The sequence below is a fragment of the Arachis duranensis genome, chromosome 3, assembly GCF_000817695.3.
Source record: "Arachis duranensis cultivar V14167 chromosome 3, aradu.V14167.gnm2.J7QH, whole genome shotgun sequence".
In the NCBI taxonomy this organism is placed as follows: domain Eukaryota; kingdom Viridiplantae; phylum Streptophyta; class Magnoliopsida; order Fabales; family Fabaceae; genus Arachis; species Arachis duranensis.
Window position 1 is genome coordinate 39,751,728 of NC_029774.3, and position 57,618 is coordinate 39,809,345.

Here is a 57,618-nt window from a genome sequence, read left to right on the forward strand (position 1 = left end):
AGTACTCAAAGTGGATTTTCTGGAGTTACAAAAACCCAATTGGCGCGCTCTTAATTTCGTTAGAAAGTAGACATCCAGGGCTTTCCAGAAATATATAATAGTCCATACTTTGTTCGAGATTTGATGGCCCAAACAGGCGTTCCAAGTCAGCTTCAGAATTCCCGACGTTAAACGCTGAAACTGGCACAAAAGTGGGAGTTAAACGCCCAAACTGGTACAAAAGCTGGCGTTTAACTCCAAGAAAAGTCTCTACACGTGGAAACTTTAATTCTCAGCCCAAGCACACACCAAGTGGGCCCGGAAGTAGATTTTTACGTCATTTACTCATTTCTGTAAACCCTAGGCTACTAGTTTACTATTAATAGGATCTTGTGACATTGTATTAGTACGCTATGCAACCTTTTGATGACCTTATGACATTTTACACGTTTTCTTCCATAGCATGAGTCTCTAAACCCCATGGTTGGGGGTGAGGAGCTCTGCTGTGCGTGGAGCTCTGCTGTACCTCGAGTATTAATGCAATTACTATTGTTCTTCTATTCAATTCAGCTTATTCTTTTTCTAAGATATCACTTGTTCCTCAACTTGATGAATGTGATGACCCGTGACACTTATCATCATTCTCACCTATGAACGTGTGCCTGACAACCACCTCCGTTCTACCTTAGATTGAGTGGATATCTCTTGGATTCCTTAATCAGAATCTTCGTGGTATAAGCTAGAATCTATTGGTGGCCATTCTTGAGAATCCGGAAGGTCTAAACCTTGTCTGTGGTATTTTAAGTAGGATTCAGGGATTGAATGACTGTGACGAGCTTCAAACTCGCGATTGTGGGGCGTTAGTGACAGACGTAAAAGAATCACTGGATTCTATTCCGACATGATCGAGAAACGACAGATGAATAGCTGTGCTGTGATAGAGCGCGTTGAACATTTTCACTGAGAGGACGGGACTGTAGCCATTGACAACGGTGATGCCCAACATACAGCTTGCCATGGAAAAGAGTAAGAAGGATTGGATGAAGACAGTAGGAAAGCAGAGACACGGAAGGGATAAAGCATCTCCATACGCTTATCTGAAATTCTCACCAATGAATTACATGAGTATCTCTATCTTTATTTTATGATTTATTCATCTTTTAATTATCAATCCTCCACAACCATTTGAATCCACCTGACTGAGATTTACAAGATGACCATAGCTTGCTTCATACCAACAATCTCCGTGGGATCGACCCTTAATCGCGTAAGGTTTATTACTTAGACGACCCAGTGCACTTGCTGGTTAGTTGTGCAAAGTTGTGATAAAGAGTTGAGATTGCAATTGAGCGTACCATGTTGATGGCGCCATTGATGATCACAATTTCGTGCACCAGTGTACTAAGGATGAGTTAGTTGAGAAAGAAGTAAGAGTGGTGAATATGGTGATTGCTAATAATGAATATGGGAAACTGATGAACTAAGGAGATCGGAATGGAACTTATTAACTGATGATGGTTGTGACGAGTATGAGTAGAAGGGTGCTATGAGCAGTGGCCTCTGAGATTGAATTTGTGTTTATGATATGTTTTGTTATCCGTTGTAGGGGCTGTGGCAGTCTCCCGCCTACGTTCGGATGTGAGAGTTGAAGCTGGGCTTCTCACTCATGTTTCTCGCAACTAGAGGAAGGTGGTAGGGCACTCTCCCTCGGAATATTTCCCTCTGAAAGGAGAAGGTGGTAGGGCACTTATCCCTCGGAACTATTCCTCTTGAAAATGCGACTTCTCTCTAATTGTAAGGTGGTAGGGCACTAACCCATGGAATTATACGACAGCCAGAGGAAGGTGGTAGGGCATTCTCCCTCGGAATATTTTCCTCTGAAAGGAGAAGGTAGTAGGGCACTTATCCCTCGGAATTTTCCTCCTTATGCGCAATAGAGAGACTAATCCGGGAGTTGTCGACCGGGTTTTCTGTCGGGTTTGGCGATAACCAACATGTGATATCACAGCCAATATGACAGACATTCATCATGTGCATCTTCTATATGTTTGCTTGCTTTGATTACTTGAGCTTGCCTAATTGTATAATATGTCTAAATGCTTCCTGAATTACTTGTTATATATTTGAATATTACCTGTGGTTTCCTTGTTTTTACTATCTGTGTTTGTTTAGTGTTGAGGAGGTTAGGTAGGCGGTGGCGATGGAATCTTACGGAGGTTAGGTTGGCAAGGGCTGTGGGATACAGCGGTATGATTAGTATTAGTTAGAATTCCCCTAAGTTTAGATAACCCGGTTTATGGTATAAGTTCCTTATATTTATTTATTTTGTTCTAAGCTTGGATATCTGTATGTGATGTGAAGTTCTAGGACTTCTTTCGACGTCCCAGAGCCTTACATCTTACATCATTGGGTACTATTACCATACTGAAAACCTCTGGTTCCCATTCTATACTTTGTTGTTGTTTTTCAGACGCAGGTTGCAAATCCACCTCGGTGGGATTACGGATATGGTGGCAGAGCGGAGTATGGTTTCTCCTTGGTTTAATTCTATTTTATTTTGTCATAGTTAGTCTCATATCTCTTTGTTTATTTATATTTGTTGCCAAAGAGGCTTTATTTCTAGAAACTTTGAGATATAGGTTATATAAGCTGTTTTAAACTTCAAAACTCTGTCATAGTCTGTTTGAGCTAGTCGGCCTAAACTCCACAAGCAATGGCTAGTTTTCTTTTGTATAATATATATATCTAATTACTTTGTTGATCTATTAATTAATATCTTGTACTTAATGAGCTTTAAGGCAAGGTTGTATATATTATGTTTTGTATTCTTTCGTGTCGAATGCGTTTAGTTACCGTGTGCGAATGCTTCACGTATCTAATTCCGCATTATGCGACTTTGAGCTTTATTCCTTCATCGGGCTTCTAGAATATATTATTTCTTTCTATATAAATATGTATAAGCCTTAGAACTGTCGTAACCTTTGGTTAACCCTTGTTTTACGGCTAGAGGTAAGGTTTAGGTTAATTGGGGTGTTACATGGGAAGCATGGGGATCAGAAAGTTTGGAAAGGTCAATGAGGATTTTTTATGATAAAAGGGTAGCCCAAGTTAAATGAGCTTGATTCTTTGTGTAACAAAGTCTTGATTACTAAATATGGAAGAGAAAAGAATATCATGCACAACATTGAGGCTAAGAATGGTGACTCCATATTTTGAAAAAAGCTAGCTGAGATGTGGTCGAGGCTGATTGCTAATATGGAAATAATTCTTGGGGATGGTCAGGAAACTAGTTTCTGGTTGGTTGATTCGCTGAAATCTGGGATAAAATTGATAGATGTTGCTTCCCAGCACCCACAGTGGGCGATGAAAAGAGTATCATTTGAGACTACATCGGTAATGATAGAAACTGGACATTTAGAGAATTCATCATCTTTCTAACAATGTTGTTAAGAGAATTAGCAAGTTGTTACCACCATCAAATGTTGATAGAAAATATTCTCTGTACTGGTGGCCAAATTCTTATGGGGAGTTCGCGATTAAGCACGTATAATTGGTTTATCCCTTACAATCAAGAACCAGATCGAGTGTGAAAGCTCACTTGATAGTGACAGGGACTTCAATATGCAAAAGTTTTCATGTGACAAATTGCTCACACCAGCATATTTACAATGGCTAAGACTGCTAACAGGGACAAAAGAAGTAGCCTAATTTATATAGGTTGTGATTGTAAGATTAAAACAACTATGCATGTGATGACTTGCATCATCTACCCTTTTTCTTGCATGAAAAAGGATCATAAAGGAGCATAATCTCATTTGATCATTGCAATTCATGCATTAATTGATGAATATTATGGTACATTGCTTTGAAATGGGTTTGTGCTGAGTTTCAGGAGAAAAAGACATCAAAAATGGGAAGAAAACAACAAAACAAGCTGAACGTGTGAAACGGGCGTGCCACTTGGAGCAAACGCCACAAAAATACACTGGCGTGGCACGCCAGTACTAAAGTCCAGAGGAGATTTTCAAACCTTTACATGGGCGTGGCACGCCAGAAGCTGGGCATGGCACGCCAATACATTCTTTCAGAGAGCAACAACGAAGGCCATTAGAGGGGCGTGGCACGCCAGGTTGGGCGTGGCACGCCTAACCCATCACTCGCTATAGGGCGTGCCACTTGGTGTTGAAGGCGTGGCATGCCATCTTCAAAAGCCACTTGGGCGTGCCACTTGAGGAGTCAGGCGTGGCATGTCAAGCTTGAGGAACCAACAAATGAATGGGCGTGCCACTTGACCAACATGGCGTGGCACTCTAGTACAAGATTCCAGAGAAGAAATTGAAGCTAAAAAGACCTGGGCGTGCCACTTGAGATCGAAGACGTGGCACGCCAAGCTCTCACCCCCACTTAGGCATGCCACTTGAGCAACCAGGCGTGGCACGCTAATGCACAAGAAGGTCAAGCAAGTGCTGGGCGTGCCACTTGGTGTCGAAGGCATGGCACGCCAGCACAAGAAGGTCAAGCAAGTGCTGGGCGTGCCACTTGGTGTCGAAGGCTTTGCACGCCAGCACAAGAATTTCACTACGGCATGCCACTTGAATGCTGGGCATGGCACGCCAGCTGCTGGAACCAAGGCAAAGTGATGAGCGTGGCACGCCTGCCTCACAGCATGGCACGCTGGTTATATTTTTCAGAGAAGAAGTTAGGAGGCCAACTAGGCGGGCGTGCCACTTGGTGTCAAAGGCGTGGCACGCCAACCACCATTCTTCACTCAGGCATGCCACTTGAGTCACAGGCATAGCACGCCATTATAGCCAAATGACCAACAAGGGGTTTGGCATGCCACTTGAATGTTGGGCGTGGCACGCCAGTAAAGAAGCCAAGCACACAAATGGGGGTGGCATGCCAAATCCTGGGCGTGCCACGCTAGTTCAACTTTCCAGAAAGATGTATCAAGCACACAGCAAGGGCGTGGCATGCCAGACCCTGGGCGTGCCACACTAGCTTAATTTTCCAGAAGCAAGAAGAAGAAGGAGAGGACCTGGGCGTGCCACTTGGGCTTGAAGGCGTGGTACGCCATGGAGGCTAATGAAGGAGGGCGTGCCACTTACAGAGCTAGGTGTGGCACGCCAAGCCAGAATGAAAGGAGAGCGTGGCACGCCACTGAAGCGCCAGCCACACGCCAGTTGGGAGGTCACGTTTATTGAGTTTCTTTTCCCTCCAAATTGTAATTTTCCTTTTCTACTTTTGTATTTCTTTTATTTTGAGAGCTAGGAGTAGTATAAATAACCCTAAGAAGTAATGAAAAGGGGTTCAAGCAGTTAGAAGAGCTTTTAGTTTTACTTTTCACTCTATCTTGAGTACTTTTCTCTAAGCTATGAGTAGCTAAATTCCCTCTCATTGAGAGAGGGAGCTCTGTTGTACTTGATGGATTGATGATAGCAAATTTCTTCTTCTCTTCATCTTCTCTTTGATTTGCTAGAAGGAATTTTGTTTTAATGTTAGTGTTCAATTATCTTGGAAAAGAGGTTGAATGCAAAATGGGTCTCATGGGAACCATGAAAAAGGAACCATGAAACCATGCTAGAAATCCCTTCTGACACTTGAGTAGAATCTGGGTTTTGGTGTTTAGATATGGTGACATACAATCCTTCCTCTACCCGGACCTATGATGATGTGTGGTATAATCAGGGACCAAGCATATCTCTCTTCATGAGCAATTAGACCAAGAAATTAGCTATTGATCAAGATCTGAGAGATTGAGTCACCAAGGGATTGGGGCTCAATCAATCATGATTGCCAAGAGGTTAATGAGTTGCATGATTGAAGAAGATATGAGCTGGATTTAATCCAAAGAAACAACATCTCCTGATCTCAATGAATTCTCACATTCTCATCTATCACTTTCTTTATAGATTCCATTTATATTATGCAAATCCCTAATCCCTGTTTATAATTCAGTCATTTATGTTTTTGCCATTTACATTCTCGCCATTTCCATTTCTGCACTTTATTGTCTTTCTTTACTTTTGAGTCATTTATAATTCTGCTCATTTACAATTCTGCAATTACAACCTATTCTGTTTAGCTTGACTAATTCACCAATTAATTAAAGTTCCTCAAATCAACCAATCTCTGTGGATACGATCCCACTCCACTGTGGGTTATTACTTGACGATAATTTTGGTGCGCTTGCCAAAAGAGCGGATTCATAATTAAAAATTTTATGGGTAGTGAAATTCGGTCATCAGCATGCTATTAGAGAATGCTCAATGGCGTCTAACCTTTGGATTAGGTTTATTCACCCTCGTGACATTGGTAATATGTTTAGTTATAACTTAAAGGAGTGGGTTAGTGCAAACTGTCATCTGGAGCTAGAGAGAGACAATAGCCTAAAGTGGCGGGATGTGTTTATGATCACCACTTGGTTTATCTGAAAGTTCAAGAATGAGTTTCTTCATGTAAACAAAAATTATTCTTTGGAGATTAAGAAAACGTTGGTCCTTAATTTTGTGAAGGAGTTGGACCATGTGAAGGACGAAGGCCAAATCTCGTAGAGGAATAGGTGTGTCAATGTGCGATAGAATCTTTCTCTTGAGAACTGGATCAAACTAAACACTGATAGAGCTTTTAGAGGTAACCCAGGGCCAACGAGTCTTGCAGGCATTTTTCAAACAAAACTGGCGATTGGGTGTTCGAATTTGCTAAAAAAGATAGAAAACCACAAAATGATAGTGGCTGAGGTGGCTGCTATTCTCACATGCCTCCAAATTATTTGGAATAGCGGTTTTAGATATTTGGTGGTGGAGTCTAATTTCAAAGAAACCATTAATCTAATTAACCACCCCCTACCCCATCCCTACCCACCCCACCCTCACATATAGAGCTCATATGTTTAAGAGATCCAATCAAGTGATTGATGCTCTTGCTAATCTCATTCTTGATAGAGGATATGAGACTTTAAGTTGGAACCAAGTTCATGTGGAAGTTTCATTGCATTTTCTTGTTGATCTGAGTAGGGTAAACTTCTCACGAATAGTGTAATTATTTGGTGTTTGTTTTTTACTATGATGCATGGACACTCACACGGACATGGGACACGGCATGATATGGGATACGCGGACATGCGAATTTAAAATTTTTATAAGACACGGGGATACCACATGAAATAATTTTTTAATTAGGATAAAAATTATATAAAGTATTTAAAATATATTTTGTTTAATAATTAATAATATATACTATTTCTAAACTCATTTCAAGAATATATGTTAAGAATAAAACTGGACATGCTGATACGTGATGGAATTTAGGTGTGTCAAAGTGTGTCCGAAAAAGAATTTTTTTCATTAAAACACGGTTGGACACAAAAAACATGCATATCAGACGAATATTGATATGTGTCATATCTGAAATGTGTCTGATACGGAGACAGAATAAATCAAGAAATTGTCCATACTTCATAGGTTTTTGACCTTCCAGCCTCTTGTATAACACAAAGAAATAAATAGTTATAGATTTTATGAGAAAAATAATAAATATTAATTATTAAAATTTTGTAATCTAAATTCTAAAAATTAAAAAATGTACATCTAACAATTTTTGTTGTTGATATTTATTACATTTGATATTTTTAGCTAACATTTCATCAATTAAGGTAGTAAATTAATAAACACACACTTAAAGCAAATAAAGAGAATGAGACTGGCTTCCTTTAAGCGAGTGTTTTCACTTTGCAATCCGAAAAACATATTCTTTCTCACCATCAACTTTTATGTTTTCTAATGAAAGTGAATGCAAACTTTTGTTGTTGTTGTTTTTTTTTTTTTTAATAAATTAATTATATATAAAAAAAAAAACTTTTGAGATCAACATGTATAACCACTAATCCCAGCAGTAGGTATAGTGCTTAGGTTACATATTTCGCTGAGCTGCTACTCCAATCCGTTTATTTTTTTTTCCTCCCTAGTCCACTAATATATACATATATACTTTTTGGGTCGAAATTAAGAATTTAACTAAAAGGATTTATAGGAGAAGTCGAATAGAGAACATTTATATTTTAGCCACAAATTAAATTACTATCCCTTAACCAATTTTTTAGACATATTTATTTTCTTAATTAATTATATATAATATATTTTTAAAATTAAATTTGATAAATTATGTTAATACGCAAAAAATAAAAAAGAGCCCCATCACTGTCTATTGATTTTAATTTTTAAGAATAGAAAATTATTCATTGGGAAAACTTATTATCCTTAATTTTACGTTTTTTAGAAACTTAAATCATTGTTTGATTTGTGACAATACAATTCTTATACGCGATTGATATAAAAGTAGAAAATTAATATACATTAATATTAAGATGAAAAAAATTAAAATAAGTATATAATTCAATATTAGAACATTTTTAATAGAGTATTTTTAAAGTATTATTTTTAATATTTTTAAAAATAAATTGTTTTAAAATTAAATTTTATATTGAAGCTAATTGATGAAATAGAACTGATATCACCTTAAAAATACGATATTAACTTAATAGAAAATTAATAAAATTTTACTAGTCATATAATTATGTTGATAAAATAATTAAAAATAATATAAAATTTTAATTAAATTAAAATTAAATATTAAAAAAATAAATTTTATTTTTAATTTTAAATTATTATCTGTGACATATAATCCCATAAATATTTATATATCATCTTATAACACCTAAAATGACATTAAAATTAGAACTGAAGATGCTCTAAGATCACCATATTGTGTTATCCCAATTCTCTAGATAATCACTTTTCATTAATTATGCAACATTATTATTTGAGAAAAAATAATATAATTGTTCGGTAGCTTGGGTCCGGAACGGATCGGGTCCAGTAAATGTGGAGGATCAGTGGGTCGCTGGCAGTTGGATCTGGATGAGTTTTGGGAAAGAGGTGGATGAGGCTCCCTCGAGCTAGCGAGATGTGGGATGGAGGGAAGCCACCTGCAAGGACTTCAACGCTCAAGTTAGCGTCCATACAAGAGGCGGCCGTTAGGGTTAGAGTAAGTGACGTACCTTTGGAGAGGGGTAGGGCCCTCCTTTCATATATCCTCTGTTTGAGTGGGTCCCACATGAGCAGGCCCTCTTTCCTAGAAACTTCCTTCCAGTTGTTTAGGTGTTGTGGCTAGGTGATAAAGGAAATTTGCAGGTTGCAGCACCCGTCGGGTCGGCAACTCGCCACCCGCACCCGACTCGCCAATGGGCTGGGCCGGAACAGTGCTCCCAACATACTGATCATGGGGCTGAGCGATGATTGGCGCGTTTATGCCACTCGCTTTTTCCCTGGTTGATTTCTCCTTAAGTCGGGAATCCGTCGATGGACCGCGATCTCATTTGCGTGCATTGCCCCTATGCGTGGCTTGGTGCGTCGCTTCAAACTTTGCGCTGAGCATTCAATGCTCATTATGATTGATTTGAAAACTCAAGGGAAAAGACTATTATGCCCCTGCCTTTTTGCGCTCCCTCCTTGATGGTTACCATTCTGACTTTCTCCAAAACTCCTCTTATTCCTCATTTTCCATTCCTTGCCACATTTGCTTCTACTTTCACTTTCTAAGTTGCTCTTGGCTAGGGGATTTCTGTGCACCTTTCTCCATACGCTTTCCTTTTTCTTCCTTCTACATTCTTTCTTGGTAAGCATTCCTTATTTCCTTTGTTGTTTTATTGTGTTGTTTTGTGATTCTTATTATTCTTGTTGATCAATGCATCCACTTTCTTTCTCCATTTTGGTTCATGTTTACCTGACTTGAAGTAACCCGCATTTAGATAGTTGCTAGGGGGTACCATCTACGTGTCTGTTTCTTGAATCTAGGCTCTAGATATTAGCCTAAATATCATGGATTATCAATGTAGATAGTTGTAGTTCCGTTTTGTTTATCTTCCGAGTTTACGATCTCCCGGGTTGACTTGAGTGGTGCCCCTACTATAGGTATGGCTTGACCACCAATGCTGAACGTTATTAATTTTTATGCCTGTGTCACTTCAGATGTGAAGGATACACCTTCTAGGATAACCAGAGACAAGATCCAAGCACTCCGGGAACTTGTACGGAGGAGGCCAAAGGAAGCGAACTACCAGGTCTATGTTCTTAGTGATCAGGAACACATTTGCCATAAGAACATGGTGACCCCCCGGGTAGTTGATTGGTTGTGAGTCTATAAGCCAATGTTCTCTACCCTGGGGATCCAGCTTCCCTTTTCTCCTTTCGTGACGTCTTTGCAAAATCGCTATGACGTCGCCCCTTCGCAACTCCACCCTAACACCTGGGCGGCGATTCATTGCTTTGAACTGGTGTGTGAATATCTAGAGCTATCGGTCTCTGTAGATGTGTTTCTCTATCTTTTTTTGTTAACAAACCCTTCCCGAAAGGGAAAAATAAAGAAAGGGTATATGTCTTTCCGAGCTGTGTAATGGCGGAGGATTTTTGGGCTTTTTTAGGACTCTTTTCATGGTTTCAAAAGCACCTTTTTTAAAGTGAGGCCGGTTCAGGGTTACCATCCGTTCTGGCTGACCCTCGAAGGAGTGAGGCAGATCCCGACTTATTGGAGCTTCGGGGCCGGGACTGATTATTTGATAAAGGTAACTTATGATGGGTAACATCAGGAGGATTGAAGGATAGCCAACATCTTGTTAGCGATCTTTGGTCCTCGGAACCTTAATCCTCATTTGTTACTGGATGACCGGGAGATCGGTCGGGCCCACGTCGGTAGGTTACCCCTCTGCTTTTCCATTAATATTTTTTTCTCGTTCCCACTGGGGTTTCTCATTAATAACTTAGTTCCTGACTTCTTTGCTTGCGTTTTCCTTGTAGTTTCCATGGCTGACAGAAAGACTATCACGGCAGATCTGATGGCCCATTTTCTCAATGGAAGTGATGATGACGACAATTCCTCAGAGACTCATTCGGAGGTCCCCAGGTTGCGATGTTGTTGGCGAGGGGAGCGGTTGAGCTGCTGCTGAGGATCAGGATGATTCTCAGCCTTCTAATAATGTCCAACCTAAGAATCCTCCGAAGGATGTTATGGAGGAGCCAATCCCAGAGCAGGGAGCTAGTCTAGAGGCTGACCCAAATCTTACCATCTTGCCCAACCCCAAGAAACGAAAAGGACCTACTGGCAAGACCTTGACAGTGATGGAGAGGAGTTTTGACACTGGGAATTTCATCGATTCCCAGCTCCTTCCAGGGACTGAGGAATTCTTTCAAGATGAGGACCTCGCCGCTCAAGCGAAGTGGGACTTATTGTAGCCTCCTCCAAGCCGCTACTATCGCTTGGAAGGTGGATCCCGTTCTAGCTCAGTGTCAGGCTCTGGAGGGAAAGCTTCACGCCTCTCAAAAGGATATCACTGAGTTGAAAACCTAGGAAGAGTCCCTAAAGATCCAACTTGCTGAGAAGGAGAAAAAAGTGGAGGAGGACGCCTCCGAGATTAACAGGTTGGTGGAGCATGACCTTTCCTTCTCGAGAGACTTGAACACCGCCTGGGGTCAGACTATTTCTGCATATGCCAAAGTTAAGGACTTGGAGAAAAATTTAAAAGAGTTAGAGGAGAAGCACAGCAAAGTCGAGAGGTCAGCCCAGGCTGTACAGCAGGAGGTCGCTTTCTTGAAGAAGAAGAACAAAGACATTGAGAGGGATGCCAAGAAGGTCGTCAAGGCTACCAAGGAGGGAATCAAGGCCCAAATTACCATCTTGGCTCCTGATCTCGATGTCTCCTCGGTTGGGGCCTTCAAGATGGTTCAGGATGGCCAGATTGTTGATATTCCCAAGAAGTCAGGACCCCCTTAGTAATTTTAGCCTCCGTTGTTTTGTCCTTATCCTCCGGTAATTTAGTTTTCATTGACTTTTTGATTTGTCAGGCCGGTGTGATGCCCTTGTTTTGTAATACTTTGACTTTTCGGGCCGATCTGATGCCCTTGTTTTGTAATCTATTGACTTGCTTTATATTATTCATTGGCCAATCAGTTACCTTTGAAAAATATTTGAAGCTTTCTAATTTCTAGATTTATTATTTAGCCAGTGGGCCATATATTTTTTCCTGTGGCATCTTTTGTGCTGATTGAGGCTCCTGGGGTGATCAGTCTCGGTTAGCCATGGGAGAGAAAAATAAATAAAGAATGAACTTATAGCGCTTAAAATCAGTGAAATGACACAATGCGAAAGTTCACAGTATATATAATGGAACGAGTTAACAAGGTAACACAGTGTAATAACAAGGTAACATAGTGAACGAGAATAGGAAAACCCGTTAAGTCGCTAGGTCGCCTTTCAAGAGTAGAATCTTTTTAATTTCGCTGTGTTCCATGTCCTTGGTATCTCACTTCCATTCAAGCGTTCCAACTTGAATGCCCCCTTCCCGAGCGCCTCTCTTGCTCTGTATGGGCCTTCTCAGTTGGCCACTAACTTGCCTTCCCCAAGGGCCGGTAGTTCGATGTCGTTTCTCCATAGCACCAGGTCGTCTGGCTCAAAACTCCTTTTTAGCACCTTGGCGTTGTACCTTAAAGCTACCATTTGCTTTAACGCAGTTTCTGTCAGATGGGCCATCTCCCAGGTTTCATCAATCAGATCTTTCTCCACCGCTTCTTCAACGCCCCCGAGGAGCAGCCTCGGGCTTGGTTCCCTGATTTCCACTGAGATTACCGCGTCGACCCCATAGGTAAGCCAAAACGGCGTTTCTCCTGTAAAAGATTGCGGCGTGGTCCTATACGACCATAGGACCAAGGCCAGCTCGTCTGCCCAGGAGCTCTTTTCTAGTCTAGTCATTTCTTCAGGCCGTGGAGGATGACCTTGTTTGCAGCTTTTACTTGGCCATTACTCTGCGGGTACTCGACCGATGAGAATTTCTGCTTGATCCCCAATCCTAACAGGAACTCGCCAAACCTCGTATCCGCGATCTCTATCCGGTTGTCCGAAATGACAACCTCAGTGATTCCAAACCTGGAGACCACTTGTCTTCACATGAACTTTCGACAGTTCGCCGACGATATACTGGCCAATGGTTCTGCCTCAACCCACTTGGTATAGGAGTCAATGGCCATGATTAGGTACTTAACCTGACCAGGACCCACTGGGAATGGGCCCATGAGGTTGACTCCCCACTGAGCAAAAGGCCGGGATGCTAGCATTGAACTTAACTCCATCACGGCGGAGTTCTGGAATTTGGCATTCTCGTGGCACTTCCTGCTCTTTCTTATGAAATCCTGTGTGTTCGACATCATGGAAGGCCAATAATATCTGACTCTGACAAGCTTCCTGGCAAATCCCTTTCCCCCAATATGATGGCCACAACATCCTTCATGGACTTCGCTCAGGATGTTGTCCATCTGGTCGGGACACAGACACTTCAATAGGGGTTGATTAAGCTCTCGCTTGTACAGTTGGCCTTATATCGTTGCATGCTTAGCCGCCTCTCATTTCACTGCTCCGGCTTCTTTCTCATCGTCTGGGAGTTCGCCGTTCTCCAAGAAGTGGAGGATTGCATCGATCTAGGAGGGAGGGCTCATCACTTGTGTCACATAGAGGGCTACCGATGGCTCTTTTACCAATCCCTGAATCAGGGATGGGTTTCCCGTGCCTGGCTTTGTGCTCGCCAGCTTCGACAGGAGACCAGCTCTTGCATTTCTTTCTCTGGGTACATGTTGAATCATTACCTCTTCAAAGTCTCAACACAACATTTTCACCTTCTCCAAGTACTTCTAGAGTAGGGAATCCCTGACTTGATAGGTCTCGTTGACTTCAGAGGTAATGATTTGGGAGTCACTGTTGACCTCGACTTGCGAAGCTCCGACCTCTTTGGCTAGGAACAAACCCCCTATCAAGGCTTTATATTCCGCCTGATTGTTGGAGATCGGGAAATCAAACTTGACTGATTGTTCGTAAGTCATCCCGACCTAAAAGGCATAAACGGATTTATTTGTAACGAAAACTAGAGCTACTCAACTCCCAACTTGATCTTTGAAATCATATTTTTCCATCCATGTAAAAGATGATAATGACTATTATAGTATGGTGAAGGTGCTTAGTAATATAAGAAAATATATCACTAATAATTTGTGACAAAAGGTTAGTATGTGGAACCAGTGACAACAACAACAACAATAACAACAACAACAACAACAACAACAACAATAATAATAATAATAATAATAATAATAATAATAATAATATCCTAGCTCAAAAAAATATGGCCAGACCCAAATAAGTAAAGGCCAAATATAAAAACCTATCCCACCTCATAGAGCTCGGACACGGCAACATAGAGCTAGCCTTACTTATCTAAATAAGTAACAGACTCCTAAGATATCGCCTAAGAATCTAGAAGGGAGATCTCAACAACTTCCCTAATAATAGGGAATACTTATCCATCATCAAAGATGGAACTATTCTAAAAGGTGGTTATCAATTCTACTATAAATATACTGACACCCTCATGTATATTCAGAAACCAATCTACTAAAAAAATCTTCTTAAACCCTTGCTAACTTAAGCATCGGAGTCCTTTGCATGTACCACCCCCACCTCCTCAAGAGGAACTCGGACGGCACACCTCGATACCAGCAGAAGTCGGACGCTACCTCAAAAGGAGTCTAGACCTCACGTTCAGGCCCAAATGTAACCTAGTTTCAAGTAACATTTGGAACATTGGTGCCATTGTCGGGGACCTGAATGTCTACACCAAACCATGGTGGATGATTAGTTTGAAGATGGACGTACAACATCCGAATCAGAACCGAAACCTCACAACAATGATCGTGTCTAGTAAGGAAGGAATATCAGAAAACCTTCACCCAAAAGAATCAATTCAGAGATACATCCACCAGAAAATGAGGAGCATCCGCATCCAATAAAACTCATGGGATTAGTGCACATACACCAAGGACGACTGGAATAGCCCTAATAGAAAATAGAACGGCAAAGGGAAGCAAAGAGATATCTAAGAAGAGAGGTACGACGACGAAGAAAACTAGAGGCAAAGCTTTTGAAGTTAGAAGCCGAACTGCAAGGTCGGAATAAACGAGCAAATTGGGAAGAACCCCTTTTGGAGGGGAGGATCCAATCGTTGAGGAGATCATACGGGCCAAAGTTCTTAGAAATTTCAAAAGTCCTAACATGAACCTCTATGATGGAACGACTGACCCGAGACACCACCTGAGTAATTTCAAAAGTCGGACGTACTTGGTTAATGCTTCAGATGCAACTCGTTGCAAAGCTTTTCTGACAACGTTGACAAAGGCACCAATGAAATAGTTTGATAGTTTGTTACCCAGGTCTGTGACCTACTTCGACGTCCTCGCAAAAAGTTTCTCATTCAATTCTTTATCCAAAAAGATAAAGTGAAGCTTTCCCCGAGCTTCTTGGGAGTTAAGCAAGAGGTCAGAGAAACCCTCCAAGCTTATATAAAAATATTCAACAAAGATTGCTTAGAAGTCCAAAACCTGCTCACAGAGGCAGTAATAATCGGGCTAGTCAATGGCCTCAGAGGATGAACCTTTTCCCAACTTATATCAAAGAGGCATCCGACCTCTCTGAACGAGGTACAAGAGTGAGCAAAAAATTACATCAACATGGAGAAAAATGCCTAACTAAGAGAACTTGCTCCCAGACAAAATCATCCTTATCAAGCTAAGGACAAAGAGGAAAAAGCAAAAAAAAAGGATGAGTACAGCTCAGACAAGCCTCGAAGGTACAATAACTATATTCCCCTACGAATTTCTCTTGTCCACATCTACAGGAAGATCTACCATACTGAAAAACTTCTACCTCCTCATCCCATCAAAAACAAGAAAGGTGGAAGTCAGATGGAACATTATGAATATCATAAGATATATAGGCATTCGACTAACGATGATTACAACTTGAAAAATGTAATAGAAAAAATTACCAGAAAAGGTCAGTTAGAAAGGTACCTGGTGGAAAAATCTGATAATCAATGGAAAAAAAAAGAGAAGAAGTTGATTGGCTAACACGAACTCCTGGTAGACACATCCACATGATAGTTGGAGGATTTGTGGGTGGTGGAGTAACCAAGTCTTTCCACAAAAGACATTTGAAAGAAGCCTATCAAGTTGGAGAAGAGGACGAAGTCCCCGACCTGCCTACTATTTCTTTTACAAAGGAAGATGCACAAGGGATAACACCGGAGCATGATGATCCTGTTTTAATCACAATGATATTTGCTAATGCAAATCACTGAGATCTTGTTTAAGCCTGTCTTTCACAAGCTGGGTTTGGAATAAAAGGAGATAAGAGCATATCCCGGCACTCTTTTCGGGCGAGGAGACACACCCATCTGACATCTTGGTTTCATTCTATTGCACACCACTTTCGGTAAAGGAATGAAATCTGAAACTTTGAGTATAGACTACATTATAGTTTATGTAGCCTCAGCTTATAATATTTTGATAGGTCGGATGACATTGAACCGACTTGCCATAGTCGCTTTTACTTCTCATTTCTGCATGAAATTTCTGACTTCGGATAGAATAGTCACTGTAAGAGGAGAGTAGAAATTGGCAAGGAGGTGTTATAATGAAAGTTTGGACCTACGCGGTTGTACAAAAGAAAAAGAGGTCAATAATATTGAACTCGGAGGTGTCTGAACACAACAAGAGTTAAACCATAGCCCGATGGAAAAATAGAAGAACTACAAATCAAAGACCAATAGTTTGGATGACAAATTGAAGGCAGATCTTGTCAAACTCTTACAAAATAACTCTGATCTCTTTGCATGGAAGGCCTCTAATATGCCTGGGATACATCCCGACCTGATGAATCATCAGCTCGCCATCTATCCTGGCTCACGACCTATATAACAAAAATGATGAAAGCTCGACCTCGAAAGAGCACAAGTCATTGAAAAATAGGCTTAAGCTTTGTTAGATGCCAGGTTTATAAGGGAAGTAAAATACCGCTTATGGTTGGCAAATATAGTGCTTGTGAAGAAACAAAATGGAAAATGGAAAATGTGTATCGACTATACCGACTTTAATAAGGTTTGTCCTAAAGATCCATACCTTCTTCATAGCATTGATGCTTTGGTGGAATCGACTTCGAAATACAGATATTTGTTCTTTTTGGACGCTTATTCGGGACAACCAAAACCCGATGTACAAGACGGATCGAGAGAAAACCTTTTTTCATCACTTCAAGAGTTAATTATTATTATGTGGTAATGTCATTTGGATTAAAAAATGATTGAGACACTTACCAGAGGTTAATGAACAAAATATTCTCCTCTCACCTTGAAAAACTAATGGAAGTCTATGTCGACGATATGCTTGTAAAAACCAAGGAGGAAAATAGCCTGTTGTCCAACCTCACAGAAGTATTCAACACAATAAGGCAGCATGAGATGAGATTAGATCCTACAAAGTACACCTTCACAGTAGAAGCCGACAAGTTCCTGGGATTCATGCTCACTCAAAGAGGCATCGAAGTCAACCCCAAAAAAATGCAAAGCCATCTTGGAGATGAAGAGGCCGATTTGCTTAAAAGAAGTCCAACAATTAAACCGCAAATTGGCAGCTTTGTCTAGATTTTTGGCCAGGTTAACTTTGAAACCCCTGCCTTTGTTCACAATCCTTAAGAAACACCAATTTCAATCGTCTAAGAATCTGAGCAAGCCTTCCAAGACTTCAAAAAATACTTGAGTCAACCACCAATTCTGACCCGGCCTGAAGTAGGAGAGGAGCTTGGGTTGTATTTAGCTATTGCAGACAAAGCCATAATGACAACCTTTGTCCGAGAAGATAAAGAAGGACAACAGCATACTTACTTCACAAGGAAATCGCTACAAGGGGCAAAACTAAAATATCAAAGGATAGAAAAATTTGCCTACCGCCTCGTCTTGGCTTCCAAAAGGCTCTGACCTTACTTCCAAGCCCACACTATTAAAGGTCATCATGTTTAGCGACTCCCAAGTGATAACCTCTCAAATAAATGGGGATTACCAAGCCAAAGATCCCAACATAAAGAGATACTTGGAGAAGACATTAGAGCAACTCGGACAATTTCAGAAAATAGAAGTCACACATAGTTCGAAAACTTAATTGCTGAGCCGATGGCCTCTCCAAATTGGATATTACTAAGCCCGGGAGCAACAACAAAATCCCGATCAAAGAAACTCTCCACACATTATCAGTGGCTAAGGAAGTCGACAAGTCAGATGCATTAAAAATTTTCAATCTAAACTTCGGTTGGATGACCCCTATAATCGAATATCTCAAATTCGATATCATCCCTAAAGAAGAAAGGTAAGTAAGGAAGCTCATAAGGGAAGCCCAGAACTATACTCTGGTCCACGATGCTCTCTATAGAAGAGGAGTACTACCTTTTTACAAAAGTGTGTCCTGACCTCCAAGACTGAGGAAGTCTTATAAGAAGTCCATAGTGATACTACGGAAACCACTTAGGAGCACGATCACTAACTAAGAAGGTGATACGAGCTGACTTCTTTGGCCGACTTTACAAAGAGAGGCAGTCGACTTCGTCAAAAAGTGCCCACCTTACCAAATATTGCTAATTTCCATGTGACACCATCAGAAAAGCTCATCAGTGTCACCTCACCATGTCCTTTTGCAAAATAAAGTCTAGACTTGCTTAGACCATTTCCTTAGGCACTCGAGCAAGTAAAATATCTCATAATTGGGATTGATTATTTCACTAAGTGGATTGAGGAAAAACCTCTGGCAACCATCACATCTCAAAGAAGTAAAAAATTTCTCTACAAGAACATCATCACTTGATCAACTTTTAAAATCTTGGTGGAAAGTCTCAAGATTAAACACCAATTCACATTGGTAGAATACCCTCAAACCGATGGACAAGCAGAAGCTACGAATAAAGTCATATTGGCAGGCTCAAGAAAACATTACAAGAGGCAAAAGGAGCATGGGTCGAAGAACTCCCCCACTTGGGCATATCGAACAACTTCCCATTCAACAATAGGAGAATCTCTATTCCAATTTGCTTATGTCATAGAAGCCATGATTCCTTAGAAGTCAATGAAGGAAGCCCAAGGGTGAAATTCTACAATGAAGTGAGAAACATCCAAGCTCAAATGGAAGAACTCGATCTCCTTCCAGAAGTCCGGTACCAAGGTCAGATAAGGGAGGAATCATTGAAATAAAGAATGACCACAAGATACAATAAGAAAGTCATTCAAAGAAACTTTGCCATAGGTGTCTCATTTTGATAAGAAAGGAAAATTGGCTACAAATTGGAAAAGACCTTTCAAGATCATAGAAGTCTTGGGAAAAGGTTACTACAAGCTCCCTAGCTCGTGACATGCATGTAATATGAAGAGATACTACAGCCAGAAAGCGAACCTTGTTCCCTAATGTACTCTTTTGTTTTACTTTATAGTTTTCCCAAAAGGAATTTTCCTGAAAGGGGTTTTAACGAGGCATCACAACGAAGACTAAGAGTTAGATATCCAAAACTCTTAGCAACAAAAGTCCTTGTAAAGTATTACATTCTCATTTAATGATAATTCATTTTTATTCCATTATTTGTTCTGTGACACACTAATTTAAACGTGAAAAATCACAAAAATCATTGCCTGACCTAGATGGTCGGCAATATGAAGCGACGAGGTTCAAGTTAGTGTAAAGAAATTATATACGCAAATTGTGGCCATAACTCGGAAAATCACTCATCATAAGTCGGTAAAAGGGGTAGCCCTAAAATGAATCACAAAAATAGCTTAACAAAAAGATCAACCTTAAAAGGTAGGTTGTAAATCCTTAGAATGGAAAAAGAATTACCAGAAGAGAAACTCATAAAGGTCTTTGATATTGTAAAAATTCACATGAATTAAAGGTAAAAAAGAACTTAGCAAAAGCCACTACGATTCAAATAAGGAAATCCCACAAGAGGGCATAATCCATCAAAAGAAGTGTTCAAAAAACTAAACTATTACAAAACATAAATTGTTTACAAGACTCACAAGTCGGGTCATCAAATATTACAAAGTAAATTAAAGAGGAGGATTCTATTCACCAGAGGCCATATTGGAAGCTTCTTCATGTTGAGCCAAAGAGGTCGGAAGGGGCCGGGTTGGAGAGGAGAGATCTTTATCCATCTGAGTTGGGAAGCTTTCGGAAGTTCCCTCAACACAAACATTTGAGGTCTTGAGATTTTCCACTGGAATGTATTCCTCGTCAATGGGAGGGAGAACGATCTTCCCATCAATCACGACCATCTCGGGATTAATAAGGGAAAGGTCCACCCTGATAGCAATAACTCAGAATTGAGCTTTAAATTCTTGGCCATTTCGTACATTCCCTGGGCAACAGACTCCTCTAAATTCGCATATTTTTCCCTCGACATGGCCACCTTGTCCATCAAGTCTAGTTTTCTAAACTCAGGTGTAACTTTTCTCAGCTTTCTTCCTCAAATCCTCTGTCATAACACAGGCGACTTCAGATTCCTTCACCCTCTCCCGAGCTTTAGCAAGGTCAGAAATAAACACCTTCTTCTCTTTCTTTCACTCCTGCATAGACTCCTGTAAAGATGTCACCTCAGCCTGTAGGTCAGTCAAAATTCGCTGAGTGGCACCAAGAGAGGTCTTCTCTAACTTCCTCAGCAGAGCATAACACACCCCGGGCCAATACTTAAAGATGGTTCTTCTATAGAAACATCATCCATACTAATAAAACTGCATGGCAAGATGTATTTCTGGTGCATGAAATTGTGATCATCAACAATGGCGCCAAAAACTTGGTAGCGCTCTCAAACGTGAATCACACTTAGTCACAACTCCGCACAACTAACCAGCAAGTGCACTGGGTCGTCCAAGTAATACCTTACGTGAGTAAGGGTCGATCCCACGGAGATTGTTGGTATGAAGCAAGCTATGGTCATCTTGTAAATCTCAGTTAGGCGGATAGTAAATGTTATGGAGTTTTCGAATAATAAATAAAGCAGAAAATAAAGATAGAGTTACTTATATAATTCAATGGTGGAAATTTCAAATAAGTGTATGGAGATGCTTGTCCCTGTTGGATCTCTGCTTTCCTACTGCCTTCCTTCAATCCTTCTTATTCCTTTCCATGGCAAGCTGTATGTAGGGCATCACCGTTGTCAATGGCTACATCCCATCCTCTCAGTGAAACAGGTCTAAATGCTCTGTCACGGCACGGCTAATCATCTGTCGGTTCTCGATCATGTTAGAATAGAATCCCTTGATTCTTTTGCATTTGTCATCACGCCCAACAAATGCGAGTTTGAAGCTCATCACAGTCATTCAATCCCTGAATCCTATTTGGAATACCACAGACAAGGTTTAGACTTTCCAGATTCTTATGAATACCGCCATCAATCTAGCTTATACCACGAAGATTCTGATTAAGGAATCCAAGAGATATGCGCCTGGTCTAAAGTAGAACGGAAGTGGTTGTCAGTCATGCGTTCATAGGTGAGAATGATGATGAGTGTCACGGATCATCACATTCATCGTGTTGAAGTACAATGAATATCTTAGAACAGGAATAGCTGAATTGAATAGAAAATAGTAGTAATTGCATTAAAACTTGAGGTACAATAGAGCTCCACACCCTTAATCTATGGTGTGTAGAAACTCCACCGTTGAAAATACATAAGTGATGAAGGTTCAGGCATGGCCGAATGGCCAGCTCCCCAAACGTAATCAAAAGACCGAATGGTCAAAAGACTAGACTCCTAGAACAATAGTTAAAAGTTCTATTTATACTAAACTAGCTACTAGAGTTTACAGAAATAAGTCTAAGTGCAGAAATCAACTTCCGGGGCCCACTTGGTGTATGCTTTGGCTGAGCTTGAACTTTACACGAGTTGAGGCTTCTTTTGGAGTTGAACGCCAAGTTGTAATGTGTTTTTGGCGTTCAACTCTGGTTCGTGACGTGTTTCTGGCATTTGACTCCAGAATGTAGCATGGAACTAGCGTTGAGCACCAGTTTATGTCGTCTAATCACGAATAAAGTATAGAGTATTATATATTTCTGGAATGCTCTGGATGTCTATGTTCCAACGCCGTTGAGAGCGCACCATTTGGAGTTCTATAGCTCCAGAAAATCCATTTCGAGTGCAGGGAGGTCAGATTCCAACAACATCAGTAGTCCTTTGTCAGCCTCCTTATCAGAGTTTTGCTCAGGTCCCTCAATTTCAGCCAGAAATTACCTGAAATCACAGAAAAACACAGAAAATCATAGTAAAGTCCAGAAATGTGAATTTAACATAAAAACTAATGAAAACATCCCTAAAAGTAGCTAGATTACACTTAAAATTATCTAAAAATAATGCCAAAAGGCGTATAAATTATCCGCTCATCACAACACCAAACTTAAATTGTTGCTTGTCCCCATGCAACTGAAAATCAATTAGGATAAAAAGAAAAGAATATACTATAAATTCCAAGATATCAATGAATATTAATTCTAATTAGATGAGCGGGACTTGTAGCTTTTTGCTTCTGAATAGTTTTGGCATCTCACTTTCTCCTTTGAAGTTTAGAATGATTGGCATCTATAGGAACTTAGAATTTCAGATAGTGTTATTGATTCTCCTAGTTAAGTTTGTTGATTCTTGAACACAGCTACTTTTATGAGTCTTGGTCGTGGCCCTAAGCACTTTGTTTTCCAATATTACCACCAGATACATAAATGCCACAGACACATAGTTGGGTGAACCTTTTCAGATTGTGACTTAGCTTTGCTAAAGTCCCTAGTTAGAGGTGTCCAGAGTTCTTAAGCACACTCTTTTTGCTTTGGATCACGACTTTAACCACCCAGTCTCAAGCTTTTCACTTGGACCTACATGCCACAAGCACATGGTTAGGGACAGCTTGATTTAGCCGCTTAGGCCTGGATTTTATTTCCTTGGGCCCTCCTATCCATTGATGCTTAAAGCCTTAGATCCTTTTTACCCTTGCCTTTTGGTCTTAAGGGCTATTGGCTTTTTCTGCTTTCTTTTTCTTTCTAAATTTTGTTTTTCACAAGCTTTTGCTTTTTCACTGCTTTTTCTTGCTTCAAGAATCAATTTCATGATTTTTCAGATTATCAATAGCATTTCTCTTTGTTCATCATTCTTTCAAGAGCCAATAATTTTAACATTCATAAACAACAAGATCAAAATTATGCACTGTTCAAGCATTCATTCAAAAAACAAAAAGTATTGTCACCACATCAATATAAGTAAACTAAATTCAAGGATAATTTTGAAATTTATGTACTTCTTGTTCTTTTGAATTAGAAACATTTTTCAATTAAGAGAGGTGAAGGATTTATGGAATTATTCATAGCCTTAAGACATAGTTACAACATATTAATGATAATGAAGTAGAGACACAACATAAACACACATAAAGCATAAAAACCGAAAAACAAAAAAAAATAAGAACAAGGAATGAGTCCACCTTAGTGATGGTGGCACTTTCTTCTTGAAGAACCAATGATGTCCTTGAGCTCTTCTATGTCTCTTCCTTGCCTTTGTTTCTCCTCCTTCATTGCTCTTTGATCTTCTCTAATTTCATAGAGAATGATGGAGTGCTCTTGATGTTCCACTCTTAATTGATCTATATTGTAACTCAAGTCTTCTAGAGAAGTGTTGAGTTGTTCCCAATAGTTGTTGGGAGGAAAGTGCATCCCTTGAGGCATCTCCGGGATTTCTTGGTGATGAGCTTCCTCATGCGTCTCTTGGGTTCCATGAGTGGGCTCTCTTGTTTACTCCATCCTTTTCTTAGTGATGGGCTTGTCCTCCTCAATGGGGATGTCTCCTTCTATGATGACTCCAGCTGAGTAACATAGATGGCAAATAAGATGAGGAAAAGATAGCCTTGCCAAGGTAGAGGGCTTTTCGGCTATTTTGTAAAATTCAAGGGAGATGACTTCATAAACTTCTACTTCCTCTCCAATCATGATGCTATGAATCATGATGGCCCGATCCACAGTAACTTCAGATCGGTTGTAGTGGGGATGAGGGAGCGTTGGATAAACTCCAACCATCCTCTTGCCACAAGCTTGAGGTCCAGTCTTCTTAATTGAACCGGCTTGCCTTTGGAGTCTCTTTTCCATTGAGCTCCTTCAACACATATGTCCATAAGGACTTGGTCCAACCTTTGATCAAAGTTGACCCTTCTTGTGTAAGGGTGTGCATCTCCTTGCATCATGGGCAAGTTGAATGTCAACCTCACATTTTCCGGACTAAAATCTAAGTATTTCCCCCGAACCATTGTAAGATAGTTCTTTGGATTCGGGTTCAAACTTTAATCATGGTTCCTAGTGATCCATGCATTGGCATAGAACTCTTGAACCATCAAGATTCTGACTTGTTGAATGGGGTTGGTCAGAACTTCCCAACTTCTTCTTTGGATCTCATGTCGGATCTCCAGAAACTCGTTTTTCTTGAGCTTGAAAGGGACCTCAGGGATCACCTTCTTCTTAGCCACAACATCATAGAAGTGGTCTTGATGGGCTTTGGAGATAAATCTCTCCATCTCCTATGACTCGGAGGTGGAAGCTTTTGTCTTTCTTTTCCCTTTTCTAGAGGTTTCTCCAGCCTTAGGTGCCATTAATGGTTATGGAAAAATAAAAAGCTATGCTTTTATCACACCAAACTTAAAATATTGCTTGCCCTCAAGCAAGAGAAGAAATAATAGATGAAGAAAAAGAAGATATGGAGGAGAAGGAGAGAAGGTGGTGTTTCGGACAAGGTGGAGAAAAAAGGGATGTGTTGTGTGAAAATGAAGAAGAATGGAGGGGTATTTATAGTGGAGGGAGAGGGGTTAAGGTTCGGCCATATTGGGTGGGTTGGGTGGGAAAGTGATTTTGAATTTTGAAGGTAGGTGGGGTTTATGGGGAAGGGTGGATGGATGTGAGTGGTGAAGGTGGGTAATTGGGAAGAGAGATTGAGGTGATTGGTGAAGGGTTTTTGGAGAAGAGTGTTTATGAGAAAGAGAGGATGAATGTGAAGAAGAGGAGAGATGGTGAGTTGAGGTAGGTGGGGATCCTATGGGGTCCACAGATCCTGAGATGATCCTGTGGGGTCCACAGATCCTGAGGTGTCAAGGATTTACATCCCTGCACCATTTAGGCATGTAAAATGCCTTTGCATACAATTCTAGCGTTTAAACGCCGAAGTGATGCTTATGTTGGGCGTTCAACGCCCAACTGCAGCATGTTTCTGGTGTTGAACGCCAATTCCATGCTTGTTTCTGGCGTTCAGCGCCAGCTCTCCTCAGGGTATATTCCTGGCGTTCAAACGTTTGGATGCTGCTTGTTTCTGGCATTCAACGCCAGATCCATGCTCTGTTTTAGCATTGAACGCCAGCCAGATGCTCCTTACTGGCGTTTGAACGCTAGTAAGTCCTTTCTCCAAGGTGTGATTTTTCTTCTGCTGTTTTTTATTCTGTTTTTAATTTTAGTATTTTTTTCGTGACTCCACATGATCATGAACCTAATAAAACATAAAAGAATAATAAAAATAAAAATAAAATTAGATAAATAAAAATTGGGTTGCCTCCCTATAAGCGCTTCTTTAATGTCAATAGCTTGACAGTGGGCTCTCATGGAGCCTCACAGGTGATCAGGTCAATGTTGTAGACTCCCAACACCAAACTTAGAGTTTGGATGTGGGGATTCAACACCAAACTTAGAGTTTGGCTGTGGCCTCTCATTACCAAACTTAGAGTTTGATTGTGGGGGCTTTGTTTGACTCTGTACTGAGAGAAGCTTTTCATGCTTCCTCTCCATTGTTACAGAAGAACACCCTTGGGTCTTAAACACAAGGTAGTCCCCATTCAATTGAAGGACTAATTCTCCTTTGTTAACATCTATTACAGCTCCTGCTGTGGCTGAGAAAGGTCTTCCAAGGATGATGCATTCATCCTCTTCCTTCCTAGTGTCTAAGATTATGAAATCAGCAGGGACATAAAGGCCTTCAACCTTTACCAACATGTCCTCTACCAATCCATAAGCTTGTCTTACTGACTTGTCTGCCATTTGCAATGAAAATATGGCAGGCTATACCTCAATGATCCCCAGCTTCTCCATTACAGAGAGTGGCATAAGATTTATGCTTGACCCCAGGTCACACAGAGCCTTTTCAAAGGTCATGGTGCCTATGGTACAGGGTATTAAGAATTTACCAGGATCTTGTCTCTTTTGAGGTAAGGTTTGCTGAACCCATGTATCTAGTTCACTGATGAGCAAGGGAGGTTCACCTTCCCAAGTCTCATTACCAAATAGCTTGGCATTCAGCTTCATGATAGCTCCTAGATATTGAGCAACTTGCTCTCCAGTTACATCTTCATCCTCTTCAGAGAAAGAATAGTCTTCAGAGCTCATGAATGGCAGAAGGAGGTTTAATGGGATCTCTATGGTCTCTATATGAGCCTCAGATTCCCTTGGGTCCTCAATAGGGAACTCCTTCTTGCTTGAGAGACGTCCCATGAGGTATTCCTCATTGGGATTCGCATCCTCTCCTTCCTCTCTAGGTTCGGCCATGTTGATTATATCAATGGCCTTGCACTCTCTTTTTGGATTCTCTTCAGTATTGCTTGGGAGAGTACTAGGAGGAGTTTCAGTGATTTTCTTACTCAGCTGGCCCACTTGTGCCTCCAGATTTCAGATGGAGGACCTTGTTTCACTCATGAAACTTAAAGTGGCCTTAGACAGATCAGAGACTAAATTTGCTAAGTTAGAGGTACTCTGCTCAGAATTCTCTATCTATTGCTAAGAAGATGATGGAAAAGGCTTGCTATTGCTAAACCTGTTTCTTCCACCATTATTAAAGCCTTGTTGAGGCTTTTGTTGATCATTCCATGAGAAATTTGGATGATTTCTCCATGATGAATTATAGGTGTTTCCATAAGGTTCACCCATGTAATTTACCTCTGCCATTGCAAGGTTCTTAGGATCATAAGCTTCTTCTTCAGAAGATGCCTCTTTAGTACTGTTGGATGCATTTTGCCATCCATTCAGACTTTGAGAAATCATGTTAACTTGCTGAGTAAACATTTTGTTCTGAGCCAATATGGCATTCAGAGCATCAATTTCAAGAACTCCCTTCCTTTGAGGCGTCCCATTATTCATGAAATTCCTCTCAGAAGTGTACATGAACTGGTTATTTGCAACCATGTCAATAAGTTCTTGAGCCTCTGCAGGCATTTTTTTTAGGTGAATGGATCCACCTACAGAATGGTCCAATGACATCTTAGAGAACTCAGATAGACCATAATAGAATATATCTATCATGGTCCATTCTGAAAACATGTCAGAAGGACATCTTTTGGTCATCTGCTTGTATCTTTCCCAAGCTTCATAGAGGAATTCACCATCTTTTTGTTTGAAGGTCTGAACATCCACTCTAAGCTTGCTCAGCTTTTGAGGAGGAAAGAATTTAGCCAAGAAGGCCGTGACTAGCTTATTACAGGAGTCCAGGCTATCTTTAGGTTGAGAGTCCAACCATGCTCTAGCTCTGTCTCTTACAGCAAAAGGGATCATCACATTCATCATGTTGAAGTGTAACGAATATCTTAGAACAGGAATAGCTGAATTAAATAGAAAATAGTAGTAATTGCATTAAAACTTGAGGTACAGCAGAGCTCCACACTCTTAATCTATGGTGTGTAGAAACTCCACCGTTGAAAATACATAAGTGATGAAGGTTCAGGCATGGTCGAATGGCCAACCCCCCAAACGTAATCAAAAGACCGAATGGTCAAAAGACTAGACTCCTAGTACAATAGTTAAAAGTTCTATTTATACTAAACTAGCTACTAGGGTTTACAGAAATAAGTCTAAGTGCAGAAATCCACTTCCGGGGCCCAATTGGTGTGTGCTTGGGCTGAGCTTGAACTTTACACGAGCTGAGGCTTCTTTTGGAGTTGAACGCCAAGTTGTAACGTATTTTTGGCGTTCAACTCTGGTTCGTGACGTGTTTCTGGCGTTTGACTCTAGAATATAGCATGGAACTGGCGTTGAGCGCCAGTTTATGTCATCTAATCACGAATAAAGTATGGACTATTATATATTGCTAGAAAGCTCTAGATGTCTACTTTCCAACGCCGTTAAGAGCGCACCATTTGGAGTTCTCTAGCTCCATAAAATTCATTTCGAGTGCAGAGAGGTCAGATTCCAACAGCATTAGCAATCCTTTGTCAGCCTCCTTATCAAAGTTTTGCTCAGGTCCCTCAATTTCAGCCAAAAATTATATGAAATCACAGAAAAACACACAAAATCATAGTAAAGTCCAGAAATGTGAATTTAGCATAAAAACTAATGAAAACATCCCTAAAAGTAGCTAGATTACACTAAAAACTATCTAAAAACAATGCCAAAAAGCGTATAAATTATTCGCTCATCAATTTCTCACAAAAGGCTACATCATCAAAGCCCGGCTCATATACACTTCCGAATTCAGATGCTTTACATTTTTTGGGTTTCGATTCAAGAAAAGAAGGCACAAGGGGAATAGTTTGAAGGCCAGAGCCAGCAGGAGGGGTAAGGGGAGAGGGATTGGGATTGGGATTAGGAAGGATCTCAACTATTGAAGAAGGGCCTGAGTTTGACTTGGAAGAGAAAGAGAGGTCGTCCGACTTCTTGTCCTCTGACGCGGGCCAAGCGTCGGTTCAGAATTTCTCAATAAGAATCTTATTGATAGTATAGTTTCAAACCAACAAATGACCCAAACAGAGTTTAGAAGAGTGTAACAATTCAAATCAAATAATTTGGAGTTTTAAATCTTGGGTCGTCTCTCATAGGAATTGCAGTGAGGTGTGCGTATCATTGGTTATGAGAAGAAAGGGTATTAATAGCAAAAGACGAGAAATTAAATGACAGGAAAGTGAAAAGCAAACAAAGAAATTTTCGAACGCTAAAAGACATATTGACAAGGATTGAGAGTCACGTTTTCCTATCCAAGTCTTTGACCATAAACATGGTAATTAAGAAGAGTTAATCCCACTTCGTCATCCCCAAACATCGGGAAAAAGTCAAATAGGCATAATTGATCTTAATCCACAAGTCCTAGCCAACTCACTAGATAGACTTAGTGAAAGACTAGTGTCAGTGGAAACAAAACCAACTAACAACACTAAATTACCAATCAATATTGGACATCAATGACTCAAAGTCACATAAGTTCTCAATTCCAAGCCAAGAATATAAAAATCTACTCTAAAACTAAGGAAGACATTTTAACAAATACTTGAATGCATAAAAATAAAATATGGCAATTTACAAGAACTATAAAATCTATAACTACCACATAAAAATAAAATATGGCAATTTGCAAGAATTATAAAATCTATAACTACCACATGAAAGCAAGATATAATAACAACTAAAAAGAGCATCAATAAACATAAAAATATCAAATTGCATTAAAGAAAATTAAAATTCAATAAGTGATCAATAACTAAAAGTAGCAAAATAGAGAAATTAACAAGAGAAACTAAATGAATTAAAATACTAGAACAATAAATTGTAAAAATAAACTACACTAAAATAAGAATTAAAGCCTAAATCTAAGAAGAAACTAAACTAAAAATCCTAAATTCTAGAGAGAAGTTAGAACTTCTCTCTCTAGAATTGACCTAAAACATATTCCTAAACTACTACTCTACTTCCTATTCTAGTTTGGGGTTAAATGCTTCAGAAATGAGTTGGATTGGACTAAAATTCGGCCAGAAATTGCGAGTCACATGCCATTTTAGGTGAGGCACGAGATTGGTGTCATACGTACGCATCTACCATGCATATGCATGAATTGTGAATGATCTGTACGCATGACCCATCCGTACGCACAACTATGAAAATCTCCAATATTTGTTTCTTCATAAATTCTTCACTTTTACATGCTTTTTCTCAATTTTTTCAAGCCATTCTTGCCTTGTAAATATTCAATCATTTAAACAAACACATTAAGACATCAAATGAGATAACAATTAATTAAATTTATCAATTTTCAAGTATTAAAAGCATAATTTTTACCATTAAGCACAACTAGGAAAAATTCACAAAAACTATGCATTTTCAATGAATAAATGCAAGATAAGTTGATAAAATCCACACATTTCAATCCAAAATTCATCATAAATATGGGTTTATCAACCTCCTTCAACTAGATAACTCGGGCAACAACAGCGTTTTTCTTGGCTTGGCAGAGAGTTTTCAGAGCGTTCGACCCACCAGTCATCTCATCTGCAAAATCAAATTAATCAACGTTAAGTAACAAAGGCTAAACACCAACAAAGACATCTACAAGATATATAAAGAACACCACCTAGCTTGGTCCAAACGTAGCTCAGCTTTTCTATTAGAAATTTTTTGGTATCAAAGTTAGGAGTTCGGCCCCAACACTCTTGGAATAAGACAATCATACACTCCTCTATTTCATCTAGGTCATCAAGATTATATTTTATAATAGTAGGGTGTTCTTCCTAATACAAGCTAAAGAGGGGTTCATCTATTTCATTTAAGAAAATAGGTTGAACATCCCTAACAAATCAAACTTTGAAAAAATAATTTTTGAAATTACGAAAAGAATCATTAAAAATAGAGAAGACTTTCCTTTTCTGAACAATCCGGAAGGAGAACCAACCCCTGTTTTTTGGAAGTAAAGGGTTTGATAAGTTGGACGATGTAGAAGAAGACCTTGGAAGACAAAATCAAGTCGAGCTCTCGACATATCAGTTGATAAATTTTTTAAAAATCCCAAGAATTAGGATAGAGTTGAGAAAGGACAACTTTACAAAGACCAAAAATTTCATATTCAAAATCGGTAAAAGGGAAGCTCACTCCTAACCTAGTGAAAGAGCACCCTTACATGTAGAGGAAATGAGGTTTTGACTTGTTAAGTCGAAGAAAATAGATTCTCTCTTTGGGATCAACAACTATAATCTCATATTTATTCTCATCCTCTTGATATCTACATATGCTATGTTGTTTACAAAAGTCTCGGCATACTCATTATTAATTACAGGAACAGCTGAAAGAACGGTAATATCTACCTAATCTAAGTTGGACGGAACTTTAGACGACATGTTGAGAAGTACTGATTGAGACATAAAGCTATACCTATAATACACCAAAAAGAAAATCATCACTACAAATCGACAAGCAGGAAAAACAACAAAAACATTCAGATAAAGTCACAAGAGGTCGGGTCATTTTCAACCAGAAAAAGATCTTTAAAATTCTCAAAACCTCTTATAAACATAGCACTCGAACAACACCACTACACTTTGAAATGACACCATTTCCAGAAGAAGAAATGGCACTATTTTGGGGAACCATAAAGCAAAATTCCATATTCAATTGCACATCAAAAGAGTAAAATTCTCAAGAAAAGAAAAACAACGAGGAACGCCAAACAATCCCAAAAGAATATCAACTAGAAATCTTCATTATTTATATCAAAATGATAGTACTAAAAGTATATCATCTAGTAAAACACAAAAATACATAAAAAAAAGTTCAAAAGGCAAAAGACTAACCTTAAAGAAATACAAAACTAAGAGAGCTACGAAATGACAAATGTTCAAACATTCCAAACTTTTCAGAAAAAGTGGAAAGTAAAAATCTAAAACATCAAGATGAAGAAATCTTGAAGGGATTACAATGAAGAAGGTGAAAGATTTTGAGAGAAAGAATGATATGAAAACGTTTTAAAACAAACAAAAAAAAGAAAGAGAAAGGGGTATGAGTATTTATAAAACCCAATGGGTAAAATGTAACTTCACCTCCCTGATTTATGACATGCACGGTTATCAAAGTAATCGTAAAGAAATGTGCAAATGATCACGAAAAAATGAAATGCTTCATGTTCATAAAAACACGTCGAGTACCCGACCTAATCCCTTAGAAAGGCAGCGTACCCGATATGATAAACCCATCTCATAAAAGGCCAAGTCTGACCTACAAATGCTTGAGTCCGACCTAACAAAGCTCGATTTTAAGTAGGGGCATTGTTCGTGCCCTGGCCAAAAAATACAGCCAGGCCCAAAATAAATAAAGTTCAATTAATAGAAACCTACCCAACCTTATAGAGGTCGAACATGGTGACATGGAGTTAGCCCTACTTATTTAAATAAATAACTGACTCCTAGGATATCTCCTAATAATCTAAAAGGGAGATTTAAACAACTTCTCTAATAATAGGGAACAGTTATCCATAATCAAAGGTGGAACTACTCTAAAAGGTGATTATCAATTTCATTATAAATATACTGACACTCTTAAATATATTTAAAAGTCAATTTACTAAAAAAACTGCTTAAATCCTTATTTATTTAATATTAGAATTCTTTATAAGTACCACTTCTCATCTCTTCAAGAGGAACTCGGACAACAATATTTCAATATCAATAAAAATTGAATACTATCTTAAAAGGAGTCTAAACCTCACGTCTAAACCTAAAAACAACTAAATTTTAGATAACTTTTCATAATAATAATAATAATAATAATAATAATAATAATAATAATAATAATAATAATATACCATCATCAACAGCAAAGTTAGTTTTGGATAAGTGGTTTTGTTATGGTGACAACGAAATTCTTCCCTCCCCAATTTGTTGTGGAATTCGGATTATGATTGTATATAATTTATTCATCATCAATTGATCGAATCTGATTCATTTCAGATAACTACTCACTAAACATACACATCATCTTTCCGACAAGTACATAAAGGTCGGCCAAACTTGTCTGTTGCTTCTTTCAAGTTTCTCCAACCCTTCTCTTTATCCATAAATATAAAAGGAAAAATAATTTATTTAATAACCATATAGATTAATTTAAATATAATAAGAGTAAGAAATTGGTACAACTTTAGTGTCACAGCCATTAGTCCTATATATATGGTTCACACTACACACACTAATGTGAAGGGATTTTTAGGCACTTGCTCGTGCATAGGATAAATATTTATAACAAATATTTAAGATAAATATATTAAAAAAGATTATTTTTAACTTAATCCAAAATTCTAACTCATCATAAATATATAAAGCTTATCATATATAATAATTATCCATCTTCTCGAGCGATATATATAAATGATACTAACATAAATATTGAGATTGCTCAAATTATTAGTAGGTATATTATTAATTAGTTCCTTGACTAGAAATAAATGTCCAGATCATCAAAAATATTGATAATGATAAATTTATTCTCATTAAAAGATCTTTGATACTTTCATAAAATCTCAGTTATAACATTAAATCGAATTAGTAAAATTCATAATAAAAAGTACTTAAATACTAGTGCTTTAGCAAAAAAAGAAAATCATTTATTAAGAAGAAAAAAAAAAGAGAAAGCTTTAATTTGTGGCCAATAAGTTGGTTGTCTCAAAACATGTAAAGTTGTTATAGTCATCAATCATCACAATAGTAGTTCAACAAGAGTTTCAGCCAACTATTAATTACCAACACAAACCTAGGCCAAGTTCGTTACGCAAAGCTCAAATGTCACTACATAATTGGTTCCTTTGATCCCATTGCAGCGAAGAATGAGATTTAATTGAATGAATATGAATATTTGCAGGACTTGCTGGACAATTGAATGGTCCCAATTCACCCAATTTCTATATCTATTTGCTTCTCTGTTTTCAACTTAATTTAAACCACGACGCAACTTCAATAGCAAGGAAGAAGAATAATAATTCATATTTTGGTCATACACATATATAATAATAAGGTTAGGTATATTTATGACATATGTATGCTACAAAGAAAATTGGATAAAATTAAACTTCAAATGTCAAAATAAAAGATTGGTTGAGGATTTTTTGTTGTATCTTGAATGAGATGGTTTGTTTGAACACAAGAAAAACAAGAGCCATAGTTTGTAGTTTGAGAGTTAAGTAAAGCTTTTGCTAATGATTAAGTGGAACTAATAATTAAACTAACTTAGCCAAATATAAAAATTAGATGTTTTAAATAGATTAAATGAAGCTTCTTAACTAATCCCCTACTCTCGTCTAATGATTTATTAATTAATAGTTTCTAGAAAAAGGACAAGACTAATGTTAGTTCAAAGTTCACTTCATCAACTAATGCCTGTTATTAAAGATAGTCAATGATTATATGTTATTAGCTAGCCATGTTCATTGAGTTCATGCAATTAAGTCTTGCCAACACATGCATTGTCACTCAAAATTTGTTTTGCCAATGGTACGTAATAATAATCAAGCAATGTTATTTTGTTAATTAAAAGACAAAATGCCCCCACCTCCATTATATATATATATTTCAATTATCTGATCTTGATTATGCTGCAATAAATTAAATTTGAATTTTTGCCTATGTGCTTAAGATTGATTATTTGCTTGTTATCTCCCAATAATAAGTCTTACTATTGCTTAATAAGAAAATTTTTTCTTTTGGGAAGGATTGTGTTTAGGAAAATATGTGAAATTTATCATCACTAAAGTTTTGGTTTTTAGAATTCAATTAACCATAAAAAAAAACTATGCATATATGAGATAAAAATATGTTATTTTAAGTTTTTTAATTGATCCCATGCAAGTGTAAAATAATTAGCACCAAAAAGAAATAACATATATCTATGTTTAGATTATAATTTAATAATTAATATAAATTACTTTCAATAAACTTTTATCATTATTAATTAATTTCAACCGTTTTATTGTATATAAATATGATATATAATAAGATACAATATAATGTCATTTGATCTATATATAGTGGATCTCATTTAGTGAAATAAGATTTTGTTGTTGTTGTTATAATTAACTTAATAAAAATTTCAATTAACATACAGAGAATAATTAATCTTTTTTAATAACTTATCTCTAAATAAATTATCATATGTAAATCAAAAATGAAATAGATTAGCGTCTTTAAAAAATTATCAATAATTATAGTTACTACTACTATTAATCAATCCTATGCACGTTATTATCGAAGTAATCATTTTTTTCCCGTAACGACTATATATAATTCTACCCATAATTTATACACATTTTTTTTTTTATGAAAAGCCAAAGTTGGTGGCTGCCGCTAAAAGCCGCCGACCCATTAATAACCTCCTCAAAGTGAAAGTAACATTTGGTTGAAGCCTTCCACTTGTTGCTTTACCTGAGGATCATAAATGATAGGTCATACACTAAAGCTATTTCAATTTTCTTTTTATTGAAGAAACAAAGAAAAAGTAGAATTCATCTTTACTACAAAGTAAAAGTTGCATACATGCCACCTCATTCCTCGATCAACAAATAAAAGAAGAAAATGCGTACCCAACTCAAGTTAAACATTTAAAATTTATTGTATTTGATTCAATATTTAAAAAAATTAAAAAAAAATTGTAACCGATTCTTTTAAAAAAAAAATCAAAATTAGCGTTAAATTTCTTCCTAATATTTTAAATAAATTTTAATTCTAGTTTTGAGGTTTATATTTTAATAGTTAACATGTAATTGCTTTTTTTCTGAGATTTATACTTATCTTTATATCATCATCATCTTATTCTTTTTTTACTATAAAAAATTATTATAATAACAACTAATTTAGTGATCTCTTATAACCCAATTTTCAAATAAATTAAAGGCGACCAAACTAACAACAAATAAATCCATGTTAAATTGCGATTATTATTTTGGTCACTAAATTGATCGCTAAATAGCAACCAACCATATTTTTTGGTTTCTGGCAGCAACCAATTCATTGTTTGTTAATTTGTGCACTAAGTTTTTTCTTATTAAATTGATCACTATTTGAAAATTAAGGAAAAAAATCATCACTAAATCAGTTGCTTAAACTACATATTGGTTAAGGAATCATACAATAATAATAAATATTGTTAGCTCCACATATCTCATATTGATGGGTTTTAATTATTAATAAATTTAAAAATAATATCCTAAATTGGTCCCCAAAAAATTTACTATCAGACAGTTTTGTCTCCTACAAAATTTAATTAAGATTTCGATCCTGAGGTTCTCAGATATCCCCCAGATATGTCCCCAAAACCGTTTTATCCGGTTAAAATGGTGACGTGTCAGGTTAACTGTGACATGTCACCTTTAGGACATTTTGGTCCCCATCCACGCTGGACAAAACGACGTCGTATTGGAACCAGCCAATACGACGTCGTTTTGTCCAGCGTGGATGGGGACCAAAATGTTCTAAAGGTGACATGTCACAGTTAACCTGACACGTCACCATTTTAACCGGATCAAACGGTTTTGGGGACGTATCTGGGAGATATCTGAGAACCTCAAGGTCGAAATCTTAGTTAAATTTTGTAGGAGACAAAACTGTCTGATGGTAAATTTTTTGGGGACCTATTTGGTGTATTATTCTAAATTTAAAGGATAAGGTAGCCAGTTCTTTTTCTTTTCTCTTTTTGAATAAAAACATTTTGAGTTGGATTAACAATCGTAGTAATACTTAGCACCACCACAACACCAAACTTAAAGTTTGGTCGTATAAAAAGAATGGAATGTTAAGTGAAAAAAATAAGATGTTTGAATGTATATGTGTTATGGTAAGAATGAAGAATGCATGTGAATTTATAATGCATTGGAGTATGAATTGTATGAATGTGAGTGCAAGATAATATATATGGTATGCATGTGTGCAGAAGAAATAAGTACAAAAAAAAGGAAACTAAATGCCAAATTTAAAATGAAAGTTGAAACTAAGGTGTACAGAGATAAGTGTTCATACAAGCTTTCATGCAGGTAAATTATGATATGAACAGAGCTAGCTTGAGAAGAGTGATATGTATGCTAGGTGTGTAACTGAAGTAATGTATCATGCATGCATGATAATGGACTTTTGAAAGATAATTTATGGTGGCAGTAAAAAAGTTAAAAATAACGAGTAACTATACATGCAATGATTTTGACAAAAAAAAACACTTTTTATTAAGTTAAAAGATCGAGAACGTAACAAAAAATAAGGATTAAAAAAATAAGGATTAAAATCCTTTTAAAAAAGATGCATGACTAGTGAATCACTTAGGGTATAATTTGCTTGGTGTTGGATGCTAGATTGTGAAGTTACACTTCAACCTTCAAAGAGCAATCGAAGACACCAGGCTTATGTCTCAGGCGTTGGGATTGAGCACCCAAAGCCGGGCTTAGGAACTGGGCGCTGGGCGCCATCCAAAAAAAAATTGCTCTATGAAAGCTTCCCTTGTTTGGGCGCTAGGTTCCATGTATGGTGCTAGACGTTGGGCTTCACACTTTTTTCCCTTTTTAAAAAAAATGAAAAACAACGTAAACAATAAAGGATAAAGAAAAAGAAAAATGCAAAAGAACAAAAAAAAAAGAGGAATGCAACATACTTTAATAGAATGCTTAAATAAAAAAAATAGTAAGAAACACTGACCGTGGTTGGGTTATCTCCTAACAAGCTCTCTTTAATTGTCACTAGCTTGATATATGATTCTGCTAGGTTAGGAGTCAAATTGTTTCACAGCACCTTCTAGTGCCATCCTCCATTAAATGTGCATTCTCCAGCTCCTCATCCATGTGTTGAAAAGGATTTCCAAGGGTTTCTTTGTCCATAATCTCTTAGACTAAGGAGTCAATTAGGTCAATACTCATACAACTTTTCGATTCACTAGTCTATTGCATGGCTTTAAAAATATTAAAAACTATTTGTTCATCATACATTCCTAGTGTTAGCTTATCCTTTTGGACATCTATAAGTTCTCTTCTGGTGGCTAAAAATGGTCTTCTTAGCATGATAAAATCATCCTCATCTTCATCCATGTCGAGGATCACAAAGTCGAAAAAAAATAAACTTTCCGACCTTGACTAATGTGTTTTTTACTATCCCATGTGAAAATTTTATTGATTGGTCGACTAGTTACAATAAAATTTTTGTTGGCTTCACTTTCTCAATTTGTAGCCTTGTCATCATAGATATGGGCATCAAATTGATGCTAGTTCCTAGGTCACAAAGAGATTTATCAATGGTGACATTCCCAATGGTGCAAAGGATTTGAAAACTGTCGGAGGATCATTCAACTTCTGTAGTAGTTTTATTTTGAATAATGGCACTACACTCTTTGGTGAGAATTACCGTCTCATCCTCCTTGAGGGTTCTTTTCTTGGATAGTAACTCCTTCACGAATTTGGCATAGAGTAACATTTGTCTAGAATTTTGACAAAAGAAATGTTGATTTGTAGCTTTTAGAACAGATATAAGAACCTGAAAATTTTCTTCTCTTGATTTTGCTTTTGTAGCCTTTGAGGATATGAAATCCTTCGTTCATAGGCCTTCTTCTTGGCCTCTATTGGTGTAGGAGTTTTTTCTTCCTCTAGGTTCTCCTCCTTTATCTCTTTTGGAGGCTCTTCGGTTTTTTGCTTATCCTTCTTGAGAAGCTCCTTGTTAATCACTCTTCCATTTCTTAGAGATATAACCTTGCATTCCTTCCTAGGATTTGGAATTGTATCATTAGAAAAGAAATTTTCAGGCTTCTTTATCAATTGTTGGTAATTTGTCTCACTTGTACCTTTAGATTTCTAATAGAAGCTTCTTGATTTTTGAAATTTGCTCTTATTTCTTACAAGAAGCTTTGGGTTTCTTGCATGAAGGAAGCAATGAATTAGAAAAGTTTTTCAACAGCAAACTCAAGAGATGATGATTTTTATGACTAGCTTATTGTATATATAGAACATTGAAATTCCTTTGTCCATGATTTCTCCAATCAAAATTGGGATGATTCCTCCAATCAGGATTATAAGTTTTTGAGAATGGATCATTCTCTGGCCTTGAGAAATACCCCATGAAATTCACTTGCTCAATGAATAAATGGTCTTCCTTGCTCAATTCACACTCTTCACTCGGGTGTGCTCCTCCACACAAGTTACATGATGCTTGAGTTCTAGTGGCTGAAACTTGCTTATGTCCGAATTATTTTGTAAGTGAGCAGAGTTATTGAGTCAGTAGTCTATTTTGGATTAGAATTGCATCCATCGTGTCTAATGCCATCACACCTTTTTTAGTGGGCCTTTTGGATGAATACATAAAATTATTGGTCGTCACTGTTTCTATCAATTCCGATGACTCTTCAGGGGTCTTTCTATGTAAAGAACCTCAAGCCAATTTATCAATCATCGTTCTTGAGACTTGAGAGACCCCATCATAAAAGGTTTGGATTTGAAGCCACTCAGAAAAGGCATAGTGTGAATATTTTCTAAGCTTCTCATTGTACCCTTCCCAAGCTTTATAGAGCGATTTTCTCTCTTTTTGGGAAAAGGAATTAATATCATTATTCAACCGGATTAAATTTTGGGAGAGAGAAGTACTTAGTTAAAAATATACTAAATAAATCCTCCCAAGAAATAATGCTGTCCAAGGGTTGAATTTGGAGTCATTGTGCGGCTCTATCTTGCAAAGAGAATGGAAATAGCTTTAATTGGATGGCTTCAGGGCTCTCCATTACTTTTACTGTGTCACATAACTGCACAAAACTAGCTATGTGTATGTTCGGATTCTCTTGTGGGCTACTACCGAATTGGTCTCATTGTACCAATTAGATTAATGATGGCTTTATTTCAAAGTTATTTGCTTGAACTATGGGTCTTTTTATGCTATTTTCGCAACTATCAGTGGTAGGTGTAGTGTAATCTCCAAGAGTCCTTCTCACATAATTATTCTTCTTCTTTGCCATTCTTTCTACCTCTTTTAGTCGTTGATTTCTTTCTTATTTGTGTGAGTATCTTCTCAATTTCAGGATCGAAGAGATTGCAATCTTTTTTTTTCTTTCATGCACAAAAACAAAAACAAAAAAAGAAATCAAACTACTGTGTGGAATAAAGACGAAAAAGAAGAATGAAGAAGAAAAGAAGAATTAAATAGAATAATAAAAATAAAATAAAATAAAACATAATCTAGTTTAGTGATTCAAACAGATGTATGTTGTCAATCTCAATTAATCCCCCGCAACAACGCCAAAAACTTGATGAGCTAAAATTGATATACTCAGATATTGGCAAGTGCACCAAATCGCTCAAAGTAATAGCATGGTGAGTGGATACCATTCCTACGAGGATTAACGGATTCAATCAAACCTTAGCAAGAAGATTGTGAATCTTGAAGTAGAAGCAAAGAATAGTGCAGAAGTGTGTTGAAATTAAATGAGAAAAAATTTATGGATTTAGGAAAGTAATTAATGAGTGAGATGTTAAAGGCTTCAAAGATGTTTAACTCTGACAAAAAGTAATGCTTATGTTTTCCTACTTTGACTCATGTAAAAATCTTTTGACAACAAATCATTTATAATCAAATTCCAATTCCTTGAAAATTTAATTTCTGTTAACTTAATTAATCGTTTATTCCTTGGTCAACAAATTAAGAGAATGAATTCAATTTAAAGCCAGACAACTTTTAAAATACTATTCCTAGTCAAGTTAAAAATCATGAGAAAGAGTTTCAAGCTAATTTTGATATTACAATATTTTTTAATACTTCTAACCATTAAAGATGAAGAACGAGACTCAATCTTAAAAAAATAAAAAAATATGAATCAAAATAAAGAAAACATTCTATATGCTCGCTTCAGGGACTTGTCTGCCATCTCTAGTGAGATCTTTGTCGGCTGCACCTCTTAGATCCACATCTTCTTTATCACAGAGAGAGGCATCAGTTTTATGCTTGATCCAAGGTCCCATAATACCTTCTCAAATGTAATGGTCCCTATAGTGCAGGGAATCAGGAAGCTTTCGGGATCTGGCATTTTCGGAGGTAGCTTCTTTTGCACTAATGCACTGCACCCCCTGGTCAGCACCACAGTTTCATCTCCCCTCAGGGGCGTCTTCTCAAAAATTACACTTTTTAAACAGGCCATATAAGGGAGTTTCTTTTGCAATACCTCAACAAAAGAAATATTTAGTGCGTGAAATTAGAACTCGCACAACTTCACTAGCAACTGTACTGGGTTGTCCAAGTAATACCTCAGGTGAGTGAGGATCGATCCCACAAGAATTGTTGGATTGAGCAAGCAATAGTCAACTTGCTGGACTTAGTCAGGTGAAAAGTAAAGAGAGTAGTTGTTGAAAGCGCATAAAACAAAATAATAAAGAAAAGCAATTAAAGGTTGGTGTAAAATCAATATAAGAAAATAGTTAAGGTCTCGGAGATGTTTATCTTTTTGGATTAAAACTTCTTACTAACTAAGTTAACAATGAATGATTCATTCTATGGCAAACTGTAAGTGATTAAACCCTGATTCCTTAGCAATTTAATCTTCTCTGATTCTCATCAAACGCCATGGTCAGTGGTCATTCAATTCGAATTGGAGGGTGAATTTTAGAAAACTAGTTTATACCACAAAGGCCCTAATCACCCCAGATCCTGACTAAACAAATGTTCCCATGTCCCCAACGAATTGTGGATTAGCTGTCTAGGAGGTGTGTTCTCAAACTGTAGTTCAAGTGACCTTGGTCAGAGTATAATAAGAACTCATGTAGAAAAAAGGTCATACTTTCATTCCATCTAGTTTCATTTAGATTAAGAACGAGACACACCTTAGAATTGAATCAAACATATATTAAAATAGAAAAGTAATAATATTAATCCATAGAAATAAACAGAGCTCCTAACCTTAACCAAGAGGTTTAGTTACTCATAACTTTACAAAGAAAATAGGTTTCTGAAATGATGTGGAAGAAAATATGATGTGTAAACCTAATGGATCTTCTCCTATAAATACTAAAAATAATAAATGCTAAACCTAAAAGATATTATTTCAAAATAAAAATTATAAAGATAAGATAAGATAAGGCTAAGGAGTGCTAAAATCCACTTTAGAGGCCCAATAGGTGTGAAATGGACAGCAAGCTGGCGTTGAACGCCAGGTTTAGGCATTGAACTCCTATAGAGGAGTGTGCGCTTCTGCCTTCATGCTCCCTTGCTAGTGTTGAATGCCAGGTTGGGCGTTCAGCTCCCAGGGAAAAGTAAATTTTTTATTAAACTCCTATATTTTTTATTTATTTAATAAATTTTTTTAGAGAAAAATTACTACGGGGACACCAAACTTAATTTCAAAAATTAAGAAAAAAATTTAAATAAAATAAATCAAAATATGTTTTTTTTTTTGAAAATTTAAAGAAATAAGTTAAATGAAATTAAAGTAAAAACGCCTAATCTAAGAAATCAAACAACCAGTAGTTGTCAATCACAGTCAAATCCCGGCAACGGCGCCAAAAACTTGGTTCAGCATTTTACACCCCACAAACTAACCGGCAAGTGCACCGGGTCGTACCAAGTAATATCTTACGTGAGTAAGGGTCGATCCCACGAGGATTGATAGGTCAAGCAACAATGGTTAAATGATTTACTTAGGTAGGCAAGCAGAAAAGGGTTTTGAGATATTCAAAAGGTTTAAATTCGAAAATATCAGAAGGCAGGCACGCAAATAAATAAGTTGAAAATAAAATATTGGAGAAACAGTTAAGGCTTCAGAGTTATCTATTTTTCCAGATTAACTTTTCTTACTAACTATTTTAATCATGTAGGATTTAATTTATGGCAAACTATATGTGACTAGACCCTAATTCCTTAGACCTTCCTAGTCTTCTCTAAAATTCATTAACTGCCAATTCCTTGGTCAATTAATTCCAATTAGAAGCTGCATGATCAAATTCCAGTTTATATGCCACAAAAACTCTAATTACTCAAAAATAAAAGGATTATATGTCACGTATCCCGTTAAATCCAGATAATTAAAATTTAGGAGAATATGTTTTCAAGCTATTGTTCAAGTAAAGAGTTTTTCTCAAGTTTTACAGGAACTCAAATAGAAAGAGGGTCATGCTTCCGTTCCACCCAAATTCATAAAATAAAGAGCGAAAACAATTCTTAAATTATAAATCCATACATGAATTAAAATAGAAAAAGAAATAAAATCAATCTATACTAATAGACAGAGCTCCTAACCATAACAATGGAGGATTAGTTGCTCATGGTTCAGAGAAGAAAACTAGGATTGTAAATTGGACTGGAATTCCCTAATGGAATCCCCTTCTTGGAACCTCCCCAATAGAAGAGAAGTCTCCCCTTTTTATAACTAATCCTAATTAATTTAAAATCTAATATCTAAAATTAAGATAATATCTTTTCCTATTTTAAAATCAAATTTGAATTTAAATCAGAATTAACTAACTACTCCGCGTCTTGTATCGTAGGGACCACTTGGCTTCACTGGATCCGTGCTTTCTGGGCTGAAAACTGGGTAAAAAGCAGGCCAGAAATTGCCCCCAGCATTTTCTGTATATATTCTGCATGTGGCGCATGTCACGCGTACGCGTCAGTCACGCGTACGCATCGCTGGTCTTCTTCGCAAGTCACACGAACGCGTCGGTCACGCACACGCGTCGCTGTGCAAATCTTCAAATCACGCGCACGCGTCAGTCACGCGCATGCATCGCCATGGAATGCTCCAAATCACGCGTACACGTCAGTTATGCGTATGCGTCGCTCCTCGCTGCCATCTCCTTTGATTTTTATGCTGTAGAAACTCCATCAAATTCCGCCGAACGCAACCCAAAATTAACAAAATTGCAAAAGACTCAAAGTAGCATCCATATTGGCTAAAAGATAGTTAATTCTTTATTAAACTCAACAATTTAGATGCAAATTCAATAGGAAAAGATAGAAAAGATGCTCACGCATCAGTCATCATGCCCGGGTACAATTCCTTGCGAGTCCTCTTTTGTAAAAGAGATAGTTGGGAGGTCGGCAGTTTCTTCTTCGACTTGAAAATCTTCTTTTAAGTGTCTCTTTCGAGACGACTTACTTAGTCCTCCGTCAGCAAATCCACCTGCTATCATGTGGACATACTATTCTGGAGTTTGTGGGAGCTGGCCTCTTTGACCGATGTCTTCATAATCTCTTTTCTCTTTCCATGGCTGTTCGACCTTTCCATAAGATACTTATCCAACTGACTTTCTCTAGCCAATTTTTCTATCATATTTTTCAAGTCGTAACAGTCATTTGTAGAGTGTCCATACAACTTATGGTATTCGCAATACTCAGTACAGCTTCCTACCTTTTATTTTTAATCGGACGTTTCTCCAAGCTAAGTTCCTCTTTCTTCTTGGGATCTTTTTCCTTTTTCTCGTGCTTGATAAGGACGTCCTAATCGCCAATTAGGTTCTCGTAGCCTGGTGTTTTCTTCCATGTTAATGTACTTTTTAGCTTATTCTTGCACATCATTTAAAGAAGTCAGATGCTGACGGAGGAAAATTGTCGGTAAAGAATTTTACAAAAAATATCGCGTTACAAGTATAGTTCTAAACAAACGAATTATCCTCGGTCAACGTTTAAATTGTTTGTCATTTAAGAAAACCCAATAAAATTAACCAAAGTATTTAAACTTTGGGTCGTCTCTCAAAGGAATTGCAGGGAAGTGTAGTTTATTATTGGCTATAGAAAAGTATATTTTTTGGTTTTCTAATAAGAAACAAGAAAGTAAAATGGTAAGAAAATAAACTAACAACTAAGAAAGCATTTAGCAAGGAAAGAGAATTAGAAGTCCTATTGATAAACCACTATTTTATGGTTTATCTTATGCTCAATTGAATGGTTTTTATCAAGCCTTTGCCCACTTATTCATATGATTTGCATGGTTTTACATTCTCCTTCCTGATTTTGTGCTATGATTGAAAACATGCTTCTTTGGTCTTAATTTTACTATGTTTAATCCTCTCTTATTACCATTCGATGCCTTGATATATGTGTTAAGTGATTTCAGGGATTACAGGGCATGAATGGCTCAGAGGATGGAAAGAAAGCATGCAAAAGTGGAAGGAATACAAGAAGTTGAAGAAATTGCAAAGCTGTCAGCCTGACCCTCTCACACTAAAATGACCATAACTTGAGCTACAGAGATCCAAATAATGCGGTTCTAGTTGCATTGGAAAGCTAACATCTGGGGCTTCGCAACGATATATAATTTACTATATCTGCCCCGAAGTTAAGCGATGCAAATGCGTGGATGATGCGTCTGTGTCGCAGCTGCGAACTTCAATCCACACAAACGCGTGGATGACGCCTCCGCGTCACTTTGCCGCGACCTGTACGGACCAGATTTCATAATCAGTGATGTCTAGACTATTTCTGACCCAGTTTTCGGCCCAGAGAACACAGATTAGAGGCCATAAAGTGGGGGAGTCCATCCATACAACGGGGATGCATTCATAATTCACATTTTTCACAATTTAGATGTAGTTTTTAGAGAGAGAGGATCTCTCCTCTCTCTTAGGATTTAGGATTAGGATTTCTATTAGGATTAGGATTTATCTCATCTTCATATCAGGTTTAATATTCCTTTTACTTTGTATTTCTCTTTTACTTTCAGAAACTTTGATGCTTGCATTACTTATGTTACCTATTTGGCTTATGCACCATTCATGTTAGGATTTTCTTAAATAATATAATTTGAGGTATTTTCAGATCTATAATTTTTATCTAGCTTTTTATTATTCTTGGCTTTAATTGATTAATTGGTAACTCTTGAGTAGTCAAACTCATTGTCGACTGAAAATTAAAATTCTTCAAGAATTAACTCGAGTTCCAATAACTCTAGCCTTTTCCAAGGAAAGACTAGGACCTGGGAAACCAAACTTATTCCATCCACTTGACTTACCTTCATAGTTAGAGGTTAACTTAGTGGGAGAAAAATCCAACTCTCATCACAATTGATAAGGATAACTGGGATAGGATTTCCAGTTTTCATACCTTGCCAAGAGTTTATTAGTTATTAATTTATTAATTCTTGCAACCTATTTCTCTTGCTTAAAACCTTTTTCACACCCAAACACTATTTTTCCATAACCAATAATAAATCATACCTCCCTGCAATTCATTGAGAAGACGACCCGAGGTTTGAATACTTCAGTTTATAAATTTATTGGGTTTTGTTACTTGTGACAACCAAAACGTTTGTACGAAGGGATTTTCTGTTGGTTTAGAATCTATACTTACAACGCGACTATATTTTTATAAAATTCTTTACTAGCAAAAATCCTAACGTCAAAATGGCGCCGTTGCTGGGGAATTGCAAACGTGTGCCTTATTATTGGTTATTGTAAATATTTTTTAAAAAAAAATTCAGATTTTAAAATTTTTTTAAAATTCAAATCTTTTTCAAAAATCACATCTTTTTCAAAATCTTCTCTTATCTTTTTTTTTTTCAAAAATTATATCTTTTTCAAAATATTTTCTTTTTGTTAGTTTTTGTTTCTAATTTTCTCCTACTACTATGAACTCTCACCCCTTTGGCTATGAGTCTGGTTACAACTATGTTGCAGGAAGAGAAAGCTATAACAGGAATATGCATCAAGGTCAAAGCAATCAAAGATGGACGGAGCTAAGAGGATCTGATCAACCCTTTAGGCGACAACACCTTCCAAGATATCATAGACGAAGACCTTTCTATAATGCATACCAAGATGATAGGTATGGTGGACCCCCTTGTAGTTACCAACAAGCCCCATCATATGCCAATGAACCACCTCCTCAACATAGCTTTGAACCACCACACTCACAAGCCCATTTCCACCATTCACCTCCATATGACCCCAATCTTTATTCACCACACCAACCACCATATGAACCATACCCAGAACCACCACCTCAATATACACCATCTCTATATCCTTATCAAGAGGAACCACCTCCGTGTTATGAACCTTTTCTCCCAACAAATGAACCCTCCTACCCACCCCAAACCTCCATGGAGAACACACTTGCCTCTATTACTAGTCTCACCTCTACTCTTCAAGCACTTATATCCCGCATGGACCAACCCTCTACCCCCAATATTCAACCCTCAAGCTCCAATGCACTTCCATCTCAACCACATAATGATCCACCCATCCCATCACCACCATCCGTGGAAGAGCACCAACATCTATAAATCCAAGAGCAACATGATCCCACTGATAATATTGACATGGAACAAGAGAGAGAGGATCATCTTCGCGAATCCATACTTCATAAGGAGCTAGAGGAGGCACTAAAGGTGAAGGTAGTAGAGACCCTTGAAGTTGACAGCGCGGTTGAAGAACTAGTGAAGGAAGACAACAAGGAGGATTTTATACTTGAAGGTGAAGAAATAGTTGAACAGGAAATCATCAAGGATGAATACGATTTCATACTTAAACACCTGGATCAAGCAATAAATCGATTACCTTTCCGACGTTCGGATATTCAAGGAACCCCCATGGCTTCATGTGGAGAATCTACTGAAGAACATAACAGGAAGGAAAAATTAGGCACTCCGGTTGATAGTGAGCATCACGATTTGGTATTGGAATAAGTGGAGAAAGCCGAAATTATTGAAGAAGAATAAGTGGTTCAAGACTTAGGAGATGCTGAACCTCCATCGGAAAGTCAAGTTATAGAACCTCCTTCAAAGACGTTTGAAACTGATGTTGAGGAAGGTGTACAACCTCCAAGGCATATCATGATTGAAGACTTTGAAAGAGACGATCAAGAGATGGATTCAATCATTAAGGAATTCTTATCTGCATTTGAATCCTGCCCCATTGGACTTGACATGGAGATTAAAGAAGAAGAAGCACAACCTCCCATGCCCTTGGTGAACAATAAAGAAGAAATTGAATCAGAAGAAAGCTACCAAGAGGAAAAGGTCGAAATTGAAGAAGCTTGCAAAGAGGTGAAAGATGTCAAAGAAGAGCACAAGGGAGTGGAGCTTGCAAGTTCATTAGAAACCCCTCCCCCTAAGTTGCCATCATCATTCACAACATTCAAGTGGGTAAAATTCATATCCCTTAGCTTTCTAATTCCACTTGAATATGGGCTACTGGAGACGGATGGTCAACTTAGAGATCTTTTTGGCATTAAGAGTAAGAGAAAGATGGTTAGTGGTAGAAGTTGTCAAGCAAGGTTCAACATGGTTGTATGCTCAAAGCTTAAACGTAAAGGTTGGTATAAAGCTCAACTGAATAGGTCTAGGAAGTTATTTGGCCGCTTTAGTGAGAATTCAGATTGCTTGCCACCCGGATGGAACAATATTGCTCAACAAGAAGACGGGTGTAAAAGCAAAGTTTGGGACCCCGGAATTTATTCTGGCAATCAACACTCTTGGGGCCTTGTCACTTGCTTTAACTTACTTGAAGGCTTTCTGTGCCTAGTTTGGGATCCCGGAGACTATTGGAATTCCAAACATTGGTGGAGATTTTTGGATGAATACAAGCACAAGCCACCAAAACAGAAAGCTCCTCAAATGTCCAACTTAAGGACTTTAACTAAAAGTGCTAGGTGGGAGACAATCCACCGTGGTATGATCGTTCCCTTTCCATTTTGCTTTGTTTTTGAATTTTGTTTGAATCTGAAATTTTTGCATGACATTCATTGCATTTTGCATTCTACATACTGCATAAAAAACGCACGCGACGCGACAGCGTCGCCGACGCGTCCGCGTCATATGTGCATTGGGAAGAAAAGAAAATTGAACAGAGAGTCACGCGAAAGCGTGGTTGGAGGCGTGCATTTGGCACAATTTGACCGACGCGACTGCGTCGCTGACGCGTCCGCATCATGTGGGAAAAATGCCTCCCACGCGCCCGCGTCACCCACGCGAACGCGTGCCCTAAAATCGACGTAAAAAGGGTGTATGACCGAAAGTTGAGCTGGAATTGGGCTGGACTCGTGCTAGAAGCACAAGCCCTACCATGCAAATGCGTGCCCCACGAGTCCGTATCGTTTTTCGAAATAGGCCATCCAAGCGATCGCGTCACCCACGCAACCGCGTCACCCTAAATTTTGGCAATATGCATATCAAATAGAGAGTTGTGCGTGCTCGAGGCTGCCCTCGCGCTAATGGCATAAATCGATCCATGCGACCACGTGAATGACGCGTGCACGTCATTTCAAAGAAGCGCTATCCGCGCGAATGCGTCACAAGCGGCGCACAGCTTATCCAGATCAGCCAAGCATCTTATCTTTTCTTCCCCAAATCTAAATCTTTTCTTTTCCTTCTTATTTCTTTCTTCCTCTTTTCTTCTTTCTTCTTCCTTTTCTTACTTTCTTCTTCTCATCCCTCTTCACTTCCATTTAATTTATTTGCATAGTTTCATTTATTACATTATTTTCATTGGTGTTAGAAATTTATTTATTTTGCTTGTGGACTATTCAAAGAATTGTTTGACAATTATATAACTTTTTAAAAGGTTGCTTGTATGTTCAATTTAATACTTTCAATAACTTATTTACCATGCTTGCTATGTGTTTGTGAAAAAGCCCGTATGGCATCATGCACTACTTTCATGTTATCCTACTACTTTAATGCCTGTTTTTCACAAAACCCTTTTTATATTTTATTAATTAAATATAATTGTTATTACAAACATGTTGTTAGTTTGAAAGACTTGGTAATCTAACTTGGATATTGAATGCTTGATCGATGCTACTCATGCCTTTGCCAGCATGCCAATAAACATCTTGCATTTAATTGTCATTACATGCACTTGCTATATTTCCATTGATGACTTTTCACATGTAGTCATGACCATGTGTTAACGTCATTCTTCTTTACTGTGCATTGATTACCACCTTTCCCGTTCTCTTCCTTGCTCTAACCCTTAGCTTTAAAAGTTACTTTCTTTTTTCCTTTTTCAGGATGGCCACCAGGAAGGGTAAAGAGAAAGACTATACCAAGAGCACCGGCTGAGGAACCACAACCCCCGCCACCTGCACATCTTTGCATGCACCGAGGACGGTGCAATCTTTAAGTGTGGGGAGGTCAATACCGATCACCATGGGTTAGCTATTTTCTTCTTTTCAACACCATTGTTTCATTTATAGTTCATTGTTACATTTGCATGTTGCATTGCATGTTTGTTTGATTTTATGCATTTAGCTACTGCTTGGTTAAAATAATAAGTTTCTTGTTAAGACCCTATTTTTGAAAATTTTCACTAATTTAAAATAAAAAAATTTAAAATTTTCTATGTGTTAAATTTGTTTGAAGATTGTAAATTGGAACATGGTTTTTGAGCTAAAGAACACACAACCCGTGAGATTTTGAGCTTAATTGCATGGTTACATTATTTAATCATAATATTTTATTCTTGTGTGTTTTCTTCTCTATGATTGTAATCTTTACTTTGTTTCAGTCTATATGTCCAATATAGAATGTAGATACATACCTGCATATGATTAAGGCCATTATTTGAATTTTTGCTTACTTATCTCAAATAAGCCTACCTTTTATATCACCCTTGTTAACCCCCTTGAGCCTTTTAATCCCCTTCTATTCTATAACCACATTACTAGCCTTAAGCAGAAAAACAAATTAAAAAAATCCCAAGTTGAATCCATGGTTAGCTTAAGATAGATATTGTGTATAATTTAAGTGTGGAGAATTTTATGGGAACATGGGATGATAGAAAAAAGTAGGAAATTAAATTGAATAAGTTATTTAAAAATTTGGGAAGCATGCTCATGTGAAATCAAAATAATTAAATTACCATGTGCATTAAAAAAAATAAATAATAAATAAAAAAATTTATTAAGTAATTAAATAAGGGGATACCAAAAAAATATATTACCCTAAATGCAAAATAAAAAAAAAATCAATGCACATGCGACAAAATTCAAAAATAAGTTTGATACATGAGCATGCAATACAAAATTGGAAAAAATTTGGGTAGCTAGGTAAAGCATTTTAAATTGTATAAAGTATGTATATGTTAGGTGAGATCTTAGACTAATCAAGGGTTCAATTATTTAGCTCACTTAGCCTTATATATATACCATTACCCTTACCTTAGCCCCATTACAACCTTGAAAAAGACCTCATGATGTTTGTATGTATACATTAAATATTTGTTGATTGGTTAGATGAAGAACGAAGTTTAGGAAGCATGATTAGAGAAGAATAGAGTGATTGACCCTAGACACTTGAGAGATTAGAGTGCATATACACTACCAGTGAGGGTTCAATGCTTGATCTTATGTTCCCTGCTTTCATGAGCTATCTTCTTACAAGTTTACTCGCTTTTTATTGTACGATTTGAATTGGTAGAATTTGAATTATTTTTGTCTTGGAGAACTTATTTGCTTTTAACCAAGTAGGTAGAAGCATTTCACATTTAGTTGCATTCATATAGATAGGATCGCATCTCATACATTTTGATGCCATTCCCCTTCACTCCTTTATAGCTTCTCTTAGGCTTAGCATGAGGACATGCTAATGTTTAAGTGTGGGGAGGTTGATAAACAACTATTGTATGGTTTATCTTGTGCTCAATTGAATGATTTTTATCAAGCCTTTGCCCACTTATTCATATGATTTGCATAGTTTTACATTCTCCTTCCTTATTTTGTGCTATGATTGAAAACATGCTTCTTTGGTCTTAATTTTACTATATTTAATCCTTTCTTATTACCATTCAATGCCTTGATATGTGTGTTAAGTGATTTCAGGGATTACAGGGCATGAATGGCTCAGAAGATGGAAAGAAAGCATGCAAAAGTGGAAGGAATGCAAGAAGTTGAAGAAATTGCAAAGCTGTCAGCCTGACCATCTCGCACTAAAACGACTATAACATGAGTTACAGAGATCCAAATGACGCGGTTTTAGTTGCGTTGGAAAGTTAACATCCGGGGCTTTGCAACGATATATAATTTGTTATAGCTACCTCGAAGTTAAGTGACACGAACTCGTGGATGACGCGTCCGCGTCGCAGCTGCGAACTTCAATCCACGCAAACGCGTGGATGACGCCACCGCGTCACTTTGCCGAGACCTGTACGGACCAGATTTCACAATCAGCAATTTTTGGGCTGTTTCTGACCCAGTTTTCGACCCAGAGAACACAGATTAGAGGCCATAAAGTGGGGGAGTCCATCCATACAACGGGAATGCATTCATAATTCACATTTTTCACAATTTAGATGTAGTTTTTAGAGAGAGATTTTCTCCTCTCTCTTAGGATTTAAGATTAGGATTTATCTCATCTTCATATCAGGTTCAATATTCCTTTTACTTTGTATTTCTCTTTTACTTTCAGATACTTTGATGCTTGTATTACTTATGTTGCCTATTTGGCTTATGCACCATTTATGTTAGGATTTTCTTAAATAATATAATTTGAGGTATTTTCATATCTATGATTTTTATCTAGCTTTTTATATTCTTGGCTTTAATTGATTAATTGGTAACTCTTGAGTTGTCAAACTCATTGTCGACTGAAAATTGGAATTCTTCAAGAATTAACTCGAGTTCCAATAACTCTAGCCTTTTCCAAGGAAAGACTAGGACCTGGGGAACCAAACTTATTCCATCCACTTGACTTACCTTCATAGTTAGAGGTTAACTTAGTGGGAGAAAAATCCAATTCTCATCACAATTATTAAGGATAACTGGGATAGGACTTCCAGTTTTCATACCTTGCCAAGAGTTTTATTAGTTATTAATTTATTAATTCTTGCAACCTACTTCTCTTGCTTAAAACCTTTTTCAAACCCAAATACTATTTTTCCATAACCAATAATAAATCATACCTCCCTGCAATTCATTGAGAAGACGACCCGAGGTTTGAATACTTCAGTTTATAAATTTATTGGGTTTTGTTACTTGTAACAACCAAAACGTTTGTACGAAGGGATTTTCTGTTGGTTTAGAATCTATACTTACAACACGACTATATTTTTATAAAATTCTTTACTAGTAAAAATCCTAACGTCACCTATCCTTATTATCATAGTCAATTGTGATGGTAAATTTAAATTGCTTTCACTTAGTTATCCTCTAACAAATGAAGGAAAGTCAAGCGAGCAAAATCGACTTATTTTCAGAAGTCCTAATCAAAGACTAGATTTTGTGAAACTCAAGCCAACTAGCAACCTTCAATTACCAATCAACAAAAGAATTTTGATAACTCAAGAGTCTCTAATTAATCAATCCAAGTCAAGAACATAAGAATCTAAATTAAAATCCACACAAGCATTTTATCAAACACTTGGAAGGTATAAAATAAAAACATAGAAAATTGACAAGACATAGGAAATTCTAAGACTAACCAAAGCAAAAAAATAACAGTAACAAAGCAATTTAACAATATGAAACATAAATTGCATTAATGAAAATTGAGAGTAACACATGAACTCATAAACTAAATTATCACAATAAAGGAATCAATAAGAGAAGTAGACAACTAAAGTGCTAGAACAAATAAAAGTAAGAAAAAACTAAATTAAAGCAAGATGGAAATCTGAATTTGAGAAGAAATAAAAGTAAAAACCCTAAAACTTGGAGAGAGGAGAGAGCATCTCTCTCTCTAGAAACCTACATCTAAAACCTAAAGTGTGAATGAATGAAAAGTGAATGAATGAATCTTCCAGCTTTACTCTGCATCCTCTTGTCCTCATTTTCAGGCCTGAAATTAGGTCAAAAGCAGCCCAGAAATTGCCCCTAGTATTTTCTCGTAACTGAGGCACGTGACGCTTGTCGCGCATACGTGTCTCTGAACAAATTCCTAGTCACGCGTACGCGTCATCCACGCATGCGCGTCATTTTTCTGCTACACCAGTCACACATACGTGTCGTCCATGTGTGCGCGTCAGATCCAGCTTCTCAAATCTCCAAATTCTTGTGTTCCTTCCACTTTTGCATGCATCATTTCCATCCTTTAAGCCATTCCTCCCCTATAAAACCTGAAAATACTTAACGCACATATCACGGCATCGAATGGTAATAAGAGAAAACTACAAATTAGCAATTTTTAAGGCCAAAGAAGCATGTTTTCAATCATAGCACAAATTCGGAAGGAAACTTAAAACCATGCAATTTACATGAATAAGTGTAATAATAGTTGATAAAATTCACTCAATTCAATACAAACTAAACCGTAAAGTAGTGGTTTATCATATGCCTTTTTGAGATAGACTGGGAAAAAGGTCCCTCCCAGAGACCATTGACCAGCCCCATTATTACTGTCTCTGTGGGTAAGTTTTGGACCTCCAAGCATACCTTGTTGAATCTTTTTATGTAATCTCTGAGGAATTCTCTGACTTCCTGCTTGACTCTGAGTAGGCTGGATGCATGCTTGGCCTTATCCTTTTAAATTGAGAATCGTGTGAGAAATTTTATTGTGAGTTCGTTAAAACTAGTGATCGACCTTGGGGGTAAGCTGTCAAACCACTTCATGGTCGACTTAGTTAGAGTCATCAGAAAAGCTTTACAACAAGTCACGTCTGAGGCGTCGGCCAGATACATCCAACTTTTGAAATTGCTTAGGTGGTGCCTCGAATTGATAAGTCCCATCGTAAAGACTTATGTCTGGGATTTTAAAGTTTCTAGGAAGCCTAGCCCGCATGATGTCTTCAATGAAAGGATCTTCCCCTCCTAATGGGGTGTCTTCCTGAGTTATGTGTGAATTCTTGCTCTGAAGGTCGAATTCTAACTTTGAGAGCTTCTCTTCCAGCTCCCTCCATCGTCTGATTTCTCTCTTCAAGTTTCTTTTTGCCTCTCGTTCTCGCTTTAACTCTTGCTCTAGTTGTTTGAGTCGGCCATGATATCCATGTTGTAGACCCATAAGATTGGCAGAATGGGGTTGGCATTCACCTTCCGGATGATGAACCTCAGAAGGGATTCTTCTATGAGGATGATTACCCAATGTGTCTTTCCCATATGGTTCCTGAGTTCTTGGAAGAGGTACCACGAGGGCTTAGTCATTGTCAACTACATCTTGGTACTCTGGTTCTGATTCGGACGTTATATCGAGTTTGGACTTGTACGTGAGGTCCAAGTTCTTTAGTGAGGTAATTCCCGACTTAGCCTAGATTGAATGGCCGTCGTCCGAGTTGTTCGAAAAGGAGAAGGGGGTGGTACCTGCAAAACACTCCGATGCCTAAGTTAGCAAGTGTATAAGTAGATCTATAGTGTATTGGATCTTGAATATACCTGAGAGTGTCAGGGTATTTATAGGTGATGAGTCAATAACTACCGTTGGTGTAGTTCCACTATTGATGGTGGATAACCACCTCTTTATCTAGGGGTTGTTGAGATCTCTTTACTAGAAGTGGGGAGAGAAATTAGGGGTTAGTTATAATTCCTTCAAGAGTGAAAGTTATTATTTTGAAGCGCTTTTGTCCGACCTACCAAAAAGTCGGTTATGGAAACTGTCTTTTGGACTATTTTCTGCTTTTGAATCTGACCTATGATTTGAATAAGGTATAAACAATAATAATAATGATACAAAAATTTAAAATAAATAAATTGTCCATATATTAACCGTTAAAAAATTAACATGAATATTAGAATTAAAACTTATTTAAATATTAAAATAAAATTATAATAAATTAAATATTAAATATATTTTTTAAATTTTTAAAATAATTTATAAATAAAAAATATAGTTTACCCTTAAAAAGCCTTGTGTCAAGCCACAACTAATTAGACTATATCTCTAAGCTGTTAGATTTAAATTTTTAATAACGTTCCATCAAAGCATTTCTTACTTTTATTGTATAAGTTTTATGCAATAAGTTTGTTTTGTGTTTTCGCTTTTATGCATGATAGTGAATCATATATATTTTTATAAAAAAGACAACAACAAAAAAACTCATTATGTAAGAATTTTCAATGGATAACAGACTTACCTTAAATATCAAGAATCATTTTCAATGGACATACAGCCATACAGGTAATTGTGATATATATGCTGAATGATTAAAGCATAACAAATTTTTTATTAATTTTATTAGGAAATGCATGGTGGATGGGAAAGACGACTTTTATTTAATTTGATGATACAACAATATATCCTTTTCACATCATGATTAGAATACACATATGCATGTTACTTTATGATGATGATGATGAATTATAATTAAAATGCCATATATAACTATAATTATAATGACTAATCTTTCAACCAAGTTGGTGGTACGTTTCATATAGTTTTTATTTCATAATGATGTATATGATTGATATCTACATTCAACCTACAAATCCGCAATCAATTATTTTCAATATACTTCATTGAAATATGACGCTGGTATGGTCCTAGCAGGTTGTATACATTCATAGTTTAATCATTAACATATGTGATATTATAAATGAGTTTTAAGTATACTGAAAATACCAATGTTTCGGTTGTTTTAATCGATTTAAATTATAAAAAATATATATAATATATATTAATTGAAATCAAACAACTAGAACACCGATATTTTCGGTACACTTGAAATTTTTTCGATATCTTCGATATCATATATATCTATATGTTTGTTAGCATTATTAATTATAGACGACGGAATAAAGATTAATATTACTTCCAAGTATAAATATACAGATGATGACTGTTTGCAAAACATGATGTTTACGTTTCAATAATTTAGAAATTAGAAGCCTATATGGATAAAATAAAATTAAATAAAGGCCTTAGCTTCTAGATAGATGTTGTCTTACTGTATTTTGGGTCTGGGATTAATGTTTTCTTCTCCCACATGAATATCCATCATTGAGTAGGATGATTGATCCCAAGGTTCGGAAAATCGAATAGGTTTTCAAATTGGTGAAGTTAAAAGTTTAAAAATAATTTTTTTAAAAAATTCCTTTTTTGTCGTTTATTTTTTTAAGACAATTAATCATTAAAAATCGTTTCGGTTCAATTAATTAACAGATTTTTTATTGCTTTTTTAATTTTTGACATGTCATTACTAAATAATTTTTACTTTGAAGCAGACCGATTTGGTAATTAATTTTCGATTAATCAAATCAAAATTATCGACGTATTTGATCTGATTTTCAGTATTGAGTGAAATAGTTGAGTCAAAATTTTAATTAAATTTTTTTATATTCAAAATATATATGGATCGAAAATTCAACATTTAGTTAAAATAAGATGAATTTTTTGCTCATCAATCACACTTCCCTTCTGCAGTGATTCATACAGAAATAGATAAACAATAGAGACCAACTATTGAATCAATGCTAGAAAAATTCACCGGTTGAAAATATATACATTTTTTGGTAAACGCCGGTTGAAAATAAATTAATATAAAATATATTTATATATTATATTATTTAATAATTTTCTAGATATATTATAACAACGACCTTCCACATCTTATTACTTAATTGAAGTCATACAAATTAAACAAAAAATAATGGTAGGGGTGAAGGAGAATCATCACATGTATTAACTAGCTTGACTTGAAACTTCACGATGATAATAAGACAACCAAGAGTACTAAGAGCTAAGCAAATTTTATGATTTGTAATTATTAATTAATTATTATTAATATTTTTAATAATATAAAATTATATTTAATAATATAAAATTACTTACTTTTTTATTGAATAATTATTAATTAAATTTTAATAAAAATATTGATTCTTAAAATTTTTTATAAGACAACATCTGTATATGATTTTTTTAAGAAAAGAAAAATCAATTCTGATATAAGATTACTTAAATTACTGGGAATGTGGGAATATGGGGACCGCGAAGTTTTAGACTTTTTAGTTATAATTTAAAGATGAGTGGGATGCTTTAGGTGAGAGAAAATGTTTGGTATCGAAACGAATCCCTTCTGTGTTTCTTAGCACCTTCGTTCTATCTTTTAAGATTTAGAAACGCATAAAAAATTAAAAATGTTATT

General features: G+C 37.0%; 1 protein-coding gene and 1 non-coding gene across 2 annotated transcripts; one reads left to right on the top strand and one right to left on the bottom strand.

Moving 5' to 3' along the window:
• Positions 1-12,405: 12,405 nt before the first annotated feature.
• On the bottom strand, positions 12,406-12,780 carry LOC107478953 (uncharacterized). Its single transcript, XM_016099109.1, has one exon. It carries the CDS (start codon positions 12,778-12,780, stop codon positions 12,406-12,408), a length of 375 nt encoding a protein of 124 aa, XP_015954595.1.
• Positions 12,781-27,261: 14,481 nt separating this feature from the next.
• LOC127746212 (small nucleolar RNA R71) lies at positions 27,262-27,365 on the top strand. Its single transcript, XR_008007832.1, has one exon. It is a non-coding gene; the product is annotated as a small nucleolar RNA R71 (small nucleolar RNA).
• The last annotated feature ends 30,253 nt before the right edge of the window (positions 27,366-57,618 follow it).

Coding starts and splice junctions, on each gene's coding strand:
- LOC107478953 (XM_016099109.1), bottom strand. CDS start 12,780: ATGACTAGACTAGAAAAGAGCTCCTGGGCAGACGAGCTGGCCTTGGTC.